Source organism: Mirounga angustirostris, unplaced genomic scaffold (genome assembly GCF_029215605.1).
Source record: "Mirounga angustirostris isolate CCGP_5_RB_7025 unplaced genomic scaffold, mMirAng1.0.hap1 SCAF_36, whole genome shotgun sequence".
NCBI lineage: Eukaryota > Metazoa > Chordata > Mammalia > Carnivora > Phocidae > Mirounga > Mirounga angustirostris.
The window spans coordinates 1-72,089 of NW_026991744.1; the positions used below are offsets into that span (position 1 = coordinate 1).

Below are 72,089 nucleotides of genomic sequence, written 5' to 3' on the forward strand. Positions count from 1 at the left end.
TGTACTGTGGTTTCCTGGCCTTTATCAAAAATGACAAGAACCTGGGACGGTCCACTGGAGGCTATGAGGGAACAAGTTAACAAGTACTGTAGCTACCTCCATGGACCAAATGGCATTTATACTGGCCCCAATTCTTTCTTTCTGGAAACAGAGAAATGCAAAGGAAATGTGTTCTTCAAGTACTGTGAAAGATTTGTTATGATGCATAGTTCTTTTTGTTTCCAAGGGCTCTGAGAAAGACTACCAGCTGTGGGTGAGTGCTGGCAAGGAAGCGTCCCCACACCCACTCACTGGTAAGTGTCAGGGAAAATCTAAGATGGGATTGATTAGGTTCAAAATTGTAACTCTACATCTCAAAGTAATGGTTGTTCTGTCTTCAGCTTAAATACCCTTAAAAGTGAAAATCACATGCAATATTCACTCTCACGTTTATTAAAGAATTACCAGGTGCTTACTTGTTCCCAGGCACTGAGGACATCTCTTCATTCATCAGCTTAAGGTCTAGTTAGGGAGAGAAATGTAAATTTTTCGTTTCTACTTCATTTTACCTGACAAACGGAGCTGTCTTAAAAATTTTTTTGTTTATTGTTTACTTACTTATTTACTCACTTAGGTATGAAAGCATAGAATTGGAATTTTTTTTCCCCATACATTTATTTTTCATATTCCAGTCTTGAATTCCAGTTCCTAACGACTAAATAGCCTCTATTTTGTGAGAATCCGCTAAAATCCAATCATGTCTCTGAATCCAGGTATAGGTATGTATTTAACACCTGCTCTGTGCCCAGAAGTTTTCTCAGCATCATAAAGAGAATGAGATAATCACATTTAAACTCCTCAAGTCTTCACTGACTAAACTACCTGCACTTTGTTGTTTCTCAGGCTTTTTCCATCACTGTTCTTAAGGTTATTGATAAACAGATTACACCTCTCCTAAAATAGTTATTAGCACAAGTTCTCTAAAAAAAAATCTTTGGATTAGCAAAATTGTTCAGTGCTTACCAAAAATAGAAGGATTAAAAAACAAGAGAAAAAAGAGAGGATCTGTAGCAGACCTTGAAGTATAGTAATGTATGGTAATGGTGACAATGATTTCTGCTAGAAATCTTAGAGCATTCCTTCTTACATGCGTTTTTCAAAATCTTTTTAATAATCCTGTGAGGCGGGATGCCTGGGTGGCTCAGTTAAGTGTCTGCCTTTGGCTCAGGTCATGATCCCAGGGTCCTGGGCTCCTTGCTCAGTGGGGAGCTGCTTCTCCCTTGGCCTGCCGCTCCCCCTGCTTGTGCTCTCTCTCTCTCTCTGACAAATAAATAAATAAAATCTTAAAAAGAAAATAATCCCGTGAGGCTATTACTCTTTTTCAAGTTATCTAAAGAATATTTTCAAGTGATCTAGAAATCTAAATAACCAATTTCTTTCTACGAAATGTATATTCCCAGTCTTAGAATACAGAGAGTCACCAAGGGCATAGCTGAGGAAAAAAATCCCCCCCACCATTTCATGTTTCATATTAATATTGACATCTCTGTAAAAGTCGGCCAACCACAAAAAGGAAAAAAGTCAAATACTTAAATATATTTATTTTAATTAAGTGCATTAATTTAGGTAAAACAATAGAGATGATAACTTTTTAGACTTTGAGCAGCTTCACACACCAAGGCAGCTCTAAGGAATCCGGAGAGCCTGTCATTCATGATGATCCATTGGCAGCATTCAAAATGCATTTTTTACCAATGCTCTCAATTCTCAATTGCGGATTATCTCCTGGTTATCTTTGTGATTTGGTTGTATTGCTGTCGTAGAAGCTTCTTTTTCCTTAAAAGAGGGAAGTCACTGTGATTCTTGTGAACACATCACTGACACTGCATCTATGACAGATGAGAAGGAACAGCAAAAGCTCCCCAAGTTACATTCAATAATAAATCAGAAATGACAGAAAGAGAACTTCCATTCTGTTCTTAAAAAATGAGATCCATATCCTATAGCACAGGGTCTTTGAGAATTCTATAGAGAGGAAACAATTTAAAGCATACAAGAACAAAACAAATCACTTGGCAGGCAACTCTCACTGACTCTGGGTGCAGTTTTCCACTCTGTAAACATCGTTTTGCACTTTGCTTCTGGGTTCCCAACACTGTTCAGCCTTCCCTCTGATCATCACCTGGCAGGACTCCCCTTGGAGGAAGGGCAGCAGTGGGAGGGAAGTATAAAGCATAAAGGCAACCCATCCCACTGCCCTTGAGTAGCTCTGCCTCTAGAAATTGACAAAAGGAAATGAAAAAAAAATCTGCTCAACTGACATTATGTGAGAGAGAATAGCAATTCTTAATATATATGTTCAATTATTTAAAAAATATTACCCACCAATGCATATTAATATATTTACTCTGATCCTTATAAGTTTGTGTGAGGGCAAGCATTTCAAAGGATGAATGTAAGGCTCAGAGGGGTCAAGTAATTTGCCTAAGATGTGCAGATCTCGTTAGTGTCAAGGCAGAAACTAGAAGGCCTTAAATATTCTCAGATGGAAACACAGCAAAAGTCAGCATTGTGCAATGCACTGATGAATCTTTGTATTCCAAGTAAAGTAACATGCTTTACATTTTTTTTCTCTTTTTAAAATCTTTTCCTTGGGCACCTGCTTTCTGCAGGGTGTCTCCAACAAGAGCGAATATGATGCTCACTCAGGAGGCACAGAGTGAGTGCCAGAAGCCCCAGGAGAATAGCAGCATATACCAGTGTGATGCATACACTCATGGGAAGGGGGATTTGATCAGAGCCATCACCATCAGCCTGAATCTATATTTTTTCCATATAGGACATAAACATCCCTATGGAATTAAAATGAGCCATCTTCCATCTACCACACTGCTGCCGCAGACACCAGAGGACTCCATCTCTCCTTCCACCCTCCAGGAGTCCCTCCTTCTGGAGCAGGGGTTCGCAGAGATGCAAGGCCGGTTCATCCTGAAGCCCAGGCACCCGGCGCAGAATGAGCAAGGGAGAGGTGAGCCCCTTCCCTTTCTTCAGGTGTCTTCTCTTGGCTCATGTCTCCACTCTTGCCCACAAATTGAGGACACAGAGCTCACTCTCTCTGTGGGGGGTGGGGAGGAACAGTAGAGGCAAGAACCCCAAAACTGCACAGAATCGAGCTTAGAGAAACCCAAAGGTCTTAGGACCCAACTCACTTCGAGGAAGGTTGTGTGCTTGTTTTAATTCTCCTAGGTAGACTGTTAGCTCCTTTCTCTGTATCCCCAGAACACTTTCTACATATAATTATGTGAGTACACATCTGTGTGTCTTCTTAGAGCACAAGCTGTTTGTGGCCTGGAAACAGGTCTTCCCTATTCCAGGGTTTTATCTAGTATCTCAGGCCATCACAGGATGGAATCAAATGACTGCATGGCTTAGACGCACCTGGAATGGAAGAACTCCAGTGGAGTAAAGAGTTATGGAACTGAATTGGATTTATTCTGGGCTTAGGCTGAAGTGGCCTTGGGCTTACAGTTAGAATTCAAGTCTCAATTCTGCCCCCACTTTCCATGTCTGCTTCAGACACAGGTCAAGGCTGGAGCGAGACTGAATGTTTATGGTCAGGGCTTTTTCATCTTCCTTCTTGCTATTTTTTTCCCTACCATTCCAGTATTCTCCCATTGATATTTTTTTCTCTGATGAAAATGTGTTATTCATCTGAGAAGTATTGGGCCAAAATAGAAAGTATTTTATTGTTATGATTGTTATTCTATAAGCACAAAGTTTCAAAAATTTTATTTTTTAATATTCATACCCTAATTCAAGCATTAGGAAACATTAACCCAAATCTTGCCAGGACTGTTTAAGAAAGAATAGGTTTCCATAAAGTTAGCTTGTTTAATCATTCCTATATTTTTCATGGCTATAGCATATATTTTTATTAGTAATAGAGGCAACATGACCTCTAACAGCAAATAATGTACATTATGAAACATCCAGCTAAGCCTGAAAATACCTTGGAGAAAGTATAGGACTCAATGTGTACTTATTTTCTGTATACTCATAGAGTAGCTAGATATATAGCTTTGTACCAAGGGATACAACATTCTTCTTAAGAGCATTCTTCTTATTAAAGCTGAAGAATGGAATATATTTGGGTAGTTTTAGAAATAATAAAACTAGGGGAAGAGTAGGGAACCCAGGTTGCATACAACAACTCAACTTACATATTAACACGTATCTTCAGCAAATGCATACATTTTGATGTACAGGAATCTCCTCCTGGATTTAAGAATGTGTTTGCTTTCTTTCTTCTCTCCTTTTAAAATGGTAGCAGTATCAATTTCAGGGCAGGAAGAAAGAGCCTTAGTTAAGTAAAGTGGTAGCCATCCTTCATGATTGCCTACCTTCTAGAGGTTGCAAAATCAAATAGAGAATGGGAGTGATGTCTGCTTTGGAGGGGGAAGAGACTGATGTCTAGACTGCCTGAGGCCTTCTGAGCAAGGAAATTACTTTTATCAAGGCTGCCACGAGCCATGCCTTGTGCTGAGTAGTACATTACATTTAGTTCAACGAGTTGTAGGCAGCAGCATTTATGTTAAAGTTAAGCAAACCAAAGCTTAAGAATTTTTGAGTAATCTAACTAGGTGGCAGAACCAGGATGCTTCTGGTTCTTAGATCCTGGTCTCTCTGGTCAAGTGCCATGAGTGTTGCCACCCACGTGAGTGGATACGGTGATGCACTCACTACATCCCAGAAAAGCCCAGTGGACAGGTGTTTATGGGTGTTTGGTGAAATGTTGCTCAATTGTTTATCCTTCTACAGCTTGGCTCCTCTGTGGACTTTTAAAGAATTCAGTTATTTAAGCAGATTTTATAAGCAAATGTTAAGGTATCTTATAAGGAAAACATTCATAGCTGAGCAGTAGAAACTTTCAACTCAGCTTTTCACTGCAGATCACCTTTTCTTTGTAAAGCTCTTCTTCTGCATTCCTTTGATAGGGAATGTTGGGTAATTCAAAATCATCTCTGGAAATTGGGGATAAATCAGGCATTCATAATCTCTCATTGTTTTTCTTTTTGTATGTTTTCTTTCAAGCCTTGTACTGGTATGGTGTATATACATGTATGTTTGAGTATGTGTGAGGAATTGGGTGCAATTCATTGTGGATAAGACTCTTTTCCGTAAATATCAAACATAATTTACAAAAAAAAAAGTCATCTCTGGGTAGCTTGGTGGGGTATCACAAGAAAACACAGTCACCTGGAATCTTACCACATAGCCAGCATGTAATGACTATTTCCCAAGAACCCTGACTGCAGGGAGTCATCCTTGGGGATGGCCCAGAGCAGAGAAACCAGAGGCCACCTGAGAAGTGGGGTCAGGCGGATCATGTCATGAAAGGCAGATCCTTTTGATCATAGAAAGATGAGCACTCAGGGACACCTGGGTGGCTCAGTCGTTAAGCGTCTGCCTTCAGCTCAGGTCATGATCCCAGGGTCCTGGGATCTAGCCCTGCATCGGGCTCCCTGCTCAGTGGGAGTCTGCTTCTCCCTCTCCCAATCCCCCCCTGCTTGTGTTCCCTCTCTCGTTGTCTCTCTCTGCCAAATAAATAAATAAAATTAAAAAAAAAAAAAAAGTTGAGCACTCAGAAAGCCAAAGAGGAAACTTAAGACTGGAAGGAGACTCACTGTGAAAGCAGATGATTAACAAACTCAGCTTGATTTGAATACCAGATCTTTTGAGCTTTTAAAATCAGATCTGACACTGGATGAATCCACTAATCATACTTACCAATAGGAAACAAACAACAAGTTAAGTGCCTCATGATAAAGCACAACGGGCAGTAGATGGGATTGAAAGCAATGACACTAAGTCTGATCAAGTCTCTAGGTTTAACCATCAGTTTGCAGGATCTGGGGAACAACTGTTAACACCATAAGAATGCTATTGGCCAATTTCAAAACATGGAAAATTCTACACAAAAAATGCCTCAGTTTCCCTCTTCTAGCCATTGCAGTGAATGTACCATAGAATGGGAATGGTGAAAATAAGGTTAAGCGGGATGGCTGGGTGGCTCAGTTGTTAAGCGTCTCCCTTGGGCTCAGGTCATGATCCCTGTGTCTTGGGATTGAGCCCTGCGTTAGGCTCCATGCTGGGTGGGAAGCCTACTTTTCCCTCTCCCGCTCCCCCTGCTTGTGTTCCATCTCTCACTGGCTCTCTATCAAAAAATAAATAAAATCTTTAGAAAAAAAAAGAAAAGAAGGTTAAGCGAATAAAACAACAACTACTACTACTAATCTCACTTCTTCCTTAGATTACAGGCAGAAGACGGTTAAAAGCGGTTTTTTCAGAGACTGGGCCTGTTGTCTGGGCTCCAGCACTAGCCAGGACAGCCAGTGCACAACCCCACCTTCTTCAAAGCCAGGACAGCTCTTTGGAGTTTCCCTCATGGATGTGTGTAATAAAGACAACTTGCCCTTCCCAATCCTGGTAGGTCATCTCCTTTTGGTCTTCTATAGCCCTTCTGAGGAGGGGACACTCTGAGAGGCCACGTGTCCTCATCCAAATCTATTCCCAAATGGAGAAGTGATTAGACAGCCCCTGGCTTTGGCTGAGAAGCTCTGTTACTGTTATTTCAAAGAATAGACTCTGATTTAGGTCCTGCAGAGTCATGAGGCAAATACAACAGGAAAAGACATTCTCCATTCCACTTGGGTCTTGTTTCCACAAGGACATGCGGAGGCTTGTTCAGATCAGTCAAAATGGACTCTTTGTATGTGAGTCTCTGAGAGTCCACCTCATCTTCACACTCTCCCCTCATTGCCTTCCTGAACTCACAGGAGTCTCAAGTCTCCTTCAGCAGAGTCTACTCAGTCTAACAACTGTAAACATCTGACACGAGCATAGCCTCATCCTCTGGCAAATAGGAAACTATTAATCCTAACAGAATATGTCAAATGAAAGCCACAGAGTTTTGCCTGTGTTATCTCAAACCGCTCTAGTGAATTGTCAGTGTGGACATTCACTGAGTATTCGGTGTCTCTGCAAGCACTGTACGGGATGGAGGGAACGTTCTGCTAGCTATGAAGAAATGTATCCTATTAGCTACTTTGTTACCTGCTAGCTACTACCCCAGGTCCTTGCATCACAGCAAATTTAGAGGGTAGCTAGGATTATCATCCTCCACACTTCTTAAACGAATCGGAAAAGCCTCAGTACAGGATGTATGTGCCCCAGCTCACACAATAGATAAGTAGCATAATAGACTTCAGATCCATTTTATTCCCTGAGTCCAGCCCTTATTAAGATTCTACACAGCAGGGAGAGGACATGAAGATACAGCAAAAGACAATGAAAGACTCATGAGAAGGGAGGGTAATCAGAGAAAGAGAAGAGAGTTTCTGAGCCTGACTTTAAAAGAGGGAAAGAAATAGAACAAGTAGGAATGGAGTATACACTCACTTAAAGAGAAATAAACAAATGGGAAATGTGTATTTCCTAAATAGACTTCCATACTTGGGGGAGAGCATCTATGTAAGGCAATAATGAGAAAAGAATGGTAAAGTAGGAAACAGACGGTGATTGTGCAAAGGCCTTGAAGCAGAGAAGTTTGATTTAAGAGTAGAAACTCAATGGAAAGGAAAATCTGCTTAAAAGAAGTGTTTAAAATGTTTCAGTGTATGACTGTAAAATGGATATATGGGTAGAAAGTATATAGAGAGACACTGAAAAAAAAAACAATCTAAATTGACTTTAGTCCTTTCAGCTCAAAAACAGTGTACCATTGCATTCCCCTCCTCTTTCAAAACGGAGGCAAGCTTGAGCTCTGCGTTTGGGGTATGAGATGCGATATAATTTTCTTTTCTTCCTACAGGATATGCTTTCCTTTATTAATCAAAAAGGGTCACTCACAGAATGCATCTTCAGCAAATCACCCAATATAAAATCAACCAGGGTCCTAAAGGAGAAACTAAAATCTGGGGTCAAAGTGGACCTGTACAGCGAATCTGTTCATGTTGTCGCATCCGTCTTAAAGGTAGGGAAGGTTCTAGCATTATCCACACACGAGTAACTGAAGCTATGATTGGTGTCTTTCATCATGACTGCTCAAGAACCATAATGGGCATAATAGATTAAGAACCTGACAAGCTGAAAAACGCTTGACAAAATCAAAATTTAAGGAAGCTACTTTAGGAGTTAAAAGCCCCATATGTTAGAAATTCTTTCTGTTTTCACCACACACCGCCTACCCTGCCTTCACTCCTGAAGTCGCCATGCAAAATACTAAAACTGAAATGACTACTAGTCATGATAATAAATTTCAAAATACGCACTGACACATACACACTGTTTACCCATGCAAACATTCTCACCACCCTCCTAGTGAAGGCAAAGTTTCCAAAAGAAATAGAACAGGGAAAGAATTTAATCCATCCACCTTGGCACTTATGAACAGCTCTGAACAACCCTATGTTAACGTAGTAATGACTACAGTCTTAGAATCTCAGTCACATTTGGTCTTCCCTTGTCCCCCGTTAATGTTCGAAGATGTGATCAATAGCAAAGTCCAGAAATGACTTAGGTAACCACTCCTACACTGCGGTCATAGTGATACCCAGTAGTAATATACATATAGGCATCAGGAGACAGGAGAAGAATGCTGATACATTACGTAGCAAGATGAGTGTTGCCCTCTGTAAGGTGAGCACATGGAATCGATTTTCTAGCAAGAGTTAAGAGGTTCCGGGTGCCTGGGTGGCTCAGTTGGTTAAGCGACTGCCTTCGGCTCAGGTCACGATCCCGGAGTCCTGGGATCGAGTCCCACATCGGGCTCCCAGCTCAGCAGGGAGCCTGATTCTCCCTCTGACCCTATCCCCTCTCATGCTGTTTCTCTCTCTCTCTCTTTTAAATAAATAAATAAATAAAATCTTAAAAAAAAAATCATTAAAAAAAAAAAAAGAGTTAGGAGGTTCCTTCCTGATTCGGTGTTATAAGCACCGACTAGGAAGAGGGTATGCACATGTGGGCATAGTGCTTAGACATTTCTAAAGTTTTCTCTTCCTGAAGTTGATGGATCTTGGTGGAGAAACAGACTCTGCAACTTTGGCCTTGATAATATCATGTCAAAAAACTGGGAATGGACCTAATCTAGAAATGAATCTATCCTCAGGACCTCAGTGAGTCTACTATTAGACTCTCGACTTTTAGACAGTTAAGAAAAGGAAGAATGAAGGAATTATGAGAGTAGTTTTCTTCCAAGGAGCACACATAAACTGAGTGAGAAGACCTAGTTCTTTCCTAATATGTGTGCAAGAGCCCACCTGTTTCTGTTTCGATTGTTTCAGGCCTTTTCTTGCTAGAGTTAAGAGCTAGCACTGTGTCTAAAACAAGCAACATGGGTAAGCCTATTTCTGTCCAAGAAGCTAATAGGATTTAGGATGGTCTATAGCCAGACCCTGTCAGTTTGTGGTACTTTGCAAAAAAAGCACACAAAGAAAATAAGTTCCAGATGACAGAAGGGAGCTTTATCTTCATTTCTACCACAGCCTAAGCTCTGCTTTAATGCCTCTAAGATTTAGGGGGAGAATATCCAAGCACCTGATGCTGCGTGTGCAAGTCAATGGAGAGTCAGAGCCAAGCTCCGTGTGGGTCCCAGTTTGGGTATCTGTGAAGGAAGTGGGGGCTGAACTGAATTTTTTAACTACATATTTTCTCTGTAATATTTCCAATACATATTTTCTGTAATATATATACATATTTATTTTTATCTCCACAAGGATTTCCTAAGAAATATCCCAGGATGTATATTTTTGTCTGATCTCTATGACAAATGGCTCGGTGTTATTGATCAAGGGAACGAAGAGGAGAAGATGACTGCAGCGCGGAGGTAATGATGCAATAATTACTCTACTCTGGTCACATCTCCAAAATACAGCCAACATACTATTAGGAAAACATTGGCTTACGTTTTGCAGCTTTGCCCACTATAATCATGACCAATGTCAAAGAGTTTCAATTCTTCAAAGCCATGGGGGTCAGCTTCAGAATAGAGGCACGCTTTAGGGTTATTATTGTTCTTCTCCTGATCTTATTAATGTGGACTCCTTGGCCGTTTGACACCTTCTGGATCCATGAAACTTGTAGACGAAATTCCCTGGTTCAAGACACATGCAAGAGCATCAACTGCCAGGGCTATGACCTTAAAAGTCTGTCAAACATTTAACTAACCAGAGAAGTGTTTATCTGGCTCAGGAACTAAATTCAGTGCAACAATTTTGTCTACATTCATGCCTGGAACTCTGCTAGAGAGGGGTTGTGTGCTAGATATACAAGGATGTATCCTTTTCCCTGTCTCTGTTTTTCCAACCTCTTAAGTGGAATCATTTACCTAATTTAAAGTGTGTTTTTCTGACCTTAGGCTTTTAGCCCAGCTGCCAAGAGCAAATATTGTTCTCTTGCGATACCTTTTTGGAGTGCTATACAACATTGAGCAACATTCCTCATCCAATCAGATGACAGCTTATAATTTATCCGTTTGTATAGCCCCAAGCGTTCTTTACCCACCTGATTCCGGCACCTTGGAATTGGAAGACAACTTGATAAAAAAGGTAATGAGAGCTCTCATTTTTGTCCCCCAAGGGGTAGAATCCCTACTTTGAACCGGACATGTGCAGTAGTAACTCTGACGGATGGAACTTTGTGAAGTGCACATTTTCGTTAGGCCCCTGTGGAGTGGCAGAGTTCTTTATCCTACTCTGGCGGGGTGTGGGAAGGGGTGTCGTTAAACGGGAAACTCGGAGCAGTCGAGTCACTTCTTCCCCCTCCAGGAGACTAAACACTAGACTGACTAAACGAGAGAGAGAAGAGTCGTGTGATACGATAGGAAAGAACCTGGGCTTTGGAGCTTTACCAGTCAAGGTTCAACTCTCAGCCTAATCCCTGAGGGACTCGTAACCTTGGGCAAAGCCATGGTTTCCTCACTACACAATGGCGACAACAGCCAGCTCCTCCGGTCATCACTGGCACATCCTGGGTGGCTTGGGCAATATGAGCCCCCATGGCTCCAAACACATTGGCCTTCCTCTGCCAATTGTGGCTCATCTAGAAAAGTACTCAGCTACTATTTCACCTCTGCTACGTCATATGGAAACTAGCAAGAGATTCCAGAATATCCTAATAAGATGACAGGTCTTCCCCAAGCTCACCCAGAGAGAGCGAGCATGAGGCAAAGCAATGCGTGAGAAGGGACTGAAGTTAGACAGACAGATACATTTTCTCTCCAGCTGTGTGGGTTTTCCCTCACAACCCCACCAAAATCTCTGCTTCCCAACTTTAAGATACTTCTTCATTTAAGAAATGGTTTTCTTAAGTTTTTGTTCATACTTTATATAAAGTTTCATAAGATGTTATACATCAGTTACAGCTCAATAAAACTGGAAACAAAATTTAAAAACAAAAAATAAGTAAACTTTAATAAGGTAGGCTACTTTGAAAATTATCCTTGTTTTATTTATATTTTGATATGTATTTATTTGAGAGAGGGAAAGAGAGAGCGTGAGCGGGGCAGGGGCAGATGAAGAGGGAGAGGGAGAGGGAGAAGCCCAAGCCGATTCCCCGCTGAGCACGGAGCCCAAAGTTGTCTCCATGTTGGGCTGGATCTCACCATCATGAGATAGTGATCTGAGCCAGAATCAAGAGTCAGATGCTCAACTGAGGGGCCCCCAAAATTATCCTAGGCTTAATGATGTAACCACTGATACCAAAATGTTGGCTATTAAACTAGGCCACATATTAAAACTTTAGCCTACTGATTAGCAGTATTTTAAAATGTGTACCCAAAGTACACGGAAAAGTATCACTCTTCCTAAGTTATTTCTTAGAGAATTCTGGTCTCTGTTTTTTATTTTATTATTTTTTTTAAGATTATATTTATTTTCTTGACAGAGGCAGACACAGCGAGAGAGGGAACACAAGCAGGGGGAGTGGGAGAGGGAGAATCAGGCTTCCCGCTGAGCAGGGAGCCCGATGTAGGGCTGATCGCATCACCCTGGGATCATGAGCTGAGCTGAAGGCAGACGCTTGACCGATTGAGCCACCCAGGCGCTCCTGGTCTCTATGTATTTTTATCAGTTCTGAATTTTTCTGGGAAATCTTTCACATTCTTTCTTAGATCCAAGGTCTGTATACATAATGTGATTTATAACTATGCCCTATGGAAAAGAGCACCCCATTCTTGTCTTTTTGTGTTACAGATTTCTCTTGTACAATTTCTCATTGAAAATTGCCTTAAAATATTTGGAGAAGACATCACTTCCCTCTTGGGAGAGAACTCAATGAGTCGTGGTAACAGCGAGCAGGCTGCAGGTACCGGGAATAATTTTATTGGCTTTAGTGAGAAGCAGACAGCAAGGCTGCCAGGGGTCATGGGAGATGCTTAGACAGAGCTGTTCTGGAGCCCAGAGCATCGCCAGGGCAAGGATTTCCATGGGCTCCTTCTTCCGAAGGCTGGCTCACAGGTCAAGGGAGGTTCCACACTGTTGTGAGACCAAAGAAAGGATAAGATGAGGTCTCTGACTTCAAGAAGCTTCTAGCGTAGATCATAACAGAATTAGGACTCATCATGGTATGCCACAGTGTTTGGGAACTTTTTCTCACAAAATTTAAATGGGTGCTATATATATATCTATGTAGTTATATATATTACATAATTATATACTGATACTATATAAGTATATAAACATAATGTATATATTTATGTATATTACATGTGCGCTGGTTGAAGCCAGAGAAAGGGGCCTTTCTTCCCCTCCCTCCTCTTTTGGCTCAGGGGCTCTTGAGGCACCACAGGATTCCAGTGCCCTTTGAAATGGGTTGAAAAGAATTGGCATCTTTGAGAAAAAAGGACTTGACTTGATGTCAAACAACCTCTCCAGAGTGTAAATTCCTGTACCCCCATTTACCAGCTATATTATCTTTGGCCCGTTATAGCAGCTAAGCATCAGTTTATTCATCTCTAAAATGTGGATAAAAATAATGTCTAAATCTTAGAATTGTGGTGTAGAATAAATAAGATGATGGATGTAATTCAAAAAAAGCCATTAATAGCACTAGGAGAAGTGCCCCTGACACTAGAGGTAGTATGATTTGAGCCTAGCTAATCAGACCTAACTGGCAGCAGTCCACCTTAGAAGGTAGACTTTCGATTCAGAACCTGGAGACACGTATCATCAATCCCTCCATATTTTTGACATTTCTTGTTTTCATGACACGTACCACATACTTTGAGGAAAGTTTTAGGAAAATACAAGTCATCAGGAATTAAGATGAGTCTGAGGCACCTGGGTGGCTCAGTCGTTAAACATCTGCCTTCAGCTCAGGTCATGATCCTGGGGTCCTGGTACCGAGCCCCGAGTCGGGCTCCCTGCTCCGAGGGAAGCCTGCTTCTCCCTCTCCCCCGCCCCCTACTTGTGTTCCCTCTCTTGCTGTCTCTCTCTCTCTCTGTCAAAAAATAAATAAAATCTGTAAAAAAAAAAAAAAAAAAAAAAGGAAAAAGAAGGTTCAACATATTAAACAACAACTACTACTACGAGTACTCTCACTTCTTCCTTAGACTCCAGCCTGAAGACTGTGAAAACCCGTTCTTTCAGAGATAGGGCGTTTTGTCGGGGTTCCAGCACTTCCCAGCACAACCAGTGCACAGCCCCACCTTCCGCAAAGCCAGGACAGCTCTTTGGAGTTCCCCTCATGGATGTGTGTGATAAAGACAACTTCTCCTTCCCAATTCTGGTAGGTCATCTCATTTTGGTCTTCAATAGCCCTCCTGAGAAGGGGAAACTCTGAGAGGCCAAGCGTCCTCATCCAAATCTATCCCCAAATGAAGATGTCATTAGACAGCCCCTGGCTTTGGTTGAGAAGCTCTGTTACTGTTATTTCAAAGAATAGAATCTGATTTCGGTCCTGCAGAGTCATGAGGCAAATACAACAGGAAAAGTCATTCTTCTCCATTCCACTTGGGTCTTGTTTCCACAAAGACATGCGGAGGCTTGTTCAGATCAGTCAAAATGGACTCTGTGTATGTGAGTCTCTGAGAGTCCACCTCATCTTCACACTCTCCCTTCATTGCCTTCCTGAACTCACATGAGTCTCAAGTCTCCTTCAGCGGAGTCTACTCAGTCTAACAATTGTAAACATCTGACACAAGCATAGACTCATCCTCTGGCAAATAGGAATCTGTTAATCCTAACAGAATATGTCAAATGAAAGCCACAGAGTTTGGTCTGTGTTATCTCAAACTGCTGTAGTGAATTGTCAGTGTGGACATTCACTGAGTATTCGGTGTCTCTGCAAGTACTGTACGGGATGTAGGGAACGTTCCGCTAGCTATGAAGAAATGTATCATCTTAGCTAGCATGTTACCTGCTAGCTACTACCCCAGGTCCTTGCATCACAGCAAATTTAGGGGCTAGCTAGGATTATCATCCTCCGCACTGCCTAAACGAATCAGAAAAGCCTCAGTACAGGATGTGTGTGACCCAGCTCACACAATAGATAAGTAGCATAATAGACTTCAGATCCGTTGGATTCCCTGAGTCCAGCCCTTATTAAATTTCTACACAGCAGGGAGAGGACATGAAGATACAGCAAAAGACAATGAAAGACTCATGATAAGGGAGGGTAATCAGAGAAGGGGAAGAGAGTTTCTGAGCCTGACTTTAAAAGAGGGAAGGAAATAGAACAAGTAGGAAAGGAGTATACAGTCACTTAAAGAGAAATAAACAAATTGGAAATGAGTATTTCCTAAATAGACTTCCATACTTGCGGAAAAGCATGTATGTAAGGGACAAATGTGAAAAGAATGGGAAAGTAGGAAACAGACGGTGATTCCGCAAAGGCCTTGAGACAGAGAAGTTTGATTTAAAAGTGTAAACTTAGTGGAAAATCTGATTAAAAGAAGTGTTGAAAATGTTTCAGTGTATGACTGTAAAATGGATATATGGGTAGAAAGTATATAGAGAGACACTGAAAAAACAGCAATCTAAATTGACTTTAGTCCTTCCCGCTCTAAAACATTGTACCATTACATTCCCCTTTTCTTTCAAAACGGAGGCAGGCATGGTATATGAGATGCCATATACTTTTCTTTTCTTCCTACACGGTATGCTTTCCTTTATTAATCAAAAACGGCCACTCGCAGAAGGCATATTCAGAAACTCAGCCAATATAAAATCCCGCAGAGTCCTAACGGAGAAACTAAATTCTGGGATCAAAGTGAACCCGTACAGGAATCTATTCATGTGTTCGCATCCGTCTTAAAGGTAGGGAAGGTTCTAGCATTATCCACATGTGAGTAACTGAAGCGATGATGGGTGTCCTTCATCATGACTGCTCAAGAACCATAACGGGCATAGTAGATTAAGAACCTGACAAGCTAAAAAACGCTTGACAAAATCAAAATTTAAGGAAGCTACTTTAGGAGTTAAAAGCCCCATGTGTTAGAAATACTTTCTGTTTTCACCACACACGGCCCTCCGCACCTTCACTCCTGAAGACTCCATGCAAAATACTAATACTGAAATGACTACAGTCATGATACTAAATTTCAAAATACGCACTGACACAAACACACTGTTTACCGAAGCAGACATCCTCACCACCCTCCTAATGAAGGCAAACTTTCCAAAAGAAATAGAACAGGGAGGGGCGCCTGGGTGGCTCAGATGGTTAAGCGTCTGCCTTCGGCTCAGGTCATGATCCCAGTGTCCTGGGATCGAGCCGCGCATCGGGCTTCCTGCTCAGCGGGGAGCCTGCTTCTCCCTCTCCTTCTGACTCTCTCCCTCCTCATGCTCTCTCCCTCTCTATCTCTGTGTCTCAAATGAATAAGAAAAAAAAAAAAAAAGAAGAAATAGAACAGGGAAAGAATTTAATCCATGCAGCTTGGCACTTATGAACAGCTCTGAACAACCCTATGTTAATGTAGTACTGACTACAGTCTTAGAATCTCAGTCACATTTGGTCTTCCCTTGTCCCTCATTAATGTTCGAAGATGTGATCCATAGCAAAGTCCAGAAATGACTTAGGTAACCACTCCTACACTGGGGCCATAGTGATATCCAGTAGTAATATACATATAGGCATCAGGAGACAGGAGAAGAATGATGATACACTAGGTAGCAAGATGAGTGTTGCCCTCTGTAAGGTGCACACATGGAATCGATTTTCTAGCAAGAGTTGGTAGGTTCTTTCCTGATTCTGTGTTATAAGCACTGACTAGGAGGAGCGTGAGCACTTCTGGGTATAGTGCTTAGACATTTCTAAAGTTTTCTCTTCCTGAAGTTGACGGATCTTGGTGGAGAATCAGACTCTGCAACCTTGGCCTTGATAATATCATGGCAAACTAACTGGACAATTGTCCTAAACTAGAAATGAATCTATCCTCAGGACCACAGTGAGTCTGCCATTAGACTCTCGACTTTTAGACAGTTAAGAAAAGGAAGAATGAAGCAATTGTGAGAGTAGCTTTCTTCCAGGGAGCACACATACTCCGAATGAGAAGACGTATTTCTTGCCTAATGTGTGTGCAAGAGCCCACCTGTTTGTGTTTTGATTGTTTCAGGCCTTTTCTTGCTAGAATTAAGAGCTGGCGCTGTGTCTAAAACAAGCAACATGAGTATGTGTATTTCTGTCCAGGAAGCTAATAGGATTTAGGATGGTCTATAGCCAGACCCTGTCAGTTTGTGGTACTTTGCAAAAAAAGCACACACACAAAATAAGTTCCAGATGATAGAAGGGAGCTTTATCTTCATTTCCACCACAGACTAAGCTCTGCTTTATGCCTCTAAGTTTTAGTGGGAGAAAATCCAAGCACCTGCTCCTGCGTGTGCAAGTCAATGGAGAGTCAGAGCCGAGCACCGAGTGGGTCACAGTTTGGGTATCTGTGAAGGAAGTGGGGGCTGAACTGAATTTTTTAACTACATATTTTCTCTGGAATATTTCCATTACATATTTTCTATAACATATATACATAGTTTTTTTTTTTTTTTTAATCTCCCTAAGGATTTTCTTAGAAATATACACGGAAGTATATTTTTATCTGATCACTATGACAAATGGCTCGGTGTTATTGATCAAGGCAACGAAGAGGAGAAGATAACTGCAGCCCAGAGGTAATGATGCAATAATTACTCTGGTCACATCTCCAAAATACAGCCAACATACTATTCGGCAAACATTGGCTTACGTTTTGCAGCTTTGCTCAGTATAATCATGACCAATGCCAAAGAGTTTCCATTCTTCACACCCATGGGGGCCAGGTTCATAATGGAGACACACTTTAGGGCCATTATCGTTCTTTTCCTGATCTTATTAATGTGGAATCCTTGGCCGTTTTACATCTTTTGGATACATGAAACTGTTAGGGGAAATCCCCTGGTCCAAGACAGATGCAAGAACATCAATTGCCAGGGCTATGACCTTAAAGGTCTGTCAAACATTTAACTAACCAGAGAAGATTTTATCTGGCGCAGGAACTGAAGTCAGGGCAACAATTTTGTATACATTCATGCCTGGAACTCTGCTACAGCGGGTTGTGTGCTAGATGTACAAGGATGTATCCTGTTCCCTGTCTTTTTTTTCAACCTCCTAAGTGGAATCACTTGCCTAATTTAAATGTGTATTTTTCTGACCTTAGGCTTTTACCCCAGCTGCCAAGAGGAAATGTTGTTCTCTTGGGATACCTTTTTGGAGTGCTATACAACATTGAGCAACATTCCTCATCCAATCAGATGACAGCTTATAATTTATCCGTTTGTATAGCCCCAAGCGTTCTTTACCCACCTGATTCCGGCACCTTGGAATTGGAAGACAACTTGATAAAAAAGGTAATGAGAGCTCTCATTTTTGCCCCCATGGGGTAGAATCCCTACTTTGAACCGGACATGTGCAGTAGTAACTCTGACAGAAGGAACTTTGTGAAGTGCACATTTTCATTAGGCCCCTGTGGAGTGGCAGAGTTCTTTAGGCTTCTCTGGCGGGGTCTGGGAAGGGGTGTCGTTAAACGGGAAACTCGGAGCAGTCGAGTCACTTCTTCCCCCTCCAGGAGACTAAACACTAGACTGACTAAACGAGAGAGAGAAGAGTCATGTGATACGATAGGAAAGAACCTGGGCTTTGGTCTTCACCAGTCAAGGTTCAACTCTCAGCCTAATCCCTGAGGGACTCGTAACCTTGGGCAAAGCCATGGTTTCCTCACTACACAATGGCGACAACAGCCAGCTCCTCTGGTCATCACTGGCACATCCTGGGTGGCTTGGGCAATATGAGCCCCCATGGCTCCAACCACATTGGCCTTCCTCTGCGAATTGTGGCTCATCTAGAAAAGTACTCAACTACTATTTCACCTCTGCTACATCTTATGGAAACTAGCAAAAGATTCCAGACCATCCTAGCAAGATGACAGGTCTTCCCCAAGCTCACACAGAGAGAGCCAGCATGAGGCAAACCAATGCGTGAGAAGGTACTGAATTTAGACAGACAGATACATTTTCTCTCCAGCTGTGTGGGTTTTCCCTTACAACCCGACCAAAATCTCTGCTTCTCAACTTTAAGATTCTTCTTCATTTAAGAAATGGTTTTCTTAAGTTTTCGTTCATACTTTATAAAGTTTCATAAGATGGTATACATCAGTTACAGCTCAATAAAACTGGAAACAAAATTTAAAAACAAAAAACAGGTAAACTTTAATAAGGTAGGCTACTTTGAAAATTATCCTAGTTTTATTTATTTTTTGATATTTATTTTTTTGAGAGAGGGAAAGAGAGCGTGAGCGGGGCAGGGGCAGAAGAAGAGGGAGAGGGAGAAGACCAAGCCAATTCCCTGCTGAGCCCAGAGCCAAAAGTTGGCTCCTTGTGGGGCTGGATCTCACCACTATGAGATTGTGATCTGAGCCGAAATCAAGAGTCAGACGCTCAACTGAGGGGCCCCGAAATTTATCCTACGCTTAAAGATGTAACCACTGATCCCAAAATGTTAGCTATGAAACTAGGCCACACATTAAAACTTTAGCCCACTGATGAGCAGTATTTCAAAATGTGTACCCAAAGTACACGGGAAAGCATCCGTCATTCTAAGTTATTTCCTAGAGAACTCTGGTCTCTATTTTTTTTTTTTTTTTTTTAAGATTTTATTTATTTACTTGACAGAGAGGGAACTCAAGCAGGGAGAGTGGGAGAGGAAGAAGCAGGCTTCCCGCTGAGCAGGGAGCCAGATATAGGGCTGATCCCAGCACCCTGTGATCATAAGCTGAGCCGAAGGGAGACGCGTAACTGACTGAGCTACCCAGGTGCCCCTGGTTTCTACATATTTTTATCAACTCTGAATTTTTCTGATAAGTCCTTCACGTTTTTTCTTAGATCCAAGGTCTATATACAAAATGTGTTTTCTAACTATGGCCTATGGAAAAGAACACCCCATTTTTGTCTTTTTGTGTTACAGATTTCTCTTGTACAATTTCTCCTTGAAAATTGCCTCAGGATATTTGGAGAAGACATCACTTCCTTCTTGGGAGAGAAGTCAATGAGTTGTGGTAAGAGCGAGAAGACTGCAGCTACCGGGAATAATTTAATTGGCTTTAATGACAAGCAGACAGCAAGGCTGCCAAGGGTCATGGGAGATGCATAGACAGTGCTGTTCTGGAGCCCAGAGCATCGCCAGGGCAATGATTTCCATGTGCTCCTTCTTCCAAAGGCTGGCTCACAGGTCAAGGGAGGTTCCACACTGTTGTGAGACCAAAGAAAGGATAAGATGAAGTCTCTGACTTCAAGAAGTTCCTAGGGTAGATCATAAAGGCATTAGGACTCATCATGGTATGCCATAGTGTCTGGGAATTTTTTCTAACAAAATTCTAAAAGGGTGCTATACATATATATACATATATATTTGTATATATATGTATATATGTAATAACGAATCAGAAAAGCCTCAGTACAGGATGTATGTATATGTATGTATATATTTGTATATGCATATATATATGTAAAACACATCATACATATGTATGTAGTTATATATAATATATAATTAGATACTTATACTATATAAATATATTATCATAATATATATATTTATGTATATTAGAAGTGCTCTGGTTGAAGCCAGAGAAGGGGCCTTTCTTCCCCTCCGTCCTCTTTTGGCTCAGGGGCTCTTGAGGCACCACAGGATTCCAGTGGCTTTAAAATGGGTTGAAAAGAACTGGCATCATTGAGAAAAAAGGACTTGACTTGATGTCAAACTACCTCTCCAGAGTGTAAATTCCTGTGCCCGCATTTACCAGCTATATTATCTTTGCCCAGTTATACCAGCTCAGCATCAGTTAATTCATCTCTAAATATGGATAAAAATAATGTCTAAATCTTAGAATTGTTGTGTAGAATAAATAAGATGATGGATGTAATCCAAAAAAAGCCATTAATAGGACTAGGAGAAGTGCCCCTGAGACTAAAGCTAGTATGTTTTGAGCCTAGCTAATAACAGCTGTCAGCAGTCCACCTTGGAAGGTAGACTTTCGATTCAGAACCTGGAGACACGTATCATCAATCCCTCCATATTTCTGACATTTCTTGGTTTTATGATGCTTACGACATTGATTTGAGGAAATCTTTAGGAAAATACAAGTCATCAGGAATTAAGATGAGTCTGGGGCACCTGGGTGGCTCAGTCGTTAAGTAACTGCCTTCAGCTCAGGTCATGATCTCGGGGTCCTGGGATCGAGCCCCGCATCGGGCTCCCTGCTCCGAGGGAAGCCTGCTTCTCCCTCTCCCCGTCCCCCTGCTTGTGTTCCCTCTCTCGCTGTCTCTCTCCCTCTATCAAAATATAAATAAAATCTGTAAAAAAAAAAAAAAAAAAAAGGAAGAAGAAGTTTCAGCGGATTAAAGAACAACTACTACTACTAGTACTCTCTCTTCTTCCTTAGACTCCGGCCAGAAAACTGTGAAAAGCTGTTCATTCAGAGACAGGGCCTTTTGGTGGGGCTCCAGCACTTGCCAGCAAAACCAGTGCACAACCCCACATTCTGCAAAGCCAGGAGAGCTCTTTGGAGTTTGCCTCATGGTTGTGTGTTATAAAGACAACCTGGCCTTCCCAATTCTGGTAGGTCATCTCATTTTGGTCTTCTATAGCTCTTCTGAGGTGGGGAAACACTGAGAGGCCACGTGTCCTCATCCAAATCTATCCCCAAATAGAGAAGTCCTTAGACAGCCCTGGTTTTGGATCAGAAGCTCTGTTACTGTTATTTCAAGGAACAGAATCTGACTTAGGTCCAGCAGAGTCATGAGGCAAATACAACAGGAAAAGACATTCTTGTCCATTCTACTTGGGTCTTCTTTCCGCAAAAACCCACCGAGGCCTGTTCAGATGAGTCAAAATGACTCTGTGTATGTGAGTCTCTGAGAGTCCACCTCATCTTCACACTCTCCCTTCATTGCCTTCCTGCACTCACATGAGTCTCAAGTCTCCTTCAGCGGAGTCTACTCAGTCTAACAACTGCAAACATCTGACACGAGCATAGACTCATCCTCTGGCAAATAGGAATCTGTTAATCCTAACAGAATATGTCAAATGAAAGCCACAGAGTTTGGCCTGTGTTATCTCAAACTGCTCTAGTGAATTGTCAGTGTGGACATTCACTGAGTATTTGGTGTCTCTGCAAGCACTGTACGGGATGTAGGGAACGTTCTGCTAGCTATGAAGAAATGTATCGTATTAGCTAGCATGTTACCTGCTACCTACTACCCCAGGTCCTTGCATCACAGCAAATTTAGCGGCTAGCTAGGATTATCATCCTCCGCACTGCCTAAACGAATCAGAAAAGCCTCAGTACAGGATGTATGTGCCCCAGCTAACACAATAGATAAGTAGCATAATAGACTTCAGATCCGTTGGATTCCCTGAGTCCAGCCCTTATTAAGATTCTACACAGCAGAGAGAGGACATGAAGATAGAGCAAAAGACAATGAAAGACTCATGAGAAGGGAGGGTAATCAGAGAAGGGGAAGAGAGTTTCTGAGCCTGACTTTAAATAAACGGAAGGAAATAGAACAAGTAGGAATGGAGTATACAGTCACTTAAAGAGAAATAAACAAATGGGAAATGAGTATTTCCTAAATAGACTTCCATACTTGGGGAAGAGCATCTACGTAAGGGAATAATGAGAAAAGCATGGTAAAGTAGGAAACACATGGTGATTGCACAAAGGCCTTGAAGCAGAGAAGTTTGATTTAAGAGTGGAAACTCAATGGAAAGGAAAATCTGATTAAAAGAAGTGTTTAAAATGTTTCAGTGTATGACTGTAAAATGGATATTTCGGTAGAAAGTATATAGAGAGACACTGAAAAAAAAAAAAAAAACTAACTAAATTGCCTTTGGTCCTTCCCGCTCTAAAACAGTGTACCATTACATTCCCCTCCTCTTTTAAAACAGAGGCTAGCTTGTGCTCTGTGTTTGTGTATATGAGATGCCATATACTTTTCTTTTCTTCCTACAGGGTATGCTTTCCTTTATTCATAAAAAAGGGCCTCTCACAAAAGGCATCTTCAGAAAATCAGCCAATATAAAATCCTGCCATGTGCTAAAGGAGAAACTAAATTCTGGCGTCAAAGTGAACCCGTACAGCCAATCTGTTCATGTGGTCGCATCCGTCTTAAAGGTAGGGAAGGTTCTAGCATTATCCACACACGAGTAACTGAAGCTATCATTGGTGTCCTTCATCATGACTGCTCAAGAACCATAACGGGCATAATAGATTAAGAACCTGACAAGCTGAAAAACGCTTGACAAAATCAAAATGTAAGGAAGCTACTTTAGGAGTTAAAAGCCCCATGTGTTAGAAATACTTTCTGTTTTCACTACACACCGCCCTCCCCACCTTCACTCCTGAAGACTCCATGCAAAATACTAATACTGAAATGACTACTAGTCATGATAATAAATTTCGAAATACGCACCGATACATACACACAGTTTACCCATGAAAACATCCTCACCCCCCTCCTAATGAAGGCAAACTTTCCCAAAGAAATAGAACAGGGAAAGAATTTAATCCATCCACCTTGGCACTTATGAACAGCTCTGAACAACCCTATGTTAACGTAGTAATGACTACAGTCGTAGAATCTCAGTCACATTTGGTCTTCCCTTGTCCCCCGTTAATGTTCGAAGATGGGATCAATAGCAAGGTCCAGAAATGTCTTAGGTAACCACTCCTACACTGGGGTCATAGTGATATCCAGTAGTAATATACATACAGGCATCAGGAGACAGGAGAAGAATGATGATACACTAGGTAGCAAGATGAGTGTTGCCCTCTGTAAGGTGCACACATGGAATCGATTTTCTAGCAAGAGTTAGGAGGTTCTTTCCTGATTCCGTGTTATAAGCACCGACTAGGAAGAGGGTGAGCACTTGTCGGGAGAGTGCTTAGACATTTCTAAAGTTTTCTCTTCCTGAAGTTGACGGATCTTGGTGGAGAATCAGACTCTGCGACCTTGGCCTTGATAATATCATGGCAAACTAACTGGACAATTGGCCTAAATTAGAAATGAATCTATCCTCAGGACCACAGTGAGTCTGCCTTTAGACTCTCGACTTTTAGACAGTTAAGAAAAGGAAGAATGAAGCAATTGTGCGAGTAGCTTTCTTCCAGGGAGCACACATACCCCGAGTGAGAAGACCTAGTTCTTTCCTAATATGTGTGCAAGAGCCCACCTGTTTGTGTTTTGATTGTTTCAGGCCTTTTCTTGCTAGAGTTAAGAGCTAGCACCTTGTCTAAAACAAGCAACATGGGTATGTGTATTTCTGTCCAGGAAGCTAATAGGATTTAGGATGGTCTACAGCCAGACCCTGTCAGTTTGTGGTACTTTGCAAAAAAAAAAAAAAAGCACACACACAAAATAAGTTCCAGATGATAGAAGGGAGCTTTATCTTCATTGCCACCACAGGCTAAGCTCTGCTTTTATGCCTCTAAGTTTTAGCGGGAGAAAATCCAAGCACCTGCTCCTGCGTGTGCAAGTCAATGGAGAGTCAGAGCCGAGCTCCGTGTGGGTCCCAGTTTGGGTATCTGTAAAGGAAGTGGGGGCTGAACTGAATTTTCTAACTACATATTTTCTCTGGAATATTTCCAATACATATTTTCTATAATATGTACACATATTTTTTTATCTCCCTAAGGACTTTCTAAGAAATATCCCGGGAAGTGTATTTTTATCTGATCTCTATGACAAATGGCTCGGTGTTATTGATCAAGGCAACAAAGAGGAGAAGATAACTGCAGCCCAGAGGTAATGATGCCATAATTACTCTACTCTCGTCACATCTCCAAAATACAGCCAACATACTATTAGGAAAACATTGGCTTACGTTTTGCAGCTTTGCCCACTATAATCATGACCAACACCAAAGAGTTTCAAGTCTTCACACCCATGGGGCCCAGCTTCAGAATCGAGGCACGCTTTAGGGCTATTATTGTTCTTCTCCTGATCTTATTAATGTGGACTCCTTGGCCGTTTGACACCTTCTGGATCCATGAAACTTGTAGACGAAATTCCCTGGTTCAAGACACATGCAAGAGCATCAACTGCCAGGGCTATGACCTTAAAAGTCTGTCAAACATTTAACTAACCAGAGAAGTGTTTATCTGGCTCAGGGACTGAATTCAGTGCAACAATTTTGTCTACATTCATGCCTAGAACTCTGCTAGAGCGGGTTGTGTGCTAGATATACAAGGATGTATCCTGTTCCCTGTCTCTGTTTTTCCAACCTCCTAAGTGGAATCACTTGCCTAATTTAAAAGTGTGTTTTTCTGACCTTAGGCTTTTAGCCCAGCTGCCAAGAGCAAATGTTGTTCTCTTGCGATACCTTTTTGGAGTGCTATACAACATTGAGCAACATTCCTCATCCAATCAGATGACAGCTTATAATTTATCCGTTTGTATAGCCCCAAGCGTTCTTTACCCACCTGATTCCAGCACCTTGGAATTGGAAGACAACTTGATAAGAAAGGTAATGAGAGCTCTCATTTTTGTCCCCCAGGGGGTAGAATCCCTACTTTGAACCGGACATGTGCAGTAGTAACTCTGACGGATGGAACTTTGTGAAGTGCACATTTTCATTAGGCCCCTGTGGAGTGGCAGAGTTCTTTATCCTACTCTGGCGGGGTCTGGGAAGGGGTGTCGTTAAACGGGAAACTCGGAGCAGTCGAGTCACTTCTTCCCCCTCCAGGAGACTAAACACTAGACTGACTAAACGAGGGAGAGAAGAGTCGTGTGATACGATAGAAAAGAACCTGGGCTTTGGAGCTTCACCAGTCAAGGTTCAACTCTCAGCCTAATCCCTGAGGGACTCGTAACCTTGGGCAAAGCCATGGTTTCCTCACTACACAATGGCGACAACAGCCAGCTCCTCCGGTCATCACTGGCACATCCTGGGTGGCCTGGGCAATATGAGCCCCCATGCCTCCAAACACATTGGCCTTCCTCTGCCAATTGTGGCTCATCTAGAAAAGTACTCAGCTACTATTTCACCTCTGCTATGTCATATGGAAACTAGCAAGAGATTCCAGAATATCCTAATAAGATGACAGGTCTTCCCCAAGCTCACCCAGAGAGAGCGAGCATGAGGCAAAGCAATGCGTGAGAAGGGACTGAAGTTAGACAGACAGATACGTTTTCTCTCCAGCTGTGTGGGTTTTCCCTCACAACCCCACCAAAATCCCTGCTTCCCAACTTTATGATACTTCTTCATTTAAGAAATGGTTTTCTTAAGTTTTTGTTCATACTTTATAAAGTTTCATAAGATGGTATGCATCAGTTACAGCTCAGTAAAACTGGAAACAAAATTTAAAAGCAAAAAATAAGTAAACTTTAATAAGGTAGGCTACTTTGAAAATTATCCTTGTTTTATTTATTTTTTGATATGTATTTATTTGAGAGAGGGAAAGAGAGAGCGTGAGCGGGGCAGGGGCAGAAGAAGAGGGAGAGGGAGAGGGAGAAGCCCAAGCCCATTCCCCGCTGAGCACGGAGCCCAAAGTTGGCTCCATGTGGGGCTGCATCGCACCACCCTGAGATCGTGATCTGCGCCGAAATCAAGAGTCAGACGCCCAACAGAGGGGCCCCGAAATTTATCCTAGGCTTAAAGACGTAACCACTGATCCCAAAATGTTAGCTCTTAAACTAGGCCACGCATTATGACTTTAGCCCACGGATGGGCCGTATTTTAAAATGTGTACCCAAAGTACACGGGCAAGTATCACTCTTTCTAAGTTATTTCTGAGCGAACTCTGGTTTCTATGTGTTTCTGGTTTTTTGTGTGTTTTTTTTAAACTTTTATTTATTTACTTGACTGAGAGAGACACAGCGAGAGAGGGAACACAAGCAGGGGGAGTGGGAGAGGGAGATGCAGGCTTCGCGCTTAGCAGGGAGCGCGATGTAGGGCTGATCCCAGCACCCTGGGATTATGACCTGAGCCGAACGCAGACGCTTAACCGACTGAGCCACCCAGGCGCCCCTGGTTTCTACATATTTTTATCAACTCTGAATTTTTCTGAGAAGTCCTTCCCATTTTTTCTTAGATCCAAGGTCTGTATACAAAATGTGATTTATAACTATGCCCTATGGAAAAGAGCACCCCATTCTTGTCTTTTTGTGTTACAGATTTGTCTTGTACAATTTCTCATTGAAAATTGCCTCAGGATATTTGGAGAAGACATCACTTCCCTCTTGGGCGAGAACTCAATGAGTCGTGGTAACAGCGAGAAGGCTGCAGGTACCGGGAGTAATTTAATTGGCTTTAGTGAGAAGCAGACAGCAAGGTTGCCAGGGATCATGGGAGATGCTTAGACAGAGCTGTTCTGGAGCCCAGAGCATCGCCAGGGCAAGGAGTTCCATGGGCTCCTTCTTCCGAAGGCTGGCTCACAGGTCAAGGGAGGTTCCACACTGTTGTGAGACCAAAGAAAGGATAAGATGAGGTCTCTGACTTCAAGAAGTTTCTAGTGTAGATCATAAGGGCATTAGGACTCATCATGGTATGCTACAGTGTTTGGGAATTTTTTCTAACAAAATTCTAAGTGGGTGCTATATATCTATATATATATATACAACATCATACATATATATGTAGTTATATATATATATATATATATAATATATAATTAGATACTTATACTATATAAATATAACCATAGTATATATATTTATGTATATTAGATGTGGTCTGGTTGAAGCCAGAGCAAGGGGCCTTTCTTCCCCTCCCTCCTCTTTTGGCTCAGGGGCTCTTGAGGCACCACAGGATTCCAGTGCCCTTTGAAACAGGTTGAAAAGAACTGGCATCATTGAGAAAAAAGGACTTGACTTGATGTCAAAAAACCTCTCCAGAGTGTAAAGTCCTGTGCCCCCATTTACCAGCTATATTACCTTTGATCAGTTTTTCTAGCTCAGCATCAGTTTATTCATCTCTAAAATGTGGATAAAAATAATGTCTAAATCTTAGAATTGTGGTAAACACTAAATACGATGATGGATGGAATCCAAAAAAAGCCATTAATAGGACTAGGAGAAGTGCCCCTGAGACTAGACCTAGTACGATTTGAGCCCAGCTAATCACAGCTACCTGGCAGCAGTCCACCTTAGAAGGTAGACTTTCGATTCAGAACCTGGAGACACGTATCATCAATCCCTCCATATTTCTGACATTTCTTGGTTTTATGATGCTTACCACATTGCTTTGAGGAAATCTTTAGGAAAATACAAGTCATCAGGAATTAAGATGTGTCTGGGGCGCCTGGGTGGCTCAGTCATTAAGCGTCTGCCTTCAGCTCAGGTCATGATCCCGGGGTCCTGGGATCGAGCCCCGCATCGGGCTCCCTGCTCCGAGGGAAGCCTGCTTCTCCCTCTCCCCCTCCCCCTGCTTGTGTTCCCTCTCTCGCTGTCTCTCTCCCTCTGTCAAAATGTAAATAAAATCTGTAAAAAAAAAAAAAAAAAAAAAAAGGAAAAGGAAGGTTCGGCGTATTAAACAACAACTACTACTACTAGTACTCTCTCTTCTTCCTTAGACTCCGGCCGGAAGACTGTGACAAGCCGTTTTCTCAGTGACAGGGCCATTTGTCAGGGTTCCAGCACTTGTCAGCACAACCAGTGCACAGCCCCACCTTCCGCAAAGCCAGGACAGCTCTTTGGAGTTCCCCTCATGGATGTGTGTGATAAAGACAACCTGCCCTTCCCAATTCTGGTAGGTCATCTCCTTTTGGTCTTCTAGAGCCCTCCTGAGGAGGGGACACTCTGAGAGGCCACGTGTCCTCATCCAAATCTATCCCCAAATGGAGAAGTCATTAGACAGCCCCTGGCTTTGGCTGAGAAGCTCTGTTACTGTTATTTCAAGGAACAGAATCTGACTTAGGTCCAGCAGAGTCATGAGGCAAATACAACAGGAAAAGACATTCTTGTCCATTCCACTTGGGTCTTGTTTCCGCAAAGACCCACCGAGGCCTGTTCAGATCAGTCAAAATGACTCTGTGTATGTGAGTCTCTGAGAGTCCACCTCATCTTCACACTCTCCCTTCATTGCCTTCCTGCACTCACATGAGTCTCAAGTCTCCTTCAACGGAGTCTACTCAGTCTAACAACTGCAAACATCTGACACGAGCATAGACTCATCCTCTGGCAAATAGGAATCTGTTAATCCTAACAGAATATGTCAAATGAAAGCCATAGAGTTTGGCCTGTGTTATCTCAAGCTGCTGTAGTGAATTGTCAGTGTGGACATTCACTGAGTATTCGGTGTCTCTGCAAGCACTGTCCGGGATGTAGGGAACGTTCTGCTAGCTATGAAGAAATGTATCCTATTAGCTACTTTGTTACCTGCTAGCTACTACCCCAGGTCCTTGCATCACAGCAAATTTAGGGGCTAGCTAGGATTATCATCCTCCACACTTCCTAACCGAATCAGAGAAGCCTCAGTACAGGATGTATGTGCCCCAGCTCACACAATAGATAAGTAGCATAATAGACTTCAGATCCGTTGGATTCCCTGAGTCCAGCCCTTATTAAGATTCTACACAGCAGAGAGAGGACATGAAGATAGAGCAAAAGACAATTTAAGACTCATGAGAAGGGAGGGTAATCAGAGAAGGACAAGAGAGTTTCTGAGCCTGGCTTTAAAAGAGGGAAGGAAATAGAACAAGTAGGAAAGGAGTATACAGTCACTTAAAGAGAAATAAACAAATGGGAAATGAGTATTCCCTAAATAGACTTCCATACTTGGGGAAGAGCATCTACGTAGGGGAATAATGAGAAAAGAATGGTAAAGTAGGAAACAGACGGTGATTCCGCAAAGGCCTTGGAGCAGAGAAGTTTGCTTTAAGAGTGGAAACTCAATGGAAAGGAAAATCTGATTAAAAGAAGTGTTTAAAATGTTTCAGTGTATGACTGTAAAATGGATATTTGGGTAGAAAGTATAGAGAGAGACACTGGAAAAAACATAAAAAAACAAAACAATCTAAATTGACTTTGGTCCTTCCCGCTCTAAAACAGTGTACCAGTACATTCCCCTCCTCTTTCAAAACGGAGGCAAGCTTGTGCTCTGCGTTTGTGGATATGAGATACCATATACTTTTGTTTTCTTCCTACAGGGTATGCTTTCCTTTATTCATCAAAAAGGGCCACTCACAAAAGGCATCTTCAGAAAATCAGCCAATATAAAATCCTGCCATGTGCTAAAGGAGAAACTAAATTCTGGCGTCAAAGTGAACCCGTACAGCGAATCTGTTCATGTGGTCGCATCCGTCTTAAAGGTAGGGAAGGTTCTAGCATTATCCACACACGAGTAACTGAAGCTATGATTGGTGTCCTTCATCATGACTGCTCAAGAACCATAACGGGCATAATAGATTAAGAACCTGACAAGCTGAAAAACGCTTGACAAAATCAAAATGTAAGGAAGCTACTTTAGGAGTTAAAAGCCCCATGTGTTAGAAATACTTTCTGTTTTCACTACACACCGCCCTCCCCACCTTCACTCCTGAAGACTCCATGCAAAATACTAATACTGAAATGACTACTAGTCATGATAATAAATTTCGAAATACGCACCGATACATACACACAGTTTACCCATGAAAACATCCTCACCCCCCTCCTAATGAAGGCAAACTTTCCCAAAGAAATAGAACAGGGAAAGAATTTAATCCATCCACCTTGGCACTTATGAACAGCTCTGAACAACCCTATGTTAACGTAGTAATGACTACAGTCGTAGAATCTCAGTCACATTTGGTCTTCCCTTGTCCCCCGTTAATGTTCGAAGATGGGATCAATAGCAAGGTCCAGAAATGTCTTAGGTAACCACTCCTACACTGGGGTCATAGTGATATCCAGTAGTAATATACATACAGGCATCAGGAGACAGGAGAAGAATGATGATACACTAGGTAGCAAGATGAGTGTTGCCCTCTGTAAGGTGCACACATGGAATCGATTTTCTAGCAAGAGTTAGGAGGTTCTTTCCTGATTCCGTGTTATAAGCACCGACTAGGAAGAGGGTGAGCACTTGTGGGGAGAGTGCTTAGACATTTCTAAAGTTTTCTCTTCCTGAAGTTGACGGATCTTGGTGGAGAATCAGACTCTGCGACCTTGGCCTTGATAATATCATGGCAAACTAACTGGACAATTGGCCTAAACTAGAAATGAATCTATCCTCAGGACCACAGTGAGTCTGCCTTTAGACTCTCGACTTTTAGACAGTTAAGAAAAGGAAGAATGAAGCAATTGTGCGAGTAGCTTTCTTCCAGGGAGCACACATACCCCGAGTGAGAAGACCTAGTTCTTTCCTAATATGTGTGCAAGAGCCCACCTGTTTGTGTTTTGATTGTTTCAGGCCTTTTCTTGCTAGAGTTAAGAGCTAGCACCTTGTCTAAAACAAGCAACATGGGTATGTGTATTTCTGTCCAGGAAGCTAATAGGATTTAGGATGGTCTACAGCCAGACCCTGTCAGTTTGTGGTACTTTGCAAAAAAAAAAAAAAAGCACACACACAAAATAAGTTCCAGATGATAGAAGGGAGCTTTATCTTCATTGCCACCACAGGCTAAGCTCTGCTTTTATGCCTCTAAGTTTTAGCGGGAGAAAATCCAAGCACCTGCTCCTGCGTGTGCAAGTCAATGGAGAGTCAGAGCCGAGCTCCGTGTGGGTCCCAGTTTGGGTATCTGTAAAGGAAGTGGGGGCTGAACTGAATTTTCTAACTACATATTTTCTCTGGAATATTTCCAATACATATTTTCTATAATATGTACACATATTTTTTTATCTCCCTAAGGACTTTCTAAGAAATATCCCGGGAAGTGTATTTTTATCTGATCTCTATGACAAATGGCTCGGTGTTATTGATCAAGGCAACAAAGAGGAGAAGATAACTGCAGCCCAGAGGTAATGATGCCATAATTACTCTACTCTCGTCACATCTCCAAAATACAGCCAACATACTATTAGGAAAACATTGGCTTACGTTTTGCAGCTTTGCCCACTATAATCATGACCAACGCCAAAGAGTTTCAAGTCTTCACACCCATGGGGCCCAGCTTCAGAATCGAGGCACGCTTTAGGGCTATTATTGTTCTTCTCCTGATCTTATTAATGTGGACTCCTTGGCCGTTTGACACCTTCTGGATCCATGAAACTTGTAGACGAAATTCCCTGGTTCAAGACACATGCAAGAGCATCAACTGCCAGGGCTATGACCTTAAAAGTCTGTCAAACATTTAACTAACCAGAGAAGTGTTTATCTGGCTCAGGGACTGAATTCAGTGCAACAATTTTGTCTACATTCATGCCTAGAACTCTGCTAGAGCGGGTTGTGTGCTAGATATACAAGGATGTATCCTGTTCCCTGTCTCTGTTTTTCCAACCTCCTAAGTGGAATCACTTGCCTAATTTAAAAGTGTGTTTTTCTGACCTTAGGCTTTTAGCCCAGCTGCCAAGAGCAAATGTTGTTCTCTTGCGATACCTTTTTGGAGTGCTATACAACATTGAGCAACATTCCTCATCCAATCAGATGACAGCTTATAATTTATCCGTTTGTATAGCCCCAAGCGTTCTTTACCCACCTGATTCCAGCACCTTGGAATTGGAAGACAACTTGATAAGAAAGGTAATGAGAGCTCTCATTTTTGTCCCCCAGGGGGTAGAATCCCTACTTTGAACCGGACATGTGCAGTAGTAACTCTGACGGATGGAACTTTGTGAAGTGCACATTTTCATTAGGCCCCTGTGGAGTGGCAGAGTTCTTTATCCTACTCTGGCGGGGTCTGGGAAGGGGTGTCGTTAAACGGGAAACTCGGAGCAGTCGAGTCACTTCTTCCCCCTCCAGGAGACTAAACACTAGACTGACTAAACGAGGGAGAGAAGAGTCGTGTGATACGATAGAAAAGAACCTGGGCTTTGGAGCTTCACCAGTCAAGGTTCAACTCTCAGCCTAATCCCTGAGGGACTCGTAACCTTGGGCAAAGCCATGGTTTCCTCACTACACAATGGCGACAACAGCCAGCTCCTCCGGTCATCACTGGCACATCCTGGGTGGCCTGGGCAATATGAGCCCCCATGCCTCCAAACACATTGGCCTTCCTCTGCCAATTGTGGCTCATCTAGAAAAGTACTCAGCTACTATTTCACCTCTGCTATGTCATATGGAAACTAGCAAGAGATTCCAGAATATCCTAATAAGATGACAGGTCTTCCCCAAGCTCACCCAGAGAGAGCGAGCATGAGGCAAAGCAATGCGTGAGAAGGGACTGAAGTTAGACAGACAGATACGTTTTCTCTCCAGCTGTGTGGGTTTTCCCTCACAACCCCACCAAAATCCCTGCTTCCCAACTTTATGATACTTCTTCATTTAAGAAATGGTTTTCTTAAGTTTTTGTTCATACTTTATAAAGTTTCATAAGATGGTATGCATCAGTTACAGCTCAGTAAAACTGGAAACAAAATTTAAAAGCAAAAAATAAGTAAACTTTAATAAGGTAGGCTACTTTGAAAATTATCCTTGTTTTATTTATTTTTTGATATGTATTTATTTGAGAGAGGGAAAGAGAGAGCGTGAGCGGGGCAGGGGCAGAAGAAGAGGGAGAGGGAGAGGGAGAAGCCCAAGCCCATTCCCCGCTGAGCACGGAGCCCAAAGTTGGCTCCATGTGGGGCTGCATCGCACCACCCTGAGATCGTGATCTGCGCCGAAATCAAGAGTCAGACGCCCAACAGAGGGGCCCCGAAATTTATCCTAGGCTTAAAGACGTAACCACTGATCCCAAAATGTTAGCTCTTAAACTAGGCCACGCATTATGACTTTAGCCCACGGATGGGCCGTATTTTAAAATGTGTACCCAAAGTACACGGGCAAGTATCACTCTTTCTAAGTTATTTCTGAGCGAACTCTGGTTTCTATGTGTTTCTGGTTTTTTGTGTGTTTTTTTTAAACTTTTATTTATTTACTTGACTGAGAGAGACACAGCGAGAGAGGGAACACAAGCAGGGGGAGTGGGAGAGGGAGATGCAGGCTTCGCGCTTAGCAGGGAGCGCGATGTAGGGCTGATCCCAGCACCCTGGGATTATGACCTGAGCCGAACGCAGACGCTTAACCGACTGAGCCACCCAGGCGCCCCTGGTTTCTACATATTTTTATCAACTCTGAATTTTTCTGAGAAGTCCTTCCCATTTTTTCTTAGATCCAAGGTCTGTATACAAAATGTGATTTATAACTATGCCCTATGGAAAAGAGCACCCCATTCTTGTCTTTTTGTGTTACAGATTTGTCTTGTACAATTTCTCATTGAAAATTGCCTCAGGATATTTGGAGAAGACATCACTTCCCTCTTGGGCGAGAACTCAATGAGTCGTGGTAACAGCGAGAAGGCTGCAGGTACCGGGAGTAATTTAATTGGCTTTAGTGAGAAGCAGACAGCAAGGTTGCCAGGGATCATGGGAGATGCTTAGACAGAGCTGTTCTGGAGCCCAGAGCATCGCCAGGGCAAGGAGTTCCATGGGCTCCTTCTTCCGAAGGCTGGCTCACAGGTCAAGGGAGGTTCCACACTGTTGTGAGACCAAAGAAAGGATAAGATGAGGTCTCTGACTTCAAGAAGTTTCTAGTGTAGATCATAAGGGCATTAGGACTCATCATGGTATGCTACAGTGTTTGGGAATTTTTTCTAACAAAATTCTAAGTGGGTGCTATATATCTATATATATATATACAACATCATACATATATATGTAGTTATATATATATATATATATATATATATATAATATATAATTAGATACTTATACTATATAAATATAACCATAGTATATATATTTATGTATATTAGATGTGGTCTGGTTGAAGCCAGAGCAAGGGGCCTTTCTTCCCCTCCCTCCTCTTTTGGCTCAGGGGCTCTTGAGGCACCACAGGATTCCAGTGCCCTTTGAAACAGGTTGAAAAGAACTGGCATCATTGAGAAAAAAGGACTTGACTTGATGTCAAAAAACCTCTCCAGAGTGTAAAGTCCTGTGCCCCCATTTACCAGCTATATTACCTTTGATCAGTTTTTCTAGCTCAGCATCAGTTTATTCATCTCTAAAATGTGGATAAAAATAATGTCTAAATCTTAGAATTGTGGTAAACACTAAATACGATGATGGATGGAATCCAAAAAAAGCCATTAATAGGACTAGGAGAAGTGCCCCTGAGACTAGACCTAGTACGATTTGAGCCCAGCTAATCACAGCTACCTGGCAGCAGTCCACCTTAGAAGGTAGACTTTCGATTCAGAACCTGGAGACACGTATCATCAATCCCTCCATATTTCTGACATTTCTTGGTTTTATGATGCTTACCACATTGCTTTGAGGAAATCTTTAGGAAAATACAAGTCATCAGGAATTAAGATGTGTCTGGGGCGCCTGGGTGGCTCAGTCATTAAGCGTCTGCCTTCAGCTCAGGTCATGATGCCGGGGTCCTGGGATCGAGCCCCGCATCGGGCTCCCTGCTCCGAGGGAAGCCTGCTTCTCCCTCTCCCCCTCCCCCTGCTTGTGTTCCCTCTCTCGCTGTCTCTCTCCCTCTGTCAAAATGTAAATAAAATCTGTAAAAAAAAAAAAAAAAAAAAAAAGGAAAAGGAAGGTTCGGCGTATTAAACAACAACTACTACTACTAGTACTCTCTCTTCTTCCTTAGACTCCGGCCGGAAGACTGTGACAAGCCGTTTTCTCAGTGACAGGGCCATTTGTCAGGGTTCCAGCACTTGTCAGCACAACCAGTGCACAGCCCCACCTTCCGCAAAGCCAGGACAGCTCTTTGGAGTTCCCCTCATGGATGTGTGTGATAAAGACAACCTGCCCTTCCCAATTCTGGTAGGTCATCTCCTTTTGGTCTTCTAGAGCCCTCCTGAGGAGGGGACACTCTGAGAGGCCACGTGTCCTCATCCAAATCTATCCCCAAATGGAGAAGTCATTAGACAGCCCCTGGCTTTGGCTGAGAAGCTCTGTTACTGTTATTTCAAGGAACAGAATCTGACTTAGGTCCAGCAGAGTCATGAGGCAAATACAACAGGAAAAGACATTCTTGTCCATTCCACTTGGGTCTTGTTTCCGCAAAGACCCACCGAGGCCTGTTCAGATCAGTCAAAATGACTCTGTGTATGTGAGTCTCTGAGAGTCCACCTCATCTTCACACTCTCCCTTCATTGCCTTCCTGCACTCACATGAGTCTCAAGTCTCCTTCAACGGAGTCTACTCAGTCTAACAACTGCAAACATCTGACACGAGCATAGACTCATCCTCTGGCAAATAGGAATCTGTTAATCCTAACAGAATATGTCAAATGAAAGCCATAGAGTTTGGCCTGTGTTATCTCAAGCTGCTGTAGTGAATTGTCAGTGTGGACATTCACTGAGTATTCGGTGTCTCTGCAAGCACTGTCCGGGATGTAGGGAACGTTCTGCTAGCTATGAAGAAATGTATCCTATTAGCTACTTTGTTACCTGCTAGCTACTACCCCAGGTCCTTGCATCACAGCAAATTTAGGGGCTAGCTAGGATTATCATCCTCCACACTTCCTAACCGAATCAGAGAAGCCTCAGTACAGGATGTATGTGCCCCAGCTCACACAATAGATAAGTAGCATAATAGACTTCAGATCCGTTGGATTCCCTGAGTCCAGCCCTTATTAAGATTCTACACAGCAGAGAGAGGACATGAAGATAGAGCAAAAGACAATTTAAGACTCATGAGAAGGGAGGGTAATCAGAGAAGGACAAGAGAGTTTCTGAGCCTGGCTTTAAAAGAGGGAAGGAAATAGAACAAGTAGGAAAGGAGTATACAGTCACTTAAAGAGAAATAAACAAATGGGAAATGAGTATTCCCTAAATAGACTTCCATACTTGGGGAAGAGCATCTACGTAGGGGAATAATGAGAAAAGAATGGTAAAGTAGGAAACAGACGGTGATTCCGCAAAGGCCTTGGAGCAGAGAAGTTTGCTTTAAGAGTGGAAACTCAATGGAAAGGAAAATCTGATTAAAAGAAGTGTTTAAAATGTTTCAGTGTATGACTGTAAAATGGATATTTGGGTAGAAAGTATAGAGAGAGACACTGGAAAAAACATAAAAAAACAAAACAATCTAAATTGACTTTGGTCCTTCCCGCTCTAAAACAGTGTACCAGTACATTCCCCTCCTCTTTCAAAACGGAGGCAAGCTTGTGCTCTGCGTTTGTGGATATGAGATACCATATACTTTTGTTTTCTTCCTACAGGGTATGCTTTCCTTTATTCATCAAAAAGGGCCACTCACAAAAGGCATCTTCAGAAAATCAGCCAATATAAAATCCTGCCATGTGCTAAAGGAGAAACTAAATTCTGGCGTCAAAGTGAACCCGTACAGCGAATCTGTTCATGTGGTCGCATCCGTCTTAAAGGTAGGGAAGGTTCTAGCATTATCCACACACGAGTAACTGAAGCTATGATTGGTGTCCTTCATCATGACTGCTCAAGAACCATAACGGGCATAATAGATTAAGAACCTGACAAGCTGAAAAACGCTTGACAAAATCAAAATGTAAGGAAGCTACTTTAGGAGTTAAAAGCCCCATGTGTTAGAAATACTTTCTGTTTTCACTACACACCGCCCTCCCCACCTTCACTCCTGAAGACTCCATGCAAAATACTAATACTGAAATGACTACTAGTCATGATAATAAATTTCGAAATACGCACCGATACATACACACAGTTTACCCATGAAAACATCCTCACCCCCCTCCTAATGAAGGCAAACTTTCCCAAAGAAATAGAACAGGGAAAGAATTTAATCCATCCACCTTGGCACTTATGAACAGCTCTGAACAACCCTATGTTAACGTAGTAATGACTACAGTCGTAGAATCTCAGTCACATTTGGTCTTCCCTTGTCCCCCGTTAATGTTCGAAGATGGGATCAATAGCAAGGTCCAGAAATGTCTTAGGTAACCACTCCTACACTGGGGTCATAGTGATATCCAGTAGTAATATACATACAGGCATCAGGAGACAGGAGAAGAATGATGATACACTAGGTAGCAAGATGAGTGTTGCCCTCTGTAAGGTGCACACATGGAATCGATTTTCTAGCAAGAGTTAGGAGGTTCTTTCCTGATTCCGTGTTATAAGCACCGACTAGGAAGAGGGTGAGCACTTGTGGGGAGAGTGCTTAGACATTTCTAAAGTTTTCTCTTCCTGAAGTTGACGGATCTTGGTGGAGAATCAGACTCTGCGACCTTGGCCTTGATAATATCATGGCAAACTAACTGGACAATTGGCCTAAACTAGAAATGAATCTATCCTCAGGACCACAGTGAGTCTGCCTTTAGACTCTCGACTTTTAGACAGTTAAGAAAAGGAAGAATGAAGCAATTGTGCGAGTAGCTTTCTTCCAGGGAGCACACACACCCCGAGTGAGAAGACCTAGTTCTTTCCTAATATGTGTGCAAGAGCCCACCTGTTTGTGTTTTGATTGTTTCAGGCCTTTTCTTGCTAGAGTTAAGAGCTAGCACCTTGTCTAAAACAAGCAACATGGGTATGTGTATTTCTGTCCAGGAAGCTAATAGGATTTAGGATGGTCTACAGCCAGACCCTGTCAGTTTGTGGTACTTTGCAAAAAAAAAAAAAAAGCACACACACAAAATAAGTTCCAGATGATAGAAGGGAGCTTTATCTTCATTGCCACCACAGGCTAAGCTCTGCTTTTATGCCTCTAAGTTTTAGCGGGAGAAAATCCAAGCACCTGCTCCTGCGTGTGCAAGTCAATGGAGAGTCAGAGCCGAGCTCCGTGTGGGTCCCAGTTTGGGTATCTGTAAAGGAAGTGGGGGCTGAACTGAATTTTCTAACTACATATTTTCTCTGGAATATTTCCAATACATATTTTCTATAATATATACACATATTTTTTTATCTCCCTAAGGACTTTCTAAGAAATATCCCGGGAAGTGTATTTTTATCTGATCTCTATGACAAATGGCTCGGTGTTATTGATCAAGGCAACAAAGAGGAGAAGATAACTGCAGCCCAGAGGTAATGATGCCATAATTACTCTACTCTGGTCACATCTCCAAAATACAGCCAACATACTATTAGGAAAACATTGGCTTACGTTTTGCAGCTTTGCCCACTATAATCATGACCAACGCCAAAGAGTTTCAAGTCTTCACACCCATGGGGCCCAGCTTCAGAATCGAGGCACGCTTTAGGGCTATTATTGTTCTTCTCCTGATCTTATTAATGTGGACTCCTTGGCCGTTTGACACCTTCTGGATCCATGAAACTTGTAGACGAAATTCCCTGGTTCAAGACACATGCAAGAGCATCAACTGCCAGGGCTATGACCTTAAAAGTCTGTCAAACATTTAACTAACCAGAGAAGTGTTTATCTGGCTCAGGGACTGAATTCAGTGCAACAATTTTGTCTACATTCATGCCTGGAACTCTGCTAGAGCGGGTTGTGTGCTAGATATACAAGGATGTATCCTGTTCCCTGTCTCTGTTTTTCCAACCTCCTAAGTGGAATCACTTGCCTAATTTAAAAGTGTGTTTTTCTGACCTTAGGCTTTTAGCCCAGCTGCCAAGAGCAAATGTTGTTCTCTTGCGATACCTTTTTGGAGTGCTATACAACATTGAGCAACATTCCTCATCCAATCAGATGACAGCTTATAATTTATCCGTTTGTATAGCCCCAAGCGTTCTTTACCCACCTGATTCCAGCACCTTGGAATTGGAAGACAACTTGATAAGAAAGGTAATGAGAGCTCTCATTTTTGTCCCCCAGGGGGTAGAATCCCTACTTTGAACCGGACATGTGCAGTAGTAACTCTGACGGATGGAACTTTGTGAAGTGCACATTTTCATTAGGCCCCTGTGGAGTGGCAGAGTTCTTTATCCTACTCTGGCGGGGTCTGGGAAGGGGTGTCGTTAAACGGGAAACTCGGAGCAGTCGAGTCACTTCTTCCCCCTCCAGGAGACTAAACACTAGACTGACTAAACGAGGGAGAGAAGAGTCGTGTGATACGATAGAAAAGAACCTGGGCTTTGGAGCTTCACCAGTCAAGGTTCAACTCTCAGCCTAATCCCTGAGGGACTCGTAACCTTGGGCAAAGCCATGGTTTCCTCACTACACAATGGCGACAACAGCCAGCTCCTCCGGTCATCACTGGCACATCCTGGGTGGCCTGGGCAATATGAGCCCCCATGCCTCCAAACACATTGGCCTTCCTCTGCCAATTGTGGCTCATCTAGAAAAGTACTCAGCTACTATTTCACCTCTGCTATGTCATATGGAAACTAGCAAGAGATTCCAGAATATCCTAATAAGATGACAGGTCTTCCCCAAGCTCACCCAGAGAGAGCGAGCATGAGGCAAAGCAATGCGTGAGAAGGGACTGAAGTTAGACAGACAGATACGTTTTCTCTCCAGCTGTGTGGGTTTTCCCTCACAACCCCACCAAAATCCCTGCTTCCCAACTTTATGATACTTCTTCATTTAAGAAATGGTTTTCTTAAGTTTTTGTTCATACTTTATAAAGTTTCATAAGATGGTATGCATCAGTTACAGCTCAGTAAAACTGGAAACAAAATTTAAAAGCAAAAAATAAGTAAACTTTAATAAGGTAGGCTACTTTGAAAATTATCCTTGTTTTATTTATTTTTTGATATGTATTTATTTGAGAGAGGGAAAGAGAGAGCGTGAGCGGGGCAGGGGCAGAAGAAGAGGGAGAGGGAGAGGGAGAAGCCCAAGCCCATTCCCCGCTGAGCACGGAGCCCAAAGTTGGCTCCATGTGGGGCTGCATCGCACCACCCTTAGATCGTGATCTGCGCCGAAATCAAGAGTCAGACGCCCAACAGAGGGGCCCCGAAATTTATCCTAGGCTTAAAGACGTAACCACTGATCCCAAAATGTTAGCTCTTAAACTAGGCCACGCATTATGACTTTAGCCCACAGATGGGCCGTATTTTAAAATGTGTACCCAAAGTACACGGGCAAGTATCACTCTTTCTAAGTTATTTCTGAGCGAACTCTGGTTTCTATGTGTTTCTGGTTTTTTGTGTGTTTTTTTTAAACTTTTATTTATTTACTTGACTGAGAGAGACACAGCGAGAGAGGGAACACAAGCAGGGGGAGTGGGAGAGGGAGATGCAGGCTTCGCGCTTAGCAGGGAGCGCGATGTAGGGCTGATCCCAGCACCCTGGGATTATGACCTGAGCCGAACGCAGACGCTTAACCGACTGAGCCACCCAGGCGCCCCTGGTTTCTACATATTTTTATCAACTCTGAATTTTTCTGAGAAGTCCTTCCCATTTTTTCTTAGATCCAAGGTCTGTATACAAAATGTGATTTATAACTATGCCCTATGGAAAAGAGCACCCCATTCTTGTCTTTTTGTGTTACAGATTTGTCTTGTACAATTTCTCATTGAAAATTGCCTCAGGATATTTGGAGAAGACATCACTTCCCTCTTGGGCGAGAACTCAATGAGTCGTGGTAACAGCGAGAAGGCTGCAGGTACCGGGAGTAATTTAATTGGCTTTAGTGAGAAGCAGACAGCAAGGTTGCCAGGGATCATGGGAGATGCTTAGACAGAGCTGTTCTGGAGCCCAGAGCATCGCCAGGGCAAGGAGTTCCATGGGCTCCTTCTTCCGAAGGCTGGCTCACAGGTCAAGGGAGGTTCCACACTGTTGTGAGACCAAAGAAAGGATAAGATGAGGTCTCTGACTTCAAGAAGTTTCTAGTGTAGATCATAAGGGCATTAGGACTCATCATGGTATGCTACAGTGTTTGGGAATTTTTTCTAACAAAATTCTAAGTGGGTGCTATATATCTATATATATATATACAACATCATACATATATATGTAGTTATATATATATATATATATATAATATATAATTAGATACTTATACTATATAAATATAACCATAGTATATATATTTATGTATATTAGATGTGGTCTGGTTGAAGCCAGAGCAAGGGGCCTTTCTTCCCCTCCCTCCTCTTTTGGCTCAGGGGCTCTTGAGGCACCACAGGATTCCAGTGCCCTTTGAAACAGGTTGAAAAGAACTGGCATCATTGAGAAAAAAGGACTTGACTTGATGTCAAAAAACCTCTCCAGAGTGTAAAGTCCTGTGCCCCCATTTACCAGCTATATTACCTTTGATCAGTTTTTCTAGCTCAGCATCAGTTTATTCATCTCTAAAATGTGGATAAAAATAATGTCTAAATCTTAGAATTGTGGTAAACACTAAATACGATGATGGATGGAATCCAAAAAAAGCCATTAATAGGACTAGGAGAAGTGCCCCTGAGACTAGACCTAGTACGATTTGAGCCCAGCTAATCACAGCTACCTGGCAGCAGTCCACCTTAGAAGGTAGACTTTCGATTCAGAACCTGGAGACACGTATCATCAATCCCTCCATATTTCTGACATTTCTTGGTTTTATGATGCTTACCACATTGCTTTGAGGAAATCTTTAGGAAAATACAAGTCATCAGGAATTAAGATGTGTCTGGGGCGCCTGGGTGGCTCAGTCATTAAGCGTCTGCCTTCAGCTCAGGTCATGATGCCGGGGTCCTGGGATCGAGCCCCGCATCGGGCTCCCTGCTCCGAGGGAAGCCTGCTTCTCCCTCTCCCCCTCCCCCTGCTTGTGTTCCCTCTCTCGCTGTCTCTCTCCCTCTGTCAAAATGTAAATAAAATCTGTAAAAAAAAAAAAAAAAAAAAAAAGGAAAAGGAAGGTTCGGCGTATTAAACAACAACTACTACTACTAGTACTCTCTCTTCTTCCTTAGACTCCGGCCGGAAGACTGTGACAAGCCGTTTTCTCAGTGACAGGGCCATTTGTCAGGGTTCCAGCACTTGTCAGCACAACCAGTGCACAGCCCCACCTTCCGCAAAGCCAGGACAGCTCTTTGGAGTTCCCCTCATGGATGTGTGTGATAAAGACAACCTGCCCTTCCCAATTCTGGTAGGTCATCTCCTTTTGGTCTTCTAGAGCCCTCCTGAGGAGGGGACACTCTGAGAGGCCACGTGTCCTCATCCAAATCTATCCCCAAATGGAGAAGTCATTAGACAGCCCCTGGCTTTGGCTGAGAAGCTCTGTTACTGTTATTTCAAGGAACAGAATCTGACTTAGGTCCAGCAGAGTCATGAGGCAAATACAACAGGAAAAGACATTCTTGTCCATTCCACTTGGGTCTTGTTTCCGCAAAGACCCACCGAGGCCTGTTCAGATCAGTCAAAATGACTCTGTGTATGTGAGTCTCTGAGAGTCCACCTCATCTTCACACTCTCCCTTCATTGCCTTCCTGCACTCACATGAGTCTCAAGTCTCCTTCAACGGAGTCTACTCAGTCTAACAACTGCAAACATCTGACACGAGCATAGACTCATCCTCTGGCAAATAGGAATCTGTTAATCCTAACAGAATATGTCAAATGAAAGCCATAGAGTTTGGCCTGTGTTATCTCAAGCTGCTGTAGTGAATTGTCAGTGTGGACATTCACTGAGTATTCGGTGTCTCTGCAAGCACTGTCCGGGATGTAGGGAACGTTCTGCTAGCTATGAAGAAATGTATCCTATTAGCTACTTTGTTACCTGCTAGCTACTACCCCAGGTCCTTGCATCACAGCAAATTTAGGGGCTAGCTAGGATTATCATCCTCCACACTTCCTAACCGAATCAGAGAAGCCTCAGTACAGGATGTATGTGCCCCAGCTCACACAATAGATAAGTAGCATAATAGACTTCAGATCCGTTGGATTCCCTGAGTCCAGCCCTTATTAAGATTCTACACAGCAGAGAGAGGACATGAAGATAGAGCAAAAGACAATTTAAGACTCATGAGAAGGGAGGGTAATCAGAGAAGGACAAGAGAGTTTCTGAGCCTGGCTTTAAAAGAGGGAAGGAAATAGAACAAGTAGGAAAGGAGTATACAGTCACTTAAAGAGAAATAAACAAATGGGAAATGAGTATTCCCTAAATAGACTTCCATACTTGGGGAAGAGCATCTACGTAGGGGAATAATGAGAAAAGAATGGTAAAGTAGGAAACAGACGGTGATTCCGCAAAGGCCTTGGAGCAGAGAAGTTTGCTTTAAGAGTGGAAACTCAATGGAAAGGAAAATCTGATTAAAAGAAGTGTTTAAAATGTTTCAGTGTATGACTGTAAAATGGATATTTGGGTAGAAAGTATAGAGAGAGACACTGGAAAAAACATAAAAAAACAAAACAATCTAAATTGACTTTGGTCCTTCCCGCTCTAAAACAGTGTACCAGTACATTCCCCTCCTCTTTCAAAACGGAGGCAAGCTTGTGCTCTGCGTTTGTGGATATGAGATACCATATACTTTTGTTTTCTTCCTACAGGGTATGCTTTCCTTTATTCATCAAAAAGGGCCACTCACAAAAGGCATCTTCAGAAAATCAGCCAATATAAAATCCTGCCATGTGCTAAAGGAGAAACTAAATTCTGGCGTCAAAGTGAACCCGTACAGCGAATCTGTTCATGTGGTCGCATCCGTCTTAAAGGTAGGGAAGGTTCTAGCATTATCCACACACGAGTAACTGAAGCTATGATTGGTGTCCTTCATCATGACTGCTCAAGAACCATAACGGGCATAATAGATTAAGAACCTGACAAGCTGAAAAACGCTTGACAAAATCAAAATGTAAGGAAGCTACTTTAGGAGTTAAAAGCCCCATGTGTTAGAAATACTTTCTGTTTTCACTACACACCGCCCTCCCCACCTTCACTCCTGAAGACTCCATGCAAAATACTAATACTGAAATGACTACTAGTCATGATAATAAATTTCGAAATACGCACCGATACATACACACAGTTTACCCATGAAAACATCCTCACCCCCCTCCTAATGAAGGCAAACTTTCCCAAAGAAATAGAACAGGGAAAGAATTTAATCCATCCACCTTGGCACTTATGAACAGCTCTGAACAACCCTATGTTAACGTAGTAATGACTACAGTCGTAGAATCTCAGTCACATTTGGTCTTCCCTTGTCCCCCGTTAATGTTCGAAGATGGGATCAATAGCAAGGTCCAGAAATGTCTTAGGTAACCACTCCTACACTGGGGTCATAGTGATATCCAGTAGTAATATACATACAGGCATCAGGAGACAGGAGAAGAATGATGATACACTAGGTAGCAAGATGAGTGTTGCCCTCTGTAAGGTGCACACATGGAATCGATTTTCTAGCAAGAGTTAGGAGGTTCTTTCCTGATTCCGTGTTATAAGCACCGACTAGGAAGAGGGTGAGCACTTGTGGGGAGAGTGCTTAGACATTTCTAAAGTTTTCTCTTCCTGAAGTTGACGGATCTTGGTGGAGAATCAGACTCTGCGACCTTGGCCTTGATAATATCATGGCAAACTAACTGGACAATTGGCCTAAACTAGAAATGAATCTATCCTCAGGACCACAGTGAGTCTGCCTTTAGACTCTCGACTTTTAGACAGTTAAGAAAAGGAAGAATGAAGCAATTGTGCGAGTAGCTTTCTTCCAGGGAGCACACACACCCCGAGTGAGAAGACCTAGTTCTTTCCTAATATGTGTGCAAGAGCCCACCTGTTTGTGTTTTGATTGTTTCAGGCCTTTTCTTGCTAGAGTTAAGAGCTAGCACCTTGTCTAAAACAAGCAACATGGGTATGTGTATTTCTGTCCAGGAAGCTAATAGGATTTAGGATGGTCTACAGCCAGACCCTGTCAGTTTGTGGTACTTTGCAAAAAAAAAAAAAAAGCACACACACAAAATAAGTTCCAGATGATAGAAGGGAGCTTTATCTTCATTGCCACCACAGGCTAAGCTCTGCTTTTATGCCTCTAAGTTTTAGCGGGAGAAAATCCAAGCACCTGCTCCTGCGTGTGCAAGTCAATGGAGAGTCAGAGCCGAGCTCCGTGTGGGTCCCAGTTTGGGTATCTGTAAAGGAAGTGGGGGCTGAACTGAATTTTCTAACTACATATTTTCTCTGGAATATTTCCAATACATATTTTCTATAATATATACACATATTTTTTTATCTCCCTAAGGACTTTCTAAGAAATATCCCGGGAAGTGTATTTTTATCTGATCTCTATGACAAATGGCTCGGTGTTATTGATCAAGGCAACAAAGAGGAGAAGATAACTGCAGCCCAGAGGTAATGATGCCATAATTACTCTACTCTGGTCACATCTCCAAAATACAGCCAACATACTATTAGGAAAACATTGGCTTACGTTTTGCAGCTTTGCCCACTATAATCATGACCAACGCCAAAGAGTTTCAAGTCTTCACACCCATGGGGCCCAGCTTCAGAATCGAGGCACGCTTTAGGGCTATTATTGTTCTTCTCCTGATCTTATTAATGTGGACTCCTTGGCCGTTTGACACCTTCTGGATCCATGAAACTTGTAGACGAAATTCCCTGGTTCAAGACACATGCAAGAGCATCAACTGCCAGGGCTATGACCTTAAAAGTCTGTCAAACATTTAACTAACCAGAGAAGTGTTTATCTGGCTCAGGGACTGAATTCAGTGCAACAATTTTGTCTACATTCATGCCTGGAACTCTGCTAGAGCGGGTTGTGTGCTAGATATACAAGGATGTATCCTGTTCCCTGTCTCTGTTTTTCCAACCTCCTAAGTGGAATCACTTGCCTAATTTAAAAGTGTGTTTTTCTGACCTTAGGCTTTTAGCCCAGCTGCCAAGAGCAAATGTTGTTCTCTTGCGATACCTTTTTGGAGTGCTATACAACATTGAGCAACATTCCTCATCCAATCAGATGACAGCTTATAATTTATCCGTTTGTATAGCCCCAAGCGTTCTTTACCCACCTGATTCCAGCACCTTGGAATTGGAAGACAACTTGATAAGAAAGGTAATGAGAGCTCTCATTTTTGTCCCCCAGGGGGTAGAATCCCTACTTTGAACCGGACATGTGCAGTAGTAACTCTGACGGATGGAACTTTGTGAAGTGCACATTTTCATTAGGCCCCTGTGGAGTGGCAGAGTTCTTTATCCTACTCTGGCGGGGTCTGGGAAGGGGTGTCGTTAAACGGGAAACTCGGAGCAGTCGAGTCACTTCTTCCCCCTCCAGGAGACTAAACACTAGACTGACTAAACGAGGGAGAGAAGAGTCGTGTGATACGATAGAAAAGAACCTGGGCTTTGGAGCTTCACCAGTCAAGGTTCAACTCTCAGCCTAATCCCTGAGGGACTCGTAACCTTGGGCAAAGCCATGGTTTCCTCACTACACAATGGCGACAACAGCCAGCTCCTCCGGTCATCACTGGCACATCCTGGGTGGCCTGGGCAATATGAGCCCCCATGCCTCCAAACACATTGGCCTTCCTCTGCCAATTGTGGCTCATCTAGAAAAGTACTCAGCTACTATTTCACCTCTGCTATGTCATATGGAAACTAGCAAGAGATTCCAGAATATCCTAATAAGATGACAGGTCTTCCCCAAGCTCACCCAGAGAGAGCGAGCATGAGGCAAAGCAATGCGTGAGAAGGGACTGAAGTTAGACAGACAGATACGTTTTCTCTCCAGCTGTGTGGGTTTTCCCTCACAACCCCACCAAAATCCCTGCTTCCCAACTTTATGATACTTCTTCATTTAAGAAATGGTTTTCTTAAGTTTTTGTTCATACTTTATAAAGTTTCATAAGATGGTATGCATCAGTTACAGCTCAGTAAAACTGGAAACAAAATTTAAAAGCAAAAAATAAGTAAACTTTAATAAGGTAGGCTACTTTGAAAATTATCCTTGTTTTATTTATTTTTTGATATGTATTTATTTGAGAGAGGGAAAGAGAGAGCGTGAGCGGGGCAGGGGCAGAAGAAGAGGGAGAGGGAGAGGGAGAAGCCCAAGCCCATTCCCCGCTGAGCACGGAGCCCAAAGTTGGCTCCATGTGGGGCTGCATCGCACCACCCTGAGATCGTGATCTGCGCCGAAATCAAGAGTCAGACGCCCAACAGAGGGGCCCCGAAATTTATCCTAGGCTTAAAGACGTAACCACTGATCCCAAAATGTTAGCTCTTAAACTAGGCCACGCATTATGACTTTAGCCCACAGATGGGCCGTATTTTAAAATGTGTACCCAAAGTACACGGGCAAGTATCACTCTTTCTAAGTTATTTCTGAGCGAACTCTGGTTTCTATGTGTTTCTGGTTTTTTGTGTGTTTTTTTTAAACTTTTATTTATTTACTTGACTGAGAGAGACACAGCGAGAGAGGGAACACAAGCAGGGGGAGTGGGAGAGGGAGATGCAGGCTTCGCGCTTAGCAGGGAGCGCGATGTAGGGCTGATCCCAGCACCCTGGGATTATGACCTGAGCCGAACGCAGACGCTTAACCGACTGAGCCACCCAGGCGCCCCTGGTTTCTACATATTTTTATCAACTCTGAATTTTTCTGAGAAGTCCTTCCCATTTTTTCTTAGATCCAAGGTCTGTATACAAAATGTGATTTATAACTATGCCCTATGGAAAAGAGCACCCCATTCTTGTCTTTTTGTGTTACAGATTTGTCTTGTACAATTTCTCATTGAAAATTGCCTCAGGATATTTGGAGAAGACATCACTTCCCTCTTGGGCGAGAACTCAATGAGTCGTGGTAACAGCGAGAAGGCTGCAGGTACCGGGAGTAATTTAATTGGCTTTAGTGAGAAGCAGACAGCAAGGTTGCCAGGGATCATGGGAGATGCTTAGACAGAGCTGTTCTGGAGCCCAGAGCATCGCCAGGGCAAGGAGTTCCATGGGCTCCTTCTTCCGAAGGCTGGCTCACAGGTCAAGGGAGGTTCCACACTGTTGTGAGACCAAAGAAAGGATAAGATGAGGTCTCTGACTTCAAGAAGTTTCTAGTGTAGATCATAAGGGCATTAGGACTCATCATGGTATGCTACAGTGTTTGGGAATTTTTTCTAACAAAATTCTAAGTGGGTGCTATATATCTATATATATATATACAACATCATACATATATATGTAGTTATATATATATATATATATATAATATATAATTAGATACTTATACTATATAAATATAACCATAGTATATATATTTATGTATATTAGATGTGGTCTGGTTGAAGCCAGAGCAAGGGGCCTTTCTTCCCCTCCCTCCTCTTTTGGCTCAGGGGCTCTTGAGGCACCACAGGATTCCAGTGCCCTTTGAAACAGGTTGAAAAGAACTGGCATCATTGAGAAAAAAGGACTTGACTTGATGTCAAAAAACCTCTCCAGAGTGTAAAGTCCTGTGCCCCCATTTACCAGCTATATTACCTTTGATCAGTTTTTCTAGCTCAGCATCAGTTTATTCATCTCTAAAATGTGGATAAAAATAATGTCTAAATCTTAGAATTGTGGTAAACACTAAATACGATGATGGATGGAATCCAAAAAAAGCCATTAATAGGACTAGGAGAAGTGCCCCTGAGACTAGACCTAGTACGATTTGAGCCCAGCTAATCACAGCTACCTGGCAGCAGTCCACCTTAGAAGGTAGACTTTCGATTCAGAACCTGGAGACACGTATCATCAATCCCTCCATATTTCTGACATTTCTTGGTTTTATGATGCTTACCACATTGCTTTGAGGAAATCTTTAGGAAAATACAAGTCATCAGGAATTAAGATGTGTCTGGGGCGCCTGGGTGGCTCAGTCATTAAGCGTCTGCCTTCAGCTCAGGTCATGATCCCGGGGTCCTGGGATCGAGCCCCGCATCGGGCTCCCTGCTCCGAGGGAAGCCTGCTTCTCCCTCTCCCCCTCCCCCTGCTTGTGTTCCCTCTCTCGCTGTCTCTCTCCCTCTGTCAAAATGTAAATAAAATCTGTAAAAAAAAAAAAAAAAAAAAAAAGGAAAAGGAAGGTTCGGCGTATTAAACAACAACTACTACTACTAGTACTCTCTCTTCTTCCTTAGACTCCGGCCGGAAGACTGTGACAAGCCGTTTTCTCAGTGACAGGGCCATTTGTCAGGGTTCCAGCACTTGTCAGCACAACCAGTGCACAGCCCCACCTTCCGCAAAGCCAGGACAGCTCTTTGGAGTTCCCCTCATGGATGTGTGTGATAAAGACAACCTGCCCTTCCCAATTCTGGTAGGTCATCTCCTTTTGGTCTTCTAGAGCCCTCCTGAGGAGGGGACACTCTGAGAGGCCACGTGTCCTCATCCAAATCTATCCCCAAATGGAGAAGTCATTAGACAGCCCCTGGCTTTGGCTGAGAAGCTCTGTTACTGTTATTTCAAGGAACAGAATCTGACTTAGGTCCAGCAGAGTCATGAGGCAAATACAACAGGAAAAGACATTCTTGTCCATTCCACTTGGGTCTTGTTTCCGCAAAGACCCACCGAGGCCTGTTCAGATCAGTCAAAATGACTCTGTGTATGTGAGTCTCTGAGAGTCCACCTCATCTTCACACTCTCCCTTCATTGCCTTCCTGCACTCACATGAGTCTCAAGTCTCCTTCAACGGAGTCTACTCAGTCTAACAACTGCAAACATCTGACACGAGCATAGACTCATCCTCTGGCAAATAGGAATCTGTTAATCCTAACAGAATATGTCAAATGAAAGCCATAGAGTTTGGCCTGTGTTATCTCAAGCTGCTGTAGTGAATTGTCAGTGTGGACATTCACTGAGTATTCGGTGTCTCTGCAAGCACTGTCCGGGATGTAGGGAACGTTCTGCTAGCTATGAAGAAATGTATCCTATTAGCTACTTTGTTACCTGCTAGCTACTACCCCAGGTCCTTGCATCACAGCAAATTTAGGGGCTAGCTAGGATTATCATCCTCCACACTTCCTAACCGAATCAGAGAAGCCTCAGTACAGGATGTATGTGCCCCAGCTCACACAATAGATAAGTAGCATAATAGACTTCAGATCCGTTGGATTCCCTGAGTCCAGCCCTTATTAAGATTCTACACAGCAGAGAGAGGACATGAAGATAGAGCAAAAGACAATTTAAGACTCATGAGAAGGGAGGGTAATCAGAGAAGGACAAGAGAGTTTCTGAGCCTGGCTTTAAAAGAGGGAAGGAAATAGAACAAGTAGGAAAGGAGTATACAGTCACTTAAAGAGAAATAAACAAATGGGAAATGAGTATTCCCTAAATAGACTTCCATACTTGGGGAAGAGCATCTACGTAGGGGAATAATGAGAAAAGAATGGTAAAGTAGGAAACAGACGGTGATTCCGCAAAGGCCTTGGAGCAGAGAAGTTTGCTTTAAGAGTGGAAACTCAATGGAAAGGAAAATCTGATTAAAAGAAGTGTTTAAAATGTTTCAGTGTATGACTGTAAAATGGATATTTGGGTAGAAAGTATAGAGAGAGACACTGGAAAAAACATAAAAAAACAAAACAATCTAAATTGACTTTGGTCCTTCCCGCTCTAAAACAGTGTACCAGTACATTCCCCTCCTCTTTCAAAACGGAGGCAAGCTTGTGCTCTGCGTTTGTGGATATGAGATACCATATACTTTTGTTTTCTTCCTACAGGGTATGCTTTCCTTTATTCATCAAAAAGGGCCACTCACAAAAGGCATCTTCAGAAAATCAGCCAATATAAAATCCTGCCATGTGCTAAAGGAGAAACTAAATTCTGGCGTCAAAGTGAACCCGTACAGCGAATCTGTTCATGTGGTCGCATCCGTCTTAAAGGTAGGGAAGGTTCTAGCATTATCCACACACGAGTAACTGAAGCTATGATTGGTGTCCTTCATCATGACTGCTCAAGAACCATAACGGGCATAATAGATTAAGAACCTGACAAGCTGAAAAACGCTTGACAAAATCAAAATGTAAGGAAGCTACTTTAGGAGTTAAAAGCCCCATGTGTTAGAAATACTTTCTGTTTTCACTACACACCGCCCTCCCCACCTTCACTCCTGAAGACTCCATGCAAAATACTAATACTGAAATGACTACTAGTCATGATAATAAATTTCGAAATACGCACCGATACATACACACAGTTTACCCATGAAAACATCCTCACCCCCCTCCTAATGAAGGCAAACTTTCCCAAAGAAATAGAACAGGGAAAGAATTTAATCCATCCACCTTGGCACTTATGAACAGCTCTGAACAACCCTATGTTAACGTAGTAATGACTACAGTCGTAGAATCTCAGTCACATTTGGTCTTCCCTTGTCCCCCGTTAATGTTCGAAGATGGGATCAATAGCAAGGTCCAGAAATGTCTTAGGTAACCACTCCTACACTGGGGTCATAGTGATATCCAGTAGTAATATACATACAGGCATCAGGAGACAGGAGAAGAATGATGATACACTAGGTAGCAAGATGAGTGTTGCCCTCTGTAAGGTGCACACATGGAATCGATTTTCTAGCAAGAGTTAGGAGGTTCTTTCCTGATTCCGTGTTATAAGCACCGACTAGGAAGAGGGTGAGCACTTGTCGGGAGAGTGCTTAGACATTTCTAAAGTTTTCTCTTCCTGAAGTTGACGGATCTTGGTGGAGAATCAGACTCTGCGACCTTGGCCTTGATAATATCATGGCAAACTAACTGGACAATTGGCCTAAACTAGAAATGAATCTATCCTCAGGACCACAGTGAGTCTGCCTTTAGACTCTCGACTTTTAGACAGTTAAGAAAAGGAAGAATGAAGCAATTGTGCGAGTAGCTTTCTTCCAGGGAGCACACATACCCCGAGTGAGAAGACCTAGTTCTTTCCTAATATGTGTGCAAGAGCCCACCTGTTTGTGTTTTGATTGTTTCAGGCCTTTTCTTGCTAGAGTTAAGAGCTAGCACCTTGTCTAAAACAAGCAACATGGGTATGTGTATTTCTGTCCAGGAAGCTAATAGGATTTAGGATGGTCTACAGCCAGACCCTGTCAGTTTGTGGTACTTTGCAAAAAAAAAAAAAAAGCACACACACAAAATAAGTTCCAGATGATAGAAGGGAGCTTTATCTTCATTGCCACCACAGGCTAAGCTCTGCTTTTATGCCTCTAAGTTTTAGCGGGAGAAAATCCAAGCACCTGCTCCTGCGTGTGCAAGTCAATGGAGAGTCAGAGCCGAGCTCCGTGTGGGTCCCAGTTTGGGTATCTGTAAAGGAAGTGGGGGCTGAACTGAATTTTCTAACTACATATTTTCTCTGGAATATTTCCAATACATATTTTCTATAATATGTACACATATTTTTTTATCTCCCTAAGGACTTTCTAAGAAATATCCCGGGAAGTGTATTTTTATCTGATCTCTATGACAAATGGCTCGGTGTTATTGATCAAGGCAACAAAGAGGAGAAGATAACTGCAGCCCAGAGGTAATGATGCCATAATTACTCTACTCTCGTCACATCTCCAAAATACAGCCAACATACTATTAGGAAAACATTGGCTTACGTTTTGCAGCTTTGCCCACTATAATCATGACCAACGCCAAAGAGTTTCAAGTCTTCACACCCATGGGGCCCAGCTTCAGAATCGAGGCACGCTTTAGGGCTATTATTGTTCTTCTCCTGATCTTATTAATGTGGACTCCTTGGCCGTTTGACACCTTCTGGATCCATGAAACTTGTAGACGAAATTCCCTGGTTCAAGACACATGCAAGAGCATCAACTGCCAGGGCTATGACCTTAAAAGTCTGTCAAACATTTAACTAACCAGAGAAGTGTTTATCTGGCTCAGGGACTGAATTCAGTGCAACAATTTTGTCTACATTCATGCCTGGAACTCTGCTAGAGCGGGTTGTGTGCTAGATATACAAGGATGTATCCTGTTCCCTGTCTCTGTTTTTCCAACCTCCTAAGTGGAATCACTTGCCTAATTTAAAAGTGTGTTTTTCTGACCTTAGGCTTTTAGCCCAGCTGCCAAGAGCAAATGTTGTTCTCTTGCGATACCTTTTTGGAGTGCTATACAACATTGAGCAACATTCCTCATCCAATCAGATGACAGCTTATAATTTATCCGTTTGTATAGCCCCAAGCGTTCTTTACCCACCTGATTCCAGCACCTTGGAATTGGAAGACAACTTGATAAGAAAGGTAATGAGAGCTCTCATTTTTGTCCCCCAGGGGGTAGAATCCCTACTTTGAACCGGACATGTGCAGTAGTAACTCTGACGGATGGAACTTTGTGAAGTGCACATTTTCATTAGGCCCCTGTGGAGTGGCAGAGTTCTTTATCCTACTCTGGCGGGGTCTGGGAAGGGGTGTCGTTAAACGGGAAACTCGGAGCAGTCGAGTCACTTCTTCCCCCTCCAGGAGACTAAACACTAGACTGACTAAACGAGGGAGAGAAGAGTCGTGTGATACGATAGAAAAGAACCTGGGCTTTGGAGCTTCACCAGTCAAGGTTCAACTCTCAGCCTAATCCCTGAGGGACTCGTAACCTTGGGCAAAGCCATGGTTTCCTCACTACACAATGGCGACAACAGCCAGCTCCTCCGGTCATCACTGGCACATCCTGGGTGGCCTGGGCAATATGAGCCCCCATGCCTCCAAACACATTGGCCTTCCTCTGCCAATTGTGGCTCATCTAGAAAAGTACTCAGCTACTATTTCACCTCTGCTATGTCATATGGAAACTAGCAAGAGATTCCAGAATATCCTAATAAGATGACAGGTCTTCCCCAAGCTCACCCAGAGAGAGCGAGCATGAGGCAAAGCAATGCGTGAGAAGGGACTGAAGTTAGACAGACAGATACGTTTTCTCTCCAGCTGTGTGGGTTTTCCCTCACAACCCCACCAAAATCCCTGCTTCCCAACTTTATGATACTTCTTCATTTAAGAAATGGTTTTCTTAAGTTTTTGTTCATACTTTATAAAGTTTCATAAGATGGTATGCATCAGTTACAGCTCAGTAAAACTGGAAACAAAATTTAAAAGCAAAAAATAAGTAAACTTTAATAAGGTAGGCTACTTTGAAAATTATCCTTGTTTTATTTATTTTTTGATATGTATTTATTTGAGAGAGGGAAAGAGAGAGCGTGAGCGGGGCAGGGGCAGAAGAAGAGGGAGAGGGAGAGGGAGAAGCCCAAGCCCATTCCCCGCTGAGCACGGAGCCCAAAGTTGGCTCCATGTGGGGCTGCATCGCACCACCCTGAGATCGTGATCTGCGCCGAAATCAAGAGTCAGACGCCCAACAGAGGGGCCCCGAAATTTATCCTAGGCTTAAAGACGTAACCACTGATCCCAAAATGTTAGCTCTTAAACTAGGCCACGCATTATGACTTTAGCCCACGGATGGGCCGTATTTTAAAATGTGTACCCAAAGTACACGGGCAAGTATCACTCTTTCTAAGTTATTTCTGAGCGAACTCTGGTTTCTATGTGTTTCTGGTTTTTTGTGTGTTTTTTTTAAACTTTTATTTATTTACTTGACTGAGAGAGACACAGCGAGAGAGGGAACACAAGCAGGGGGAGTGGGAGAGGGAGATGCAGGCTTCGCGCTTAGCAGGGAGCGCGATGTAGGGCTGATCCCAGCACCCTGGGATTATGACCTGAGCCGAACGCAGACGCTTAACCGACTGAGCCACCCAGGCGCCCCTGGTTTCTACATATTTTTATCAACTCTGAATTTTTCTGAGAAGTCCTTCCCATTTTTTCTTAGATCCAAGGTCTGTATACAAAATGTGATTTATAACTATGCCCTATGGAAAAGAGCACCCCATTCTTGTCTTTTTGTGTTACAGATTTGTCTTGTACAATTTCTCATTGAAAATTGCCTCAGGATATTTGGAGAAGACATCACTTCCCTCTTGGGCGAGAACTCAATGAGTCGTGGTAACAGCGAGAAGGCTGCAGGTACCGGGAGTAATTTAATTGGCTTTAGTGAGAAGCAGACAGCAAGGTTGCCAGGGATCATGGGAGATGCTTAGACAGAGCTGTTCTGGAGCCCAGAGCATCGCCAGGGCAAGGAGTTCCATGGGCTCCTTCTTCCGAAGGCTGGCTCACAGGTCAAGGGAGGTTCCACACTGTTGTGAGACCAAAGAAAGGATAAGATGAGGTCTCTGACTTCAAGAAGTTTCTAGTGTAGATCATAAGGGCATTAGGACTCATCATGGTATGCTACAGTGTTTGGGAATTTTTTCTAACAAAATTCTAAGTGGGTGCTATATATCTATATATATATATACAACATCATACATATATATGTAGTTATATATATATATATATATAATATATAATTAGATACTTATACTATATAAATATAACCATAGTATATATATTTATGTATATTAGATGTGGTCTGGTTGAAGCCAGAGCAAGGGGCCTTTCTTCCCCTCCCTCCTCTTTTGGCTCAGGGGCTCTTGAGGCACCACAGGATTCCAGTGCCCTTTGAAACAGGTTGAAAAGAACTGGCATCATTGAGAAAAAAGGACTTGACTTGATGTCAAAAAACCTCTCCAGAGTGTAAAGTCCTGTGCCCCCATTTACCAGCTATATTACCTTTGATCAGTTTTTCTAGCTCAGCATCAGTTTATTCATCTCTAAAATGTGGATAAAAATAATGTCTAAATCTTAGAATTGTGGTAAACACTAAATACGATGATGGATGGAATCCAAAAAAAGCCATTAATAGGACTAGGAGAAGTGCCCCTGAGACTAGACCTAGTACGATTTGAGCCCAGCTAATCACAGCTACCTGGCAGCAGTCCACCTTAGAAGGTAGACTTTCGATTCAGAACCTGGAGACACGTATCATCAATCCCTCCATATTTCTGACATTTCTTGGTTTTATGATGCTTACCACATTGCTTTGAGGAAATCTTTAGGAAAATACAAGTCATCAGGAATTAAGATGTGTCTGGGGCGCCTGGGTGGCTCAGTCATTAAGCGTCTGCCTTCAGCTCAGGTCATGATCCCGGGGTCCTGGGATCGAGCCCCGCATCGGGCTCCCTGCTCCGAGGGAAGCCTGCTTCTCCCTCTCCCCCTCCCCCTGCTTGTGTTCCCTCTCTCGCTGTCTCTCTCCCTCTGTCAAAATGTAAATAAAATCTGTAAAAAAAAAAAAAAAAAAAAAAAGGAAAAGGAAGGTTCGGCGTATTAAACAACAACTACTACTACTAGTACTCTCTCTTCTTCCTTAGACTCCGGCCGGAAGACTGTGACAAGCCGTTTTCTCAGTGACAGGGCCATTTGTCAGGGTTCCAGCACTTGTCAGCACAACCAGTGCACAGCCCCACCTTCCGCAAAGCCAGGACAGCTCTTTGGAGTTCCCCTCATGGATGTGTGTGATAAAGACAACCTGCCCTTCCCAATTCTGGTAGGTCATCTCCTTTTGGTCTTCTAGAGCCCTCCTGAGGAGGGGACACTCTGAGAGGCCACGTGTCCTCATCCAAATCTATCCCCAAATGGAGAAGTCATTAGACAGCCCCTGGCTTTGGCTGAGAAGCTCTGTTACTGTTATTTCAAGGAACAGAATCTGACTTAGGTCCAGCAGAGTCATGAGGCAAATACAACAGGAAAAGACATTCTTGTCCATTCCACTTGGGTCTTGTTTCCGCAAAGACCCACCGAGGCCTGTTCAGATCAGTCAAAATGACTCTGTGTATGTGAGTCTCTGAGAGTCCACCTCATCTTCACACTCTCCCTTCATTGCCTTCCTGCACTCACATGAGTCTCAAGTCTCCTTCAACGGAGTCTACTCAGTCTAACAACTGCAAACATCTGACACGAGCATAGACTCATCCTCTGGCAAATAGGAATCTGTTAATCCTAACAGAATATGTCAAATGAAAGCCATAGAGTTTGGCCTGTGTTATCTCAAGCTGCTGTAGTGAATTGTCAGTGTGGACATTCACTGAGTATTCGGTGTCTCTGCAAGCACTGTCCGGGATGTAGGGAACGTTCTGCTAGCTATGAAGAAATGTATCCTATTAGCTACTTTGTTACCTGCTAGCTACTACCCCAGGTCCTTGCATCACAGCAAATTTAGGGGCTAGCTAGGATTATCATCCTCCACACTTCCTAACCGAATCAGAGAAGCCTCAGTACAGGATGTATGTGCCCCAGCTCACACAATAGATAAGTAGCATAATAGACTTCAGATCCGTTGGATTCCCTGAGTCCAGCCCTTATTAAGATTCTACACAGCAGAGAGAGGACATGAAGATAGAGCAAAAGACAATTTAAGACTCATGAGAAGGGAGGGTAATCAGAGAAGGACAAGAGAGTTTCTGAGCCTGGCTTTAAAAGAGGGAAGGAAATAGAACAAGTAGGAAAGGAGTATACAGTCACTTAAAGAGAAATAAACAAATGGGAAATGAGTATTCCCTAAATAGACTTCCATACTTGGGGAAGAGCATCTACGTAGGGGAATAATGAGAAAAGAATGGTAAAGTAGGAAACAGACGGTGATTCCGCAAAGGCCTTGGAGCAGAGAAGTTTGCTTTAAGAGTGGAAACTCAATGGAAAGGAAAATCTGATTAAAAGAAGTGTTTAAAATGTTTCAGTGTATGACTGTAAAATGGATATTTGGGTAGAAAGTATAGAGAGAGACACTGGAAAAAACATAAAAAAACAAAACAATCTAAATTGACTTTGGTCCTTCCCGCTCTAAAACAGTGTACCAGTACATTCCCCTCCTCTTTCAAAACGGAGGCAAGCTTGTGCTCTGCGTTTGTGGATATGAGATACCATATACTTTTGTTTTCTTCCTACAGGGTATGCTTTCCTTTATTCATCAAAAAGGGCCACTCACAAAAGGCATCTTCAGAAAATCAGCCAATATAAAATCCTGCCATGTGCTAAAGGAGAAACTAAATTCTGGCGTCAAAGTGAACCCGTACAGCGAATCTGTTCATGTGGTCGCATCCGTCTTAAAGGTAGGGAAGGTTCTAGCATTATCCACACACGAGTAACTGAAGCTATGATTGGTGTCCTTCATCATGACTGCTCAAGAACCATAACGGGCATAATAGATTAAGAACCTGACAAGCTGAAAAACGCTTGACAAAATCAAAATGTAAGGAAGCTACTTTAGGAGTTAAAAGCCCCATGTGTTAGAAATACTTTCTGTTTTCACTACACACCGCCCTCCCCACCTTCACTCCTGAAGACTCCATGCAAAATACTAATACTGAAATGACTACTAGTCATGATAATAAATTTCGAAATACGCACCGATACATACACACAGTTTACCCATGAAAACATCCTCACCCCCCTCCTAATGAAGGCAAACTTTCCCAAAGAAATAGAACAGGGAAAGAATTTAATCCATCCACCTTGGCACTTATGAACAGCTCTGAACAACCCTATGTTAACGTAGTAATGACTACAGTCGTAGAATCTCAGTCACATTTGGTCTTCCCTTGTCCCCCGTTAATGTTCGAAGATGGGATCAATAGCAAGGTCCAGAAATGTCTTAGGTAACCACTCCTACACTGGGGTCATAGTGATATCCAGTAGTAATATACATACAGGCATCAGGAGACAGGAGAAGAATGATGATACACTAGGTAGCAAGATGAGTGTTGCCCTCTGTAAGGTGCACACATGGAATCGATTTTCTAGCAAGAGTTAGGAGGTTCTTTCCTGATTCCGTGTTATAAGCACCGACTAGGAAGAGGGTGAGCACTTGTCGGGAGAGTGCTTAGACATTTCTAAAGTTTTCTCTTCCTGAAGTTGACGGATCTTGGTGGAGAATCAGACTCTGCGACCTTGGCCTTGATAATATCATGGCAAACTAACTGGACAATTGGCCTAAACTAGAAATGAATCTATCCTCAGGACCACAGTGAGTCTGCCTTTAGACTCTCGACTTTTAGACAGTTAAGAAAAGGAAGAATGAAGCAATTGTGCGAGTAGCTTTCTTCCAGGGAGCACACATACCCCGAGTGAGAAGACCTAGTTCTTTCCTAATATGTGTGCAAGAGCCCACCTGTTTGTGTTTTGATTGTTTCAGGCCTTTTCTTGCTAGAGTTAAGAGCTAGCACCTTGTCTAAAACAAGCAACATGGGTATGTGTATTTCTGTCCAGGAAGCTAATAGGATTTAGGATGGTCTACAGCCAGACCCTGTCAGTTTGTGGTACTTTGCAAAAAAAAAAAAAAAGCACACACACAAAATAAGTTCCAGATGATAGAAGGGAGCTTTATCTTCATTGCCACCACAGGCTAAGCTCTGCTTTTATGCCTCTAAGTTTTAGCGGGAGAAAATCCAAGCACCTGCTCCTGCGTGTGCAAGTCAATGGAGAGTCAGAGCCGAGCTCCGTGTGGGTCCCAGTTTGGGTATCTGTAAAGGAAGTGGGGGCTGAACTGAATTTTCTAACTACATATTTTCTCTGGAATATTTCCAATACATATTTTCTATAATATGTACACATATTTTTTTATCTCCCTAAGGACTTTCTAAGAAATATCCCGGGAAGTGTATTTTTATCTGATCTCTATGACAAATGGCTCGGTGTTATTGATCAAGGCAACAAAGAGGAGAAGATAACTGCAGCCCAGAGGTAATGATGCCATAATTACTCTACTCTCGTCACATCTCCAAAATACAGCCAACATACTATTAGGAAAACATTGGCTTACGTTTTGCAGCTTTGCCCACTATAATCATGACCAACGCCAAAGAGTTTCAAGTCTTCACACCCATGGGGCCCAGCTTCAGAATCGAGGCACGCTTTAGGGCTATTATTGTTCTTCTCCTGATCTTATTAATGTGGACTCCTTGGCCGTTTGACACCTTCTGGATCCATGAAACTTGTAGACGAAATTCCCTGGTTCAAGACACATGCAAGAGCATCAACTGCCAGGGCTATGACCTTAAAAGTCTGTCAAACATTTAACTAACCAGAGAAGTGTTTATCTGGCTCAGGGACTGAATTCAGTGCAACAATTTTGTCTACATTCATGCCTGGAACTCTGCTAGAGCGGGTTGTGTGCTAGATATACAAGGATGTATCCTGTTCCCTGTCTCTGTTTTTCCAACCTCCTAAGTGGAATCACTTGCCTAATTTAAAAGTGTGTTTTTCTGACCTTAGGCTTTTAGCCCAGCTGCCAAGAGCAAATGTTGTTCTCTTGCGATACCTTTTTGGAGTGCTATACAACATTGAGCAACATTCCTCATCCAATCAGATGACAGCTTATAATTTATCCGTTTGTATAGCCCCAAGCGTTCTTTACCCACCTGATTCCAGCACCTTGGAATTGGAAGACAACTTGATAAGAAAGGTAATGAGAGCTCTCATTTTTGTCCCCCAGGGGGTAGAATCCCTACTTTGAACCGGACATGTGCAGTAGTAACTCTGACGGATGGAACTTTGTGAAGTGCACATTTTCATTAGGCCCCTGTGGAGTGGCAGAGTTCTTTATCCTACTCTGGCGGGGTCTGGGAAGGGGTGTCGTTAAACGGGAAACTCGGAGCAGTCGAGTCACTTCTTCCCCCTCCAGGAGACTAAACACTAGACTGACTAAACGAGGGAGAGAAGAGTCGTGTGATACGATAGAAAAGAACCTGGGCTTTGGAGCTTCACCAGTCAAGGTTCAACTCTCAGCCTAATCCCTGAGGGACTCGTAACCTTGGGCAAAGCCATGGTTTCCTCACTACACAATGGCGACAACAGCCAGCTCCTCCGGTCATCACTGGCACATCCTGGGTGGCCTGGGCAATATGAGCCCCCATGCCTCCACACACATTGGCCTTCCTCTGCCAATTGTGGCTCATCTAGAAAAGTACTCAGCTACTATTTCACCTCTGCTATGTCATATGGAAACTAGCAAGAGATTCCAGAATATCCTAATAAGATGACAGGTCTTCCCCAAGCTCACCCAGAGAGAGCGAGCATGAGGCAAAGCAATGCGTGAGAAGGGACTGAAGTTAGACAGACAGATACGTTTTCTCTCCAGCTGTGTGGGTTTTCCCTCACAACCCCACCAAAATCCCTGCTTCCCAACTTTATGATACTTCTTCATTTAAGAAATGGTTTTCTTAAGTTTTTGTTCATACTTTATAAAGTTTCATAAGATGGTATGCATCAGTTACAGCTCAGTAAAACTGGAAACAAAATTTAAAAGCAAAAAATAAGTAAACTTTAATAAGGTAGGCTACTTTGAAAATTATCCTTGTTTTATTTATTTTTTGATATGTATTTATTTGAGAGAGGGAAAGAGAGAGCGTGAGCGGGGCAGGGGCAGAAGAAGAGGGAGAGGGAGAGGGAGAAGCCCAAGCCCATTCCCCGCTGAGCACGGAGCCCAAAGTTGGCTCCATGTGGGGCTGCATCGCACCACCCTGAGATCGTGATCTGCGCCGAAATCAAGAGTCAGACGCCCAACAGAGGGGCCCCGAAATTTATCCTAGGCTTAAAGACGTAACCACTGATCCCAAAATGTTAGCTCTTAAACTAGGCCACGCATTATGACTTTAGCCCACGGATGGGCCGTATTTTAAAATGTGTACCCAAAGTACACGGGCAAGTATCACTCTTTCTAAGTTATTTCTGAGCGAACTCTGGTTTCTATGTGTTTCTGGTTTTTTGTGTGTTTTTTTTAAACTTTTATTTATTTACTTGACTGAGAGAGACACAGCGAGAGAGGGAACACAAGCAGGGGGAGTGGGAGAGGGAGATGCAGGCTTCGCGCTTAGCAGGGAGCGCGATGTAGGGCTGATCCCAGCACCCTGGGATTATGACCTGAGCCGAACGCAGACGCTTAACCGACTGAGCCACCCAGGCGCCCCTGGTTTCTACATATTTTTATCAACTCTGAATTTTTCTGAGAAGTCCTTCCCATTTTTTCTTAGATCCAAGGTCTGTATACAAAATGTGATTTATAACTATGCCCTATGGAAAAGAGCACCCCATTCTTGTCTTTTTGTGTTACAGATTTGTCTTGTACAATTTCTCATTGAAAATTGCCTCAGGATATTTGGAGAAGACATCACTTCCCTCTTGGGCGAGAACTCAATGAGTCGTGGTAACAGCGAGAAGGCTGCAGGTACCGGGAGTAATTTAATTGGCTTTAGTGAGAAGCAGACAGCAAGGTTGCCAGGGATCATGGGAGATGCTTAGACAGAGCTGTTCTGGAGCCCAGAGCATCGCCAGGGCAAGGAGTTCCATGGGCTCCTTCTTCCGAAGGCTGGCTCACAGGTCAAGGGAGGTTCCACACTGTTGTGAGACCAAAGAAAGGATAAGATGAGGTCTCTGACTTCAAGAAGTTTCTAGTGTAGATCATAAGGGCATTAGGACTCATCATGGTATGCTACAGTGTTTGGGAATTTTTTCTAACAAAATTCTAAGTGGGTGCTATATATCTATATATATATATACAACATCATACATATATATGTAGTTATATATATATATATATATAATATATAATTAGATACTTATACTATATAAATATAACCATAGTATATATATTTATGTATATTAGATGTGGTCTGGTTGAAGCCAGAGCAAGGGGCCTTTCTTCCCCTCCCTCCTCTTTTGGCTCAGGGGCTCTTGAGGCACCACAGGATTCCAGTGCCCTTTGAAACAGGTTGAAAAGAACTGGCATCATTGAGAAAAAAGGACTTGACTTGATGTCAAAAAACCTCTCCAGAGTGTAAAGTCCTGTGCCCCCATTTACCAGCTATATTACCTTTGATCAGTTTTTCTAGCTCAGCATCAGTTTATTCATCTCTAAAATGTGGATAAAAATAATGTCTAAATCTTAGAATTGTGGTAAACACTAAATACGATGATGGATGGAATCCAAAAAAAGCCATTAATAGGACTAGGAGAAGTGCCCCTGAGACTAGACCTAGTACGATTTGAGCCCAGCTAATCACAGCTACCTGGCAGCAGTCCACCTTAGAAGGTAGACTTTCGATTCAGAACCTGGAGACACGTATCATCAATCCCTCCATATTTCTGACATTTCTTGGTTTTATGATGCTTACCACATTGCTTTGAGGAAATCTTTAGGAAAATACAAGTCATCAGGAATTAAGATGTGTCTGGGGCGCCTGGGTGGCTCAGTCATTAAGCGTCTGCCTTCAGCTCAGGTCATGATCCCGGGGTCCTGGGATCGAGCCCCGCATCGGGCTCCCTGCTCCGAGGGAAGCCTGCTTCTCCCTCTCCCCCTCCCCCTGCTTGTGTTCCCTCTCTCGCTGTCTCTCTCCCTCTGTCAAAATGTAAATAAAATCTGTAAAAAAAAAAAAAAAAAAAAAAAGGAAAAGGAAGGTTCGGCGTATTAAACAACAACTACTACTACTAGTACTCTCTCTTCTTCCTTAGACTCCGGCCGGAAGACTGTGACAAGCCGTTTTCTCAGTGACAGGGCCATTTGTCAGGGTTCCAGCACTTGTCAGCACAACCAGTGCACAGCCCCACCTTCCGCAAAGCCAGGACAGCTCTTTGGAGTTCCCCTCATGGATGTGTGTGATAAAGACAACCTGCCCTTCCCAATTCTGGTAGGTCATCTCCTTTTGGTCTTCTAGAGCCCTCCTGAGGAGGGGACACTCTGAGAGGCCACGTGTCCTCATCCAAATCTATCCCCAAATGGAGAAGTCATTAGACGGCCCCTGGCTTTGGCTGAGAAGCTCTGTTACTGTTATTTCAAGGAACAGAATCTGACTTAGGTCCAGCAGAGTCATGAGGCAAATACAACAGGAAAAGACATTCTTGTCCATTCCACTTGGGTCTTGTTTCCGCAAAGACCCACCGAGGCCTGTTCAGATCAGTCAAAATGACTCTGTGTATGTGAGTCTCTGAGAGTCCACCTCATCTTCACACTCTCCCTTCATTGCCTTCCTGCACTCACATGAGTCTCAAGTCTCCTTCAACGGAGTCTACTCAGTCTAACAACTGCAAACATCTGACACGAGCATAGACTCATCCTCTGGCAAATAGGAATCTGTTAATCCTAACAGAATATGTCAAATGAAAGCCATAGAGTTTGGCCTGTGTTATCTCAAGCTGCTGTAGTGAATTGTCAGTGTGGACATTCACTGAGTATTCGGTGTCTCTGCAAGCACTGTCCGGGATGTAGGGAACGTTCTGCTAGCTATGAAGAAATGTATCCTATTAGCTACTTTGTTACCTGCTAGCTACTACCCCAGGTCCTTGCATCACAGCAAATTTAGGGGCTAGCTAGGATTATCATCCTCCACACTTCCTAACCGAATCAGAGAAGCCTCAGTACAGGATGTATGTGCCCCAGCTCACACAATAGATAAGTAGCATAATAGACTTCAGATCCGTTGGATTCCCTGAGTCCAGCCCTTATTAAGATTCTACACAGCAGAGAGAGGACATGAAGATAGAGCAAAAGACAATTTAAGACTCATGAGAAGGGAGGGTAATCAGAGAAGGACAAGAGAGTTTCTGAGCCTGGCTTTAAAAGAGGGAAGGAAATAGAACAAGTAGGAAAGGAGTATACAGTCACTTAAAGAGAAATAAACAAATGGGAAATGAGTATTCCCTAAATAGACTTCCATACTTGGGGAAGAGCATCTACGTAGGGGAATAATGAGAAAAGAATGGTAAAGTAGGAAACAGACGGTGATTCCGCAAAGGCCTTGGAGCAGAGAAGTTTGCTTTAAGAGTGGAAACTCAATGGAAAGGAAAATCTGATTAAAAGAAGTGTTTAAAATGTTTCAGTGTATGACTGTAAAATGGATATTTGGGTAGAAAGTATAGAGAGAGACACTGGAAAAAACATAAAAAAACAAAACAATCTAAATTGACTTTGGTCCTTCCCGCTCTAAAACAGTGTACCAGTACATTCCCCTCCTCTTTCAAAACGGAGGCAAGCTTGTGCTCTGCGTTTGTGGATATGAGATACCATATACTTTTGTTTTCTTCCTACAGGGTATGCTTTCCTTTATTCATCAAAAAGGGCCACTCACAAAAGGCATCTTCAGAAAATCAGCCAATATAAAATCCTGCCATGTGCTAAAGGAGAAACTAAATTCTGGCGTCAAAGTGAACCCGTACAGCGAATCTGTTCATGTGGTCGCATCCGTCTTAAAGGTAGGGAAGGTTCTAGCATTATCCACACACGAGTAACTGAAGCTATGATTGGTGTCCTTCATCATGACTGCTCAAGAACCATAACGGGCATAATAGATTAAGAACCTGACAAGCTGAAAAACGCTTGACAAAATCAAAATGTAAGGAAGCTACTTTAGGAGTTAAAAGCCCCATGTGTTAGAAATACTTTCTGTTTTCACTACACACCGCCCTCCCCACCTTCACTCCTGAAGACTCCATGCAAAATACTAATACTGAAATGACTACTAGTCATGATAATAAATTTCGAAATACGCACCGATACATACACACAGTTTACCCATGAAAACATCCTCACCCCCCTCCTAATGAAGGCAAACTTTCCCAAAGAAATAGAACAGGGAAAGAATTTAATCCATCCACCTTGGCACTTATGAACAGCTCTGAACAACCCTATGTTAACGTAGTAATGACTACAGTCGTAGAATCTCAGTCACATTTGGTCTTCCCTTGTCCCCCGTTAATGTTCGAAGATGGGATCAATAGCAAGGTCCAGAAATGTCTTAGGTAACCACTCCTACACTGGGGTCATAGTGATATCCAGTAGTAATATACATACAGGCATCAGGAGACAGGAGAAGAATGATGATACACTAGGTAGCAAGATGAGTGTTGCCCTCTGTAAGGTGCACACATGGAATCGATTTTCTAGCAAGAGTTAGGAGGTTCTTTCCTGATTCCGTGTTATAAGCACCGACTAGGAAGAGGGTGAGCACTTGTCGGGAGAGTGCTTAGACATTTCTAAAGTTTTCTCTTCCTGAAGTTGACGGATCTTGGTGGAGAATCAGACTCTGCGACCTTGGCCTTGATAATATCATGGCAAACTAACTGGACAATTGGCCTAAACTAGAAATGAATCTATCCTCAGGACCACAGTGAGTCTGCCTTTAGACTCTCGACTTTTAGACAGTTAAGAAAAGGAAGAATGAAGCAATTGTGCGAGTAGCTTTCTTCCAGGGAGCACACATACCCCGAGTGAGAAGACCTAGTTCTTTCCTAATATGTGTGCAAGAGCCCACCTGTTTGTGTTTTGATTGTTTCAGGCCTTTTCTTGCTAGAGTTAAGAGCTAGCACCTTGTCTAAAACAAGCAACATGGGTATGTGTATTTCTGTCCAGGAAGCTAATAGGATTTAGGATGGTCTACAGCCAGACCCTGTCAGTTTGTGGTACTTTGCAAAAAAAAAAAAAAAAGCACACACACAAAATAAGTTCCAGATGATAGAAGGGAGCTTTATCTTCATTGCCACCACAGGCTAAGCTCTGCTTTTATGCCTCTAAGTTTTAGCGGGAGAAAATCCAAGCACCTGCTCCTGCGTGTGCAAGTCAATGGAGAGTCAGAGCCGAGCTCCGTGTGGGTCCCAGTTTGGGTATCTGTAAAGGAAGTGGGGGCTGAACTGAATTTTTTAACTACATATTTTCTCTGGAATATTTCCAATACATATTTTCTATAATATGTACACATATTTTTTTATCTCCCTAAGGACTTTCTAAGAAATATCCCGGGAAGTGTATTTTTATCTGATCTCTATGACAAATGGCTCGGTGTTATTGATCAAGGCAACAAAGAGGAGAAGATAACTGCAGCCCAGAGGTAATGATGCCATAATTACTCTACTCTCGTCACATCTCCAAAATACAGCCAACATACTATTAGGAAAACATTGGCTTACGTTTTGCAGCTTTGCCCACTATAATCATGACCAACGCCAAAGAGTTTCAAGTCTTCACACCCATGGGGCCCAGCTTCAGAATAGAGGCACGCTTTAGGGCTATTATTGTTCTTCTCCTGATCTTATTAATGTGGACTCCTTGGCCGTTTGACACCTTCTGGATCCATGAAACTTGTAGACGAAATTCCCTGGTTCAAGACACATGCAAGAGCATCAACTGCCAGGGCTATGACCTTAAAAGTCTGTCAAACATTTAACTAACCAGAGAAGTGTTTATCTGGCTCAGGGACTGAATTCAGTGCAACAATTTTGTCTACATTCATGCCTGGAACTCTGCTAGAGCGGGTTGTGTGCTAGATATACAAGGATGTATCCTGTTCCCTGTCTCTGTTTTTCCAACCTCCTAAGTGGAATCACTTGCCTAATTTAAAAGTGTGTTTTTCTGACCTTAGGCTTTTAGCCCAGCTGCCAAGAGCAAATGTTGTTCTCTTGCGATACCTTTTTGGAGTGCTATACAACATTGAGCAACATTCCTCATCCAATCAGATGACAGCTTATAATTTATCCGTTTGTATAGCCCCAAGCGTTCTTTACCCACCTGATTCCAGCACCTTGGAATTGGAAGACAACTTGATAAGAAAGGTAATGAGAGCTCTCATTTTTGTCCCCCAGGGGGTAGAATCCCTACTTTGAACCGGACATGTGCAGTAGTAACTCTGACGGATGGAACTTTGTGAAGTGCACATTTTCATTAGGCCCCTGTGGAGTGGCAGAGTTCTTTATCCTACTCTGGCGGGGTCTGGGAAGGGGTGTCGTTAAACGGGAAACTCGGAGCAGTCGAGTCACTTCTTCCCCCTCCAGGAGACTAAACACTAGACTGACTAAACGAGGGAGAGAAGAGTCGTGTGATACGATAGAAAAGAACCTGGGCTTTGGAGCTTCACCAGTCAAGGTTCAACTCTCAGCCTAATCCCTGAGGGACTCGTAACCTTGGGCAAAGCCATGGTTTCCTCACTACACAATGGCGACAACAGCCAGCTCCTCCGGTCATCACTGGCACATCCTGGGTGGCCTGGGCAATATGAGCCCCCATGCCTCCAAACACATTGGCCTTCCTCTGCCAATTGTGGCTCATCTAGAAAAGTACTCAGCTACTATTTCACCTCTGCTACGTCATATGGAAACTAGCAAGAGATTCCAGAATATCCTAATAAGATGACAGGTCTTCCCCAAGCTCACCCAGAGAGAGCGAGCATGAGGCAAAGCAATGCGTGAGAAGGGACTGAAGTTAGACAGACAGATACGTTTTCTCTCCAGCTGTGTGGGTTTTCCCTCACAACCCCACCAAAATCCCTGCTTCCCAACTTTATGATACTTCTTCATTTAAGAAATGGTTTTCTTAAGTTTTTGTTCATACTTTATAAAGTTTCATAAGATGGTATGCATCAGTTACAGCTCAGTAAAACTGGAAACAAAATTTAAAAGCAAAAAATAAGTAAACTTTAATAAGGTAGGCTACTTTGAAAATTATCCTTGTTTTATTTATTTTTTGATATGTATTTATTTGAGAGAGGGAAAGAGAGAGCGTGAGCGGGGCAGGGGGAGAAGAAGAGGGAGAGGGAGAAGCCCAAGCCGATTCCCCGCTGAGCACGGAGCCCATAGTTGGCTCCATGTGGAGCTGGATCTCACCACCATGAGATCGTGATCTCCGCCGAAATCAAGAGTCAGACGCCCAACAGAGGGGCCCCGAAATTTATCCTAGGCGTAAAGACGTAACCACTGACCCCAAAATGTTAGCTCTTAAACGAGGCCACGCATTGTAACTTTAGCCCACGAATGGGCAGTATTTTAAAATGTGTACCCAAAGTACACGGGCAAGTATCACTCTTTCTAAGTTATTTCTGAGAGAACTCTGGTTTCTATGTGTTTTTGTTTTTTTGGTTTTTTCTTAAGCTTTTATTTATTTACTTGACTGAGAGAGACACAGCGAGAGAGGGAACACAAGCAGGGGGAGTGCGAGAGGGAGAAGCAGGGTTCCCGCTTAGCAGGGAACGCGATGTAGGGTTGATCCCAGCACCCTGCTTTCATGACCTGAGCCGAAGGCAGACGCTTTACCGACTGAGCCACCCAGGTGCCCCTGGTTTCTACATATTTTTATCAACTCTGAATTTTACTGGGAAGTCCTTCCCATTTTTTCTTAGATCCAAGGTCTGTATACAAAATGTGATTTATAACTATGCCGTATGGAAAAGAGCACCCCATTCTTGTCTTTTTGTGTTACAGATTTGTCTTGTACAATTTCTCATTGAAAATTGCCTCAGGATATTTGGAGAAGACATCACTTCCCTCTTGGGCGAGAATTCAATGAGTCGTGGTAACAGCGAGAAGGCTGCAGGTACCGGGAGTAATTTAATTGGCTTTAGTGAGAAGCAGACAGCAAGGTTGCCAGGGGTCATGGGAGATGCTTAGACAGAGCTGTTCTGGAGCCCAGAGCATCGCCAGGGCAAGGAGTTCCATGGGCTCCTTCTTCCGAAGGCTGGCTCACAGGTCAAGGGAGGTTCCACACTGTTGTGAGACCAAAGAAAGGATAAGATGAGGTCTCTGACTTCAAGAAGTTTCTAGTGTAGATCATAAGGGCATTAGGACTCATCATGGTATGCTACAGTGTTTGGGAATTTCTCTAACAAAATTTGAATGGGTGACATATATATATGTCATATCATACATATATGTTTAGTTATATATATAATATATAATTAGAAATTTAGAATATCTAATTTTTAAACAGAATATATATACTTATGTATATTAGATGTGCTCTGGTTGAAGCCAGAGCAAGTGGCCTTTCTTCCCCTCCCTCCTCTTTTGGCTCAGGGGCTCTTGAGGCACCACAGGATTCCAGTGCCCTTTGAACTGGGTTGAAAAGAACTGGCATCAGTTCTTTCTCTCTAAAATTGTGGATAAAAATATTGTCTAAATCTTAGAATTGTTGTAAAGATTAAATAAGGTGATGGATGTAAAATAAATTTCAAAAAAAAGCCATTAATAGGACTAGGAGAAGTGCCCCTGAGACTAGAGCTAGTATATTTGAGCCTAGCTAATCACAGCTAACTCGTAGCAGTCCACCTTATAATAGACTTTCGATTCAGAACTTGGAGACACATCTCATCAATCCCTCTATATTTTTGACATTTCTTGGTTTTATGACGTTTTTGTCATTGCTTTGAGGAAATCTTTAGGAAAATACATGTCATCAGGAATTAAGATAAATCTAGTGTAGTGTCTGAGAATATGCTTATATAAGACAACTGTTTATTTTTCATTTCAGTAGTGTCAGGAAATCAACCTCTTGAATCCAAGCCAGTGAGAGTGAGAGTGATTTACAAAAAGGCACAACTGCAGAATGATACGAAGACCCCATCTGGCATGGTTCCACCCAGCTACCTGTCTACAGTTTTCTAAGTCACTGAAGACTACCATCTACATAATGACACTTGACTCTTCCGTTTTCTTTAGTTCCTATAAAATAGAAAATAAAATGAACTGTTTTTCCAATGAATGAAAAATGAGCCCCTTCCAAGGAACTTGCTCATCCCATTAGAATTTTTCTTTTGCCTCATCTCATATTACCCATATTGAGGAAATCTTCCCACAAAGTATCTCCTCTGTCTTCAATACCTACCATCTCATATTATGTACTTTGTTGCATTGTAGTGTATTGCATATTTTTATACTGATGCAATAAAAGTAATTCCATCACTCAGTGGGTTAGACATCCATTTTACTTGTTTATGATTCATATCAACACTTCAGTGGAGGCTCATCTGAGCAGTTCTGGTCTCAGCTGAGGTCACTTGAGCACCTGCAGTCAGCTGGCAGCTCATCTGGAGCTAACCTAGGAGTCTGTTTATTGGTGTTGGCTCTCAGCTGGTCCCCATGTCTTCAACGAGCTAGCCTGTCCTTCTGCATATGGTGGAGGAAGAGTTGCCAGAAGCAAGAAAAGCTTTTCAAGAGTTAATGTGGGAGAGGACTGTGCAAAGCACCATGCCAAAGACAGTGATTTACAAGACAAGGAGGTATTCATTATTTATTAAGACCACACATGATAATCAAAGCTCAAGGCAGCACCACTACTACACACATCCTTTTATTCATCGGCTTTTAATCCTCAGTGGATTATAATCAGCATTTCCTAAAAGGCATTCAAAGTGTGGTAGGAAGTATCTTTGAAATAGTAACTGATTTTTTACCTCAGGTATTCTTTGCCTCTATCCTTGTCCCGGTCTTAAGCTGTCTTACGGACAACTAAATCACTTCCTCAGGGAATAGAAGCTATAGGAGAATATGAGGAAAAGGGAGCCCTTTGTTGCTTATGAGTTTTAAAAATTTAGCTTTCTAGGAAACAAAACTTACTCATGGCATAGAGTAGAAGATTTAGGTGGAAATCTCATGGGAAAAGCCCAAAATCATTAGGTACATGGGACATCTGCCCCTTTTCCTGGATAGAAGCCAAAAGAAAGCAGGAAGGCCTCACAGAATAGCTAATTGACTTGTCTAAGAAAGACGGGGCCCCTGTGGGTCCACATAGAGTTTCTTATACCTCAGTGTGGAACAGATCAGTAAGAAAAGTATTCCCATCAATTCCAGAATAGTATGGAAGAACTACAGAGAGCCACCAGGTTTGAAAGACATGTCTCAACAACAGTAGTACTGACCAATTCCCCAGGACCAGAGAACAGTTAGGACATCTCAGCAGATGCTAGTATACATCAATGACCCAAAGCAGCAGATAAGTGCCACCTCGCCATTTCATAGCCTTCTAACTCCCTGGCACTAGAAGACTCCAGAACATAGACACACTCCTGGGGGAAATTAAGAGATCCTGAATTTCTACCAATC

At 42.7% G+C, this 72,089-nt stretch overlaps 1 protein-coding gene and 2 long non-coding RNA genes across 3 annotated transcripts; all 3 read left to right on the forward strand.

The window, feature by feature from the left end:
• Positions 1-9: 9 nt before the first annotated feature.
• LOC135363168 (rho GTPase-activating protein 20-like) lies at positions 10-9,866 on the forward strand. Its single transcript, XM_064583855.1, has 5 exons — positions 10-293; positions 2,819-3,007; positions 6,290-6,465; positions 7,850-8,011; positions 9,753-9,866. Exons 2-5 carry the CDS (start codon positions 2,845-2,847, stop codon positions 9,864-9,866), a joined length of 615 nt encoding a protein of 204 aa, XP_064439925.1. The 5' UTR covers positions 10-293; positions 2,819-2,844.
• Positions 9,867-12,016: 2,150 nt separating this feature from the next.
• On the forward strand, positions 12,017-17,570 carry LOC135363157 (uncharacterized). The gene is made up of 3 exons (XR_010408834.1): positions 12,017-12,339; positions 13,586-13,761; positions 17,029-17,570. It is a non-coding gene; the product is annotated as an uncharacterized LOC135363157 (long non-coding RNA).
• Positions 17,571-19,462: 1,892 nt separating this feature from the next.
• On the forward strand, positions 19,463-22,667 carry LOC135363169 (uncharacterized). The gene is made up of 3 exons (XR_010408842.1): positions 19,463-19,555; positions 20,942-21,117; positions 22,511-22,667. It is a non-coding gene; the product is annotated as an uncharacterized LOC135363169 (long non-coding RNA).
• Positions 22,668-72,089: the final 49,422 nt, after the last annotated feature.

Excerpts from the sequence above, each read along its gene's own strand:
- LOC135363168 (XM_064583855.1), top strand. The coding sequence starts at position 2,845 with ATGAGCCATCTTCCATCTACCACACTGCTGCCGCAGACACCAGAGGAC. Across the intron at positions 3,008-6,289 it reads GCAGAATGAGCAAGGGAGAG|ATTACAGGCAGAAGACGGTT; the intron begins GTGAGCCCCTTC and ends CTTCTTCCTTAG. Across the intron at positions 6,466-7,849 it reads ACTTGCCCTTCCCAATCCTG|GATATGCTTTCCTTTATTAA; the intron begins GTAGGTCATCTC and ends TTCTTCCTACAG.